Raw genomic sequence first — 72089 nt, forward strand, 5'->3', positions numbered from 1 at the left:
CTTTGTCCGGCTATCTGATTCCGAACGCGTATACGCGCGCGACGCGTGGGAACGTTGTTGTGTCTTGCGAGACCCGTTAATAACACGTCGATCTTCGCGCGATATCGCGGCGGCGGAAGGGAGGGAGGGTGCGCGAATAAAATTTTCAACGAAATTCGCTCGGAGGAGAGCAGCGGCGTAAGATGAGTCCACAGAGAATATAGAAGCGGTGTTAATAACATCGTTCCGTTTGATCGCCATTCCTGAGTATATTACAGCATCCGCGTATCGCTACCGCGCGGCGCACACGCGGGGGAGGCACGCGCGCGCGCGTTCGCGTGCGTGCGTGCGTGCGTGCGTGCGTGCGTGCGTGCGTGCGTGCGTGCGTGTATGCGTGCGTGTACGTACACACACGACACGCGAGGGTGCGTTTATAAAATCATGAGCGCGGCGCGCTGCCATATTTATACGGGCGTAGAAAATTTATTGTGATTGCGCTTCGCGCGAGAGAGCGAACGCGAGCGCGCTACATGCTTTTTCCACACCGCCGCCGCGCGCCATTGCCACAGCCGCCTCATCGCCGAATGGCGGCGGTTCAATTTCGCGACGGGAACAACGAGTCGCGCTTATGGAAATTGATAGTTCCGATGAAAAATAAATCCGCCAACGCGACACGCGATCGTCCGCGGGGATGTTTTCGGGATTATTGTGCGCGAAACAGCGATGTTGCGTCCGACGATTGTCCGGTAATTTCGAAATAACGCGAGCAGCGTCCGTTGTCTTGTAATGAATTCGATTGGGTGCAATAGTGCGCACAGATGCACATCAAGGATGTACGTGCCGCAAGCAAAAGTATGAAACAATTGAGGAAACGAGAAAAGCCGACAATGTTTTAATAATGCCCAAATGATATTTTTTATGTGATTTTATAAATTATTCGTAGTTTTAAAACTCATTTCAAAGTAAAAATTTGGATGTTCATAACTAAAATTTTTTGTCGTTGATTAAGAAAAAAAATTGTTCTTTTTTTATTTTCGATTATATTATAATAATTTTAGTAACAAGTTTTTTAGTATTTTTGTATCGCGTTGTGTAAAATGTTTGCCTCGTTTTTATTTTTCCGTTTTTAGATGCCATTTTACGAATTTTTGAAAGACCGTTAAATATATGTATACGCGAAATATTTTGGTTAAATCAATGTTCGGATTATGAAAGTAATAAAATATCACTTTTTTCAACGCGCATATAATTGAATAACTTAGTAAAGCGATAAAACCAATTTCTACGTCTTTATGCACACAGAGCTTATCAACCAAATAAATAATGTGATTAAATCTGCTATTCATCATTCTGAAATTATCGAAATAACAAGTAATTCATAAAGCGTTTGAATCAAAGCGTTTGAATCAAAGAACATTTGAGGACTATGAATCCTTATAAAAATTAAATATATGAATAATCAGTCAGAAATTAATGAAACTGTGATTATGCATCAAATGATGATTGACTATGGTATAGTAATAGCTAAGACTTCTCTTTAACCTAGAATACTAATTGAGTGAATTTTCACTCAGATGCTAATTCAAGTTTAATACAGTTTTTGTTATTAAAATTTTGATAGTTTAAAGTAGTATTTAATAAGATATTTTTACATTAAAATAGAGTTAAGTGAGTTATTCTAATATACCTTGAAATCTATAAGAAAAAAATTTTTTTAAATTCTTAAAAGCGTAAAAAAACATTCTTAATTACGTGGGTGAATTTTCAGAATGGTCTCAATGCCAGAAATATATGCCTAGCACTCTAAAAGGTTACAGCTGCCGTACATAAATCGATGTAAAAAATATGTATTTAATATAAATGTAATAAACGAAATAAACCGCGAGATTCTCAATATACCTTATTGTATTGTTTAGTAAATTATATATTTTATTATTCGAGATATTTGCATTTTACTTAGGTTTACTCGTTTACTTAGATAAACGAGTTCAATGTTCACCAGTTCGCATTAGTGCAGTCTAATGGAATTCGCTATTAAATTGTCAATCAAACTCGGGCTGGTTTGCTGGCAGAAAAACTGCTTGAAAAAAATTCTCTATAAATGACCGATTAAAAAAAATGTACTTTCCTGTACAACAGATAGGGGCACATAAGCAAAGATCGTCGTTTTAAGGTTATTTTCCGAGAAAAATAAAATTATTGTCCCGGTGATCTTCCGGCGGGGAAAGTATTCCGGTTCCGTTTCGGGGAAACGGCGCAACACCTAGTTGGGTGGTATTTTGATCGGACGCAGGAGGCCGATCAATTTTCATGGCGGTTAAGTGCCTCGTGCGCGTTTCCTAAAACACAGTGTCGAAGCACCGTTCATTTCCTGCCCGTAAAACGGGTCCCTCCGCAACTATCTTACGAGGCAGTTTCTCTATTTCCGATCGTTTGCGGTTTCGCCGCCGCGGGAACACGGTCGAGCCGTGTTAAAATCGAAACCGCTTTTTTTCTCTCCGGATAGACGCCGCCAGACAGACGGCGATCACGTCTGTTCGTTCCTAGGTCATCGACGACGTGGAATCGCTAGGAACGAGTAACGTTCGCGCCACGAAGGTCGCCTGCTGGTTGAAGGGAGAAAAGTGCACGTCTCGTAAATCGTACAAAAAAAAAAATCAAAACGTAATATTAACCCTTACCCGGTACAACGTGAAAAAGGGTATTTTATTAGCCCGAGCATGGGTGTTTCGCGTCCCACTTTCTCGTCTGTTTAAAGTGATTAAAAGAGTCTCTAAAAGTTCATGAACGTATTTTCAAGATTCTGGAACAAATGTCCGTATTTCTTTTCGGAGAAATAGATGCAGTATAATTTAACTCTCCGATTGGGAACTTAAAGACCCAAGCGAATGTTTAATGATCGTTACAGACTCACAAAAAATTGGGAGCGTTATTTTACATGAGAGACAAAATTATTTCTTCGCGCAATCACGATCTCTGCTCTCGTATCATCGTCTGCCCCTGAATTACACGCAATACAGAATTGTTATTTATCGTTTCCGCTGCAGAGGGAGTAACTTGATAAAATAAGATTGTACGTATGAAATAAGAAACTAACGATAACTGCTTCAAAATTTTAGAGTGATTTGATTCGCTCCGATTTAACTTACACCACGTACGTTAATTTGTAATACATTTTTTAATATATATATTATTAAGTAACTCTTACGTACGTTATTTTTTTACTTGAAAATAATTCGACATGAAAGTGAATATACGGGATGGTCGAGAATACTGTTAAAGATTTTAAGGGATGATTTCTCACACATTAATTCAAAACTTCATGTATCTGAAACAAATTATTTTTCTCTAAATCTACACAAAGTTGATCAAAATAATCCGAGTTTTCAAAATTTTCACCAAAAAACATAGAATTTTTTTCTCTCAACTTTGGCACCCTATAGTATAGCTTTAGAAACTTGAAGCTGTTTCGAACATATGGTCATATAAGGTTTTCGTCTCGAATTAGTATCAGAAATCACCCCCTAAAATCTTTCAAATTACTTAACGACCACCCTCGTGGTCGTTATCTATAGTATCTCGAACGAATTAATATCTCGTTCCGACGCTCACAAGACAACACGGTAAACGTTAACGTATCTCCTCGCGAGGAGGACGGAGGTGGAGGGAGATACAAGCGAAAGTAATAAAAGCACCGAGCGAGCGTGACGCGCCCGAGACGGAAATTGTACTTGTCAAACGCTTTTCCGTCGTTCCACGCTTTTTCGTTTTCGTTTTCAACTACGTAGCGCTCTGGAATTGCCGCGCTCCCTTGTCGCGCGACAAACGACAGGCGACAGACGACAGCTCGAAAAAGGCGACAGCTCGCTCCTGATCCGGTAGCGAGGCGCCCATTTAGGATGATTGCCCGATTTTATGTATTTATACCGGGGAGAGCCGTCGCGGGCCCGCTTTTCACCGCGCCGACGTTTCTGTTTCTCTATCGCTAATAGGAATTCGTTTCGTTCGCAGCTTGTTTGTATCTGGCGCGGCGGCAGAGTGACGCGAAAATTTCGCAGACGAGCGTAATTCCGTAAATGAGATAATCCTCGTAAACCTTCAAACGAAAACGCAACTATAATTTTCGATTCATAGATCTTTTGTAATTTCAAATTATTGCGTGGAGAGAAAAAGACAAAAAAAAAATATAGTTGAAATATTGGAATGTATTACTATCTAATTAATATTTAACGATAAAATAAATTAAAGTGCGCGAGAAAATTTATATAAAATGTAAATCACACGTAACAAATAGTAATAAAAATAAATATCGCAAATAATAAAATTAACAATGCATTAAATATTGCCTGACCGTATACAACTGTAAAAAATTTTAAAAATTTATTTGAGAAAGTAATATAGTATTTATGAAGTTTATTATTAAATTATAGTATAAAATTGTATTGAAAAAAGATCAAATTTGAATTCAAGGAATACTAATTTTAACCCAAAGTATTAATAATAAAGCTTAAAATTCGGAATGTAATACTTCTGAATTATAACTTGATATTTTTTTTATAGATTAGTATGTTCTCTAATAGATTTTCAAATTTTATCTGCAGCTTTGTGAGACCAGACTATATTTGTATATTCAATTTTATTATTAATGATATTTTTATTTTTATTAGTATTTACATGTGTAAATTACATTATAAATACTAATTATATTATAAATATATATATTATTTTAATTTATTTTTATTAATATAAATACTAATTTTGATAACAATTATATCATTATAAATTTTAATTAAATAGTAATACATTATAATATTAGTTCAAACTATTTTTTTTTATTTTTTCTTTTGCGTCAACTAAATAGTATGCTAAGATCAAGATGATATTTTAGGAAACACTTTTGACGACGATTTTATGATAAATTATTTTAAAACAATTATTTTAAAATTATTGCCAAGTCAAGAATTGAGTAAGATCATAATAACTATTTTTTAAGTATTTTTTACATAATGTCAGCTTGATCTTACCATGATTTTGTATTATGATTCTGCGTCTCACGTTTGAAGTATCGGCGCGATCTTTTGTTGCACTGTAATACTGTTTTAGATAATCACGCTCGAATTCCAATACCATGTAAAAAATATTATTACTTATATATGGAATTATGTTAGAACTTGCAATGGACACGCAGGCATGGGGTCGTACATCATTCACGTTACGGCTCATATATTCAACGAGGTTCCATCAAGTCTTACATTATTCCTCGACAGGTTGTATTTCGCGATCGTCACTATTTATTTTACGAGACTGTGTGGAAGTTGCCGGCCATCAAGCCTTTATCGTCGCGATATATTAGAGTGCATAATTTTGCGACGCATATTTATATCACGATGATCATCTCGCGAGACATTTTATTAAAATAGAAGCGAACGGACAAGTACATTTTATGTCGGACTTTTCATGAGTCATCGATAAGATAATTCTTTAAGAATATACAGCACAGACTAGCAAAAAGCATTACAAAATATTGCTGTAATGTTTCAGCAACAATATTATATATATATTGCTGCAACGTTGCTGCAACATTGCATATCAATATTTTTCAAGCGAACATTTTATCATTGCTGAAACATTACAGCAATATTTTGCGATTTTTTCTATACTCTGCTGTATGGAAATTTATTCTGTTCCATTAAAGTGGTTCGCAGCTTAAATTTGCCGAAAAATTCTTGTAGCCAGGAAGTTGGACCATTGGCTACACTCGGATCATCGTGGTTTCGCATGCAATGGGTTCAAGATTCGGCGCAAGGTATCGGCGGAGGGTGCACCGGGTTGTTGCCGGTTGGCCACTCCCGTGGGTGTTAAGACGGGAAAATGGCTGTAGCCGGCCCGGTCGTGACACGTGCTGGTGTGTGCCACCCCGTGATGACTGACTCGTGCGTACTCGTGCGATGGAGACACCGGGTGTACCACCGAGAGACAGGCGCGCGTGCGCGCGCGCGCGCGACGTTATCGTCAGAACGTTTTAATATTTAATGCGATTAAACTCATTTCGTCCCGCCTCCCGTAATTGGTTTCTGATTAACAGCTAAGTTTCAAGCGCATTAGCCGTGTGCAATAGCTACGTAAGTCCCCGACGACGTCGTCATCGTCGTCGTCGTCGTCGACCAATAATCTTGAGTGCCGCCTAATGCTTCTCGAAAATCGACGCCGATCTTTGATCTTTGATCTTTAATTGAACGCCGCTGATCATCGTACGCTGATCGTGATACGCCCACGCTTTCCGAACGTATACGCTCCGTATTTCCGGGGGTGGCGAGATGTTAACGGGCGCGAAATCCGAACGAGGCGAGGCTCTAAGCGAGAGAGAATCGTAGATTCGATAAAAAATTAATCTGTTATTTCGTTCAAACGATCCTTATCGCCGCGGCGTCTGATACTCGGGCCAGGAGTCCGAGTACCGGGGGTACTGCCAGTGGGAAGATAAGTTGTCCGTAGGGATAATCCACGGACTCAGCGGGTGTCTCCATTCGGCACGGTTTCACTCCATCTTCCGTTGACAGACGAAATCTCCCTCCCTCTCCCCCCTCCCTTCCCCTTCTTCCTACGAGTACCTACCGATGATCCACTCCAGTCCGACCGACTGTCCAATTAAAAGAGCGAAACTTAATTAGCCGTCACGAGTCGAGACAAACTCGAAGAAACGCGGCCATAATCGTACGAACGTAATTCTAACAGTTCTAACACACACGATTTATCGGCTGTACTTAATTTGTTTTTTTTTTCCCCTTTGAGATATGAGCGACGCGAGGATACAAAATGTTTCTACATCAGGAAGGAGGTATACTGAATTATAATTGAGACAGAGATTTTTACGCACAGATAATTTATTCCGATTTGAGCTTAACAGAGACGTGGTAAAAATTTCCGATGGAAAAAAATCCTATCGTTTTGAATATGGATTTTGATTCGTGAATTCATTAATGTGAATCGTTTCGTATCATTATCCATGGTTTTCTATCGAAAATTTTTACCGGGGAGAACCACGCTAAAATTCCGAATCGAATACTTTTAAAATCATAAATATTTATATAATTATACATAAATAATGATTATCATGCCGAGTGTTCGCTTGAATAACTATTGCCGACCCTTTCTCCGACTGGCACAGTTGAGAGACATCTAATTATCCGTGTGAAGGAATTTTTTGAATTTGTCCATAACATCACAATGGATCAACAGCGGCTGCGAAAAAGACATTAGTCATTAGAAATTAATCTACGTTTCAGCGTTAAAATCTCGACATTACTCCCTAAATCGGAATCAATAAAACCTCATTAATTTTTCGTATTATACACTGAGAAAAAATATCAAGATATTAGCAAGCAAATTATTTATGACGTTCTCTTTGATGTTTATTAGTTATTAAAAAATTTGATTGTATGATGAAATATACATTTCTTTAAAATATATCTCATTTTTTTTTTTAATTAATTGATTTATTTGCTAGAAATAAAATTTCATCGTGTTTGAATAAAGAATTGTTTCAATGAAATAAATTTATATTCCACATAATAAAATTTGAAGTATACTTATCGTGATTATCAGATACTATTCACTACCTTTTAGTGATTCCGATTAAGAGGGGAATACTATCCCGGATCGATATTATTACTGAAAGAGACAGTGCACGTGTCCCTGATTATAAGATTATTCATTGTCTTTCAATGTGAATAATACACTGTTAAACATCAGTAGCAAAATTTACTGTAATGTAACGGTAGCAAGTTTCAAGCAGGTACATTAAAAACATTTAATGTACATTTAATGTAAATTTAATGTTGTCAAAAGTGTACTAAATTTCACGCTCACGCTTTTCAGTTATAGATACATTAAATTTTAAATGTAACTTAAAAACATACATGAAATTTCATGACATTTTTATCAATGTATCTACATTGATTCCGACAGTACGTTATTTGTGAAAATGTTTAGCTTTGTTTTAATGATATCCAAATCAATCATATTTAAGCAGAAATAATGTGTTCTGAGAATTTTCGAAGTTTTATCCAAAATTCTAGGTAAGATTAGAGAATTTTTTAATGCAACTTTAAAGTTATAATTTATTCTATTATATCTTTTAATGTTCCTTAATTATACAGTCACAAAGAAAAGCCACTCGAGATTTAAACATTAAAGACCGGAAGGTACTAAAAAGAAATAATATAAACTATAATGTGACATTTAACGATCTGTCCACAACGGATTTAACTTCGGAAGAATTCGAAAGGTGATTAAACACACAACGTCAATTCAGAACGATGTATATTGTCTTCTACTGCCACTAACTTTTTTATAAAATTTCACGAGTCACAAGAAAATGTATACATGGATGTGCCATGGATGGATTTATTGCTTATCGATTTTGCACTATCGAGAAAAAGAGATAAAATTTAAATTTAAAAGCAAGCTTTACGTAAAACTTTCCTAAATATCAATAAAATCTCATGAAAATCACATATGATTTTTGGGGATAAAAAAATAAAATTCTAAAAAACTTAAAAATTTTCTCGGTTCTACCAATAGTAAACACTCTATCGTTCTGAAACCTACTTGTTCATTGAGGTCCCCATACAGCAGCATCTTCACTGTCCTGGGCTCGCCGGTGAAACGCTCGTCCATTGAATTGGGGACATCCAACGAGTTCGGGACCAACGAGGATCTCTTGCCGTTGGTCCATCCACGACTGTACTGGAAGGTTTGGCAAAGCACGGTACTTATGATCAACGACAGGACGAAAAGGACGAACAAACGCTTCTCGGTCATCTGCAAAAGGCAAGCGCAAAAGGCTGCGTGAAAAAGACGTTCCATCAGCGCGAATATGGCACAAGTGGAAGAGCGAATAAATGAGAGACGTAAGGAGGACACTCGATATATAATCGTGCGGTGCACACACATTCCTCCTCCAACACTCGCCGTACTAGTCCGCTAAATAATTGCGCAAGGACGAACGACTTATTGGCAGCTCTCAAAAACGACTAATGACTTTCAAACGTTAATTAGCGCGGAGCAATCGTCGATAACTCGCCATCACCGGCGCTTGAATAATTCGACGGATATTATTAAAACAGTCCTTCACTTTTACCAAGCGGATTTACATTCCGCCGATTTCCGGAGCTCCGAGCTCAAATATAGATTATACATATATAGGCTACCCGTTACGCTGACAATGAAAGACAAGCGCGCGCGGGAGACAAGTGGCCTGTCACCGGGACAACCAACCATTTTCCTAATATCAGCAGCTTAGCAGAAATCTTTTTGCGGCGTCGCAAATCTGGAATCTCATGCAATTGTAATCAAATCTCGTTTGATTTGTTCCCCGCTCGGGGAGGAAGAGGAAGTCCGCGCTCGCTCGACGTTTGCAACAGCGGAGCTATATAGCGCGTAGGGAAAAACAATAGAGGCTACCTGACTGTCACGGTAGACTTGACGAGGCAACGATCCGTGCGACTCAAGATTGCGCGATCGCTCAAGTTTGCGCTGCCACCATTGCTCGTGTTTTCTTTTTCTTTTTTTTTGGGGGGGATATCACTTTTGATCGACCAATCGCCGGTAGTAATGATGACGCAAACGGTCGCAACGAAATGCGGCGCAGCGCGGCGAAATGACGTATTTTATCGGCAATTATTTCTTTCCTTCGCATTTTCAGAGTGCACTCGTAAATAAAACGAATGATCCGATAAGCTATTTGAGAATATCCTCTCGTTTATAATTAACGGATACACGTAAACGTTTAGGTATCGAAGTGGGCTGTTAAAATAATTGCAAAACTCCCGCAGATCGCATGTTTACATCGAACTCTTTAAACTCTCATATTCATTAAAAAAAAAAAAAAAAAGAAAGCGAGAGAGAGAGAAAGAAGAAACGTGGATTCGCGACTCGTGTAGTACCGGACAAACCGGCATTTCTCGAAAATTTCCAGCGCGCGCTCGACTTTTGTTCCGCGCGCTAATTTTAAGAGGACCATTAACGCTACGAGCGTCCCTGGTCATTAAGATAAGCGTAAGTGCTACTAAGTGTCCGAGCGGATAAGAGACGTGACCAGCATCTCCGTTAGCATAGGGATGAAGCGTCCCAGCCAAGCCGCAACGAATGCGAACGCCAGCGAGGCACGCATCGGTTAAATATTGGCTCATCGCGCGCGTCGCGTTAATCGATGTTTAATATTAATCGATGTTTAATTTATGGCAAAGTGAGAAGAGTGATGATGGGCAAGGGGACGGGGGGGGAGGAGAAAGGGCAATTTGGAAAAATAGCGCGACAGCGGTTATCGGAAAAACCATTCGTCGTCGCGCGAACATCTGTATTAACTAACATTTCTCTCCTTTTATCAGGGAACAAGACTCGCGGATGAGAACTAGATGCTACTGCAAAAAGCGAAAAGTTATCCTCTCGCGCCGTCTCGCCTGTCTCTATTACTTATTATGCGGATCACCGCGATCGATCCAAGCGATATACAGCGGGAATTAATTAAACAAGATAACTACACGTGATCGCGGGATAATTGATCCTTTAATGTCTGGAATTTTCATCGAATATGCGCGCGTTAAAGCACACGCGCGTTTCGCGGAACGGAATTAGAAAATGTCAGGGAAGCAATTTATTTCGCCGCGCACGTTGCACGTATTCGAAGGTACGATATATCGTGGATTTTCCATTTCACGCTGACGGGCGCAATTTGTCGTACGTTTCGTAATCCATTAGCTTCGTAACCGGATTGTTCCGTTTCTACGCGTTCCCGTAAGTCTATATGTCCATTATGTATCATTTTCTCTATTGATACTTCTATATTATTCGTATTACACGGTCTTCCCACGACACACTCGCGGTATCTGTAATTTACGACGCCGGCGATTGAATTCTATCGTTAAACGGCGTCTGCGAAAACGAAATTGACTTCATTTAGAAAGTAACGTAGCAGTACCATTCACAAGCGATATTATTTTTCTTTAAATTCTATTAAATTTCTTTAAACTTCGTTGAAAGATTTATTTTACAGGAAGCTTCCTAAATGCGATATAATGTAATAAAAACTTGCATCTTCTTTGAGTGAAATATTATTGTTCTGTTAAGCAAATTTCATTCTAATTAAATATTTAATTCTATATCCAGTAAAACATGTATCTCTTATCTTTATTGATATAAAGTTTATTAAAATTCGAGGAGAATAAATTAGTACAAAGTTAAAGTTATGGAATACTTCAAAATTTGTATAGCTTCTTCATAAAAACAATTAAAGGCGATCAAACTTTAATTAACTTAATTAGCGAATAAATCAATCAGCAAAATTATTTGAGGAAGTATTGAAGAATTATTTGAAGAATTCGAGTACATATAATTCGTGTCTTTAATCTTACTTTTTTACCATTTGTTACACAACAAATTAATAATTAAATTAATAATTTAATGTTAACAAAACAGTAGAGTACATACACACAGTACATACAACATGTAAATTAATAATTGGTTAAATTAATCGGAGCTTAGTCAAAGTCGCTTATTCATACTATTGGAATTAAAGAGATATAAATCATAAACGCGGCGCCATCTACTGAAACTGCTGAAGTAGCTTTAGATTTCTCACGTTTTCATGTTTTCTTGTACAATTTTATATGTTTCACCCTTTTTATCCCTTGATACCGTTATTGTATTATTAAGCGTCGATAAAAGTGAAAAGGGTTCGATTTCAGCGCACAATCTATGATATCTACCACAGGTAAAGCAGATATTTCTCTATAAAATCAACAATCGCGGATAGTATAAAAAGAAAGAAATTTGTTGAGATAAAAATCTTTTTTTTTTTTTTTCAAGAATCCTTGTTTTAAAATCTAATTTTAAATAAATAATTCCTGACATAGTTATGATATGCGAAATATTCACCTTGATAAATTTTCTTCGTTGCTGTTGGAACGATGCACTCTAGTACAAGATCTCACTGAAAGTGTTCTGTTGAACTGCTCGAGGAGGAGCTTTATATAGGAGCTTCAGCATCTTGTTTGCTAAAGTAACATCAATTAGGAACCAAAAATTATTTTTGGCTCCTACACAGCGGCAATAAGACTAGTCATTACTAGTAATTAATATTAGTTGATATTGTGCGAAAATTGACCTAACTTCACACTTTCATTAAGCATATGAATACCTACAATGTAATTCATTAATCTAGAATAAGCAACTGTGTGATTAGGTAATTGCGGGCGTCACGATGTGTAGGAGTTGTTCTATAATAGCGTTTTCGACATTTTCCAGGAATAAGTTAACATATACAATATATATTTTTAACTAAATTAAAGTTAATGGCTTATAAAATTAATTTAAAGTTACATTAAAAGTTGTCTGAATTAGAAACTGAGTTAAAAAAAATTGCGTTATAATTAAATTAATTTAAGTTAAATTAAATGTTAATTTTGAAAAGCATTATTTAGATTAAATTAGAAAGTAATTCTTTATAATTAAATTACTCTAAATAACAAAATAATAGAAAAATAAATTATTATTTTGTTTGTAAATTAAGTTTATGTAAAATATCAAAGCAGAATTGTGTTTTTTATAAGGGAAACGTATTTTTTTTACATAGATAAATTTTTAATTTAAGATTAAAGATAATAAATTAAAGTTTATGTTCTAAAAATAACTAGTTAAAGTTAAAAATAAACTTATTACAATTAATTAAATTAAGTTAAAATTAACTTTTATTATTTAACTTTTTAACTAATTACTATCCAATTCAGCATTTTTCAAATCACGTCATATTCAGAGATAATAACTTAACAGAGAATAATTTAATCGAAATATAAGCCTAGCATATCAGGTAAAATTACATTAATGTAAACAATATTTCAACATTAATTTCTTTAAAAAAAAGAAAATTTGTTACTATTTATTGTTAGTGCAAACTCACAAAATAATAATATTTGATTAATAGCTAATCAATATCTGATATGACTTGATAGCTTGACAAGATTGTCATTTATTATCGAGTGGCAATTGTCTTTATATTCTTGAGCATTGTTATGTTCGGCTTTAGCGCTCACATAGATTTTTTTTATCAGATAACGCTGACACGATTTTCAGTAATAAAAAGAAAAATGGTTAAGTTTTTATATTTTATTTTACCGTTTTAAAAGTGATTTTAGTACAATGATATCGTGCAATGTTGGCTATAATACGAAAGTAAACACAATAGTCCATATTCATAATACTTTTATAAAAATGTTAGTGCTCTATTACGTCATTCTATCTTTATTATTCACTAGTAAAACAAGGATACAATGATTAATAGCGTGCTAACTTTCTATCTTTATAAGTGTGTTCTAAAGATGGACTAATATAGTATTTAGATAATTTTCACAATGTTTTAAATATTTTGTACATTGTGCGTCATTTACTGTTTTACTTATCAATTTTTTCCTCTTCTTTTTAATTTCTTTTTCCCTTAAAAACCCGCGCGAGCAATATATTAGTTAAAAAATCTTGTTCTATAGATTTGCGCAAAGTTACGGAAGACACCTAGAAAAAAATTCCAATTTTAAACTTTAAACATGTGTATGGTATCTATATTTCCAAGTATATATATTTGTTTGTTTGACACAACTGAACAAAGTACGAATAAAATTAGCACTTAAGGAGAAAGGTTTCGCTGTTGCAAAATAACAGATCAACTATTAAATTAGTTTTTGTGCTTCATTTTCTTATTACTGAGACAATATATTAAAATGATTTTTTTATTTTTTCTGCATATATTATTTTATACATTTTAATCAATACTTTTTTAAATAAAATTTTTAACTATTTTTATTATAATACTGGACTGCACATCGATACTTTTTTCAGCCTTGAAACACGATTCTAAGTTAAACGAGAAAAGTAATATCATAATTATGTAAAACGAGAACCAATTTAATAATAGTAATGTTAACGAATAAATTTTTTACCTGATTATTCACTTTCTAGCTATTTAGATTGTAAAATTAAAAAAAAATTTTGGATATTTAAAAATCATTTTATATAGCTTAAAAAGCGTAGAAAATAATTTATTTCCTTTTTTTAAATAAATAATTGTTAATAAATGATATTTGAGATTTTTTCCAATGCACTCTATTTTTTAATTAAAAAATTAATTATTTCCGGACTGTCAAAATTTAAATACAATTTAAATACAATGATTGGAAAATAATCTAATGAGAGTCAGCGCGGGTCAAAAAGATGCCTTTACTATTTTTTGTTGCGCTGAGGATGACTCCAAAGCGAGTCAAAACGTTCGTTTTGTAATTTTGAATTGAATAAGTGATTCAATATCGACACTTGTGATTGCGCTTTTTGATCCGCGCTGACTCTCATTAGCCTATTTTCTAATCATTAATTGTATTTCAATTAAAGCCCATTTTATATACAACCTTGGCCAAAAATATTAGGCATATTTTTTTTATTTATTAAAAATTTTTTACTATTTCCTAGTTAGTGGCATTATATATAAATTTAAAAGGTCTTTAAAGAAGAATGATTTAATAGGAAATAATTCAAGTAAAAGAAAAATAAATTAGAAAGTTATATCAGATGCCTAACACCTGTAAAAAATTTTTTTATATATAATTATATGTATATGAAATATGTCCATATATACATATAATTGTATATAATTATGTATAATTATTCATTCAGCACAAGACCAGAATTTATACAAATATTAATTATTTTCATAATTCAATTTATCAAAATTTATACCAGAATTTTAAATAATGTATCAGAACATTCAAATATTCAAATTAAAAGTTTTCTGAAATACAACTTTATCCTGAAATCTAATGGAAATAACTACTTGCTTACAGAGCAAATTTTTAAATTAGAAGTATTTTCTAATTAGTTTCTAACTAATAGTATACGTAACTTTTCAGCATTATCAAAATTTAGATTTACTCTAATTTTCTTTAGAGAGGATCAATGAGATCAATTGTACATGTCAGGATTTTCGTTTTTGACATAATAAAATCCGATCACCGTGAATGAAGAAGAAAAGCAATTCGTATCTGCCGCCCATTTACGTATAGTTCGACGGTCGAGCCGCTACGCCATCGCGGCGATTCATCGGTTCACGATTGTGCGTTAGACGCACGCGCGGTAGGCAGCTGTGCCTTTTTGCTAACCGTGTTTCACGCTTGTCACCTTAGTTTTACGAACGCGCGTTACGGTTGACACGCGTTTTCGTGGGTGAGCAATAAAGACAGGTCGTTGCGCGAAGTCGTCGCCGTCGTCGTCGTCGCCGCCGCCGCCGTCGTCGCCGTCGTCGTCGTCGCCGTCGTCGTCGTCGTCGTCGTCGTCGTCGTCGTCGTCGTCGTCGTCGTCGTCGTCGTCGTCGTCGCCGTCGTCGCCGTCGCCGCCGTCGCCGCCGTCGCCGCCGTCGTCGTCGTCGTCGTCGTCGTCGTCGTCGTCGTCGTCGACGTCGCCGTCACTATTGTCGCAATTGCTGACGTTATCGTTATCATCGTCATCATCATCGATGCTCGTATGCACGAATTGCATCGCGTCGTCGTCGTCGTCGTCGTCGTCGCCGCTGCCGCCGTCGTCGTCGTCGTCGTCGTCGTCGTCGTCGTCGTTGTTGTCGTTGTCACTGTCACTATCATCGTCAGTGTCATCGTTAGTGCCGTCACCGTCATCGTCGTTGTCGTCGACATTCATCGCCCGACGTTGCTTCGACTCGTCGGCCAAGTCCCCCGGCTAGGAACTCCGGAGGAAGCATGTCAATGTCAACATCGATATCGACATCGACGTCGCGTGTGCCTCGATCGCGGCAGGCGCAGTGACGATTTCCGTCAGCATACTCTGATGACGTCAGCGGCGTTGCGATATGATGGAGTCCATCAGAAAATGGTTTTACAGGCCTAAGGTGAATAAATCGCGTGTTTCGCTGTGTGCTCCGATTGCTTGCGATCCGTTCCGTCCCTTCTGCATCTCCTCGTCCATCCGTTTCTCGCTATCTCTCGTTCGTTATCTCCGTCTCTTTCTCTCGCTCTCTCCTCCTTCCCCTTGCTCTCGTCCCATCACTATTTTGCTGTGTATATTTCTCTCTCATTTCTGTCATATCTTTTGTGCTTTATGTCTTCCTCAGTAGGTTACGTTGATGTACTCTTAATTTACATTTCTGTCGATTTTTTATGCTACGTTCGAGAGTGTATTTTTTACTACAATTGAATAGATTCTATTTTCTCTTTCTTTCGCCCCCTCGCCCCGCCATGCCGATCGAACGCGTGCGCTCTTTTCCCTCTCTCTCTCTCTGTCTCTCTCTCTTTCTCTCGCTCTCTCGCTCTCGGTCTTGTCGCGCGACAGACTTCCCAAGCGCTGTTGCCACCTGTTTCGTGAAAATTTCGCACGGCACGAGGTGCCTTCACATGACGATACACCGCATGCACCGCATGTACGTACATAACATACGTGCAGCTGGTGCAGCATCGTCTCGCGTAACACGCGCGCGCGTTGCGAGCACAAATTCGTGGGTTCTTCCTCTCGAGATGCGATCGCCAGGCCACACGCGTTTGGAACGCGTCCAAACACCCATACGATTTCCTCCCAGTGAAAGTCGACTTGCATTCGCAAATTCATTCAATTTCAATCTGAAAATGCCCGAATACTTTTCAAGTATATCTCACTTCTACGCTGTAAAGATTCAGGCGTGCCATGTGTCAGCTGCAGCTGTGCTATATGCGCTATGCCGTACAATCAGCCAAATAGAAACAAAGAAGTTTAAGAAGAGCGATAACTACTTTGTACATTGGCAATAATGTAGCGTTGATATCAATGTGGCACAAGCACGTAGTTTCTTACTCCCCTCTCCCCTCCTCACTCCCCACGCGTTAGATCGCACGATGTTCCAACGCGTGTATGTAGAATGTATTACACGAAAAGAAAGGCGGCTTTGCTAAAGTGTCTAATGTCCATTTTCACCAATGTAAATTAGTTTTAATCTAATTCTTAGAAGCAGAAAAAAATAAAATATTAGTTAAACCGAGATCGAAGTTATTTTGCATTGATGGAAATGGATATAAGAGTTTGGCTGAATGCACAGTAAAAAAAATATTTGTTAAAATAGTAAAATATTTAGTCCGATACGTTCAACTAAACATTGGTTTCACAATTATTTAGTTACACAAAAAAGGTATCATTTATTTGTATTAAACATTAAAATTTTTTAATAAAAGTCAGAGTTGGGTAAATTAACATATCTTTTTAAGTAAGTTAAGTTAAAGTGTATGGTTTATAAAATTTAGTTATGTGAATGTTAAAAGTTACATAAACAAAAAAATAACTTAATTAAAAATTAAGTTAAGATTAAATTAACTTAAGTTAAATTAAATGTTAATTTTGAAAAGCTTTATTCAGATATTAAATTAGAAATTCGTGATTTTTTCAAGTTAAATTATTCAAAACAATTATTATTTAATATGGATCATCAAACAGATTTAATATTTTATTTGTAAATTAAATCTATATGAGAAAACAAAAAAATAGTTATGTTTAAGAATGCAATTTTTTTTTATAATTTTCTTTTAAATAGATAAATTTTTAACTTAGGAAAAAAATTATTAAATTGAAGTTTGTGTTTCAAAAATGATTAGTTAAAGTTAAAAATTAAATCATTAAAAGTTAAAAGTAATTAATTTTTTAACTTTATTATTTAACTTTTTTTTATCTACCCAACCCTGATGGTAAAAATTAACCAACTTAATATTTAGTTTAATGTTGGATTAAATATTTTAGTTTTTCGACAAATTTCATTTTCAGCATAGATCTGAAAATACTTTTGTTATAAAACATTATAATAGTTATGCACTGAGAGACATACACGTTTTGTACATAACCAAAATTTAATTACTGATTTTAAAACTATTTGTTGATATTCGATCAATCAAACCGTTGAATACCACGCTGATATTAATTCATTGAATTTATTAATTGAACTGAGTAACCAAATAAAATTGTTATTAAATTAAAAATTTTTCCATTTGCCTATCGAATAAAAGTTTTACTAATAATAAATTTTATCTAATAATACAATATTACATTTTGCTATTTTAAAAAAATTGTCTTATAAAAATCATCTCGTGAACAATTCCCTTTTTTCGTTACTATTAATATAATTTTTTTTCTCTCATCTCAACGTGTAGGATGTTCGAGCTGGTTGTTAGAATGTCAACACTTTTTTTGTAGCAGTGTATCGTGTTTGAATGTTAAAATTGAAGGGTGTCTTACAAAAACAAATTTAAAAAGTTAAATGTCAACATGGAAAAAACCTCTTCTCCAAACCATTCATTGTAAAAACATGATAATTTTTTTCTTGGCATATAATATAGTTTATTGTAAAACGAGAATTTTTTTTCCGGACATAAATTAATCACAGTCAGTCGCACAAAAGCCGCATGCACAAGATTTTTAAAATTTCGAAAAAATAAGTATACATTATTTCAAAATACATTCGGTAATTTATTTCGTTATTCCCCAATATAAACCAAATCTCTATTATTATTTATTAGCTTAATAAATTATATCTAAGCATGCTTTTAACTAGTTGATGACTAACGTAGAAAAAAAAACGATTTTCATATTTGTTGGATTTGATGGTATAACTGCTCAGATTACGTATATTTTCCCTAAAGTTTTCTTTTCATAAAAAGGCTAAAAATTTTCGCCTCGAGAGAGTGCCAACCAATCGTGATACCATTTTCGAGCTTCCAGACGATAAAACTAATCGAAAGCATTGCCAGACACTGTCAGGCTATAACGAATAATAATGGAGATTGGAGTAGCATATTTAGACAGTGACAAAATAGGTCATTGAATATATTTAAATATATGTCATACTTATAAGTATATGTCACACTTGTTTTGAATTCTCGCAAACCTTATATACATTCCTGTGAGTCAGACCATGTGTATAAAAACAAAGTGGCAAGCTTTAGTAAATATTTTGAGAACTCATTTAAAAGGAAAAGTAAAGAAACATCTGGACTTGTTTGGTTATTGCGGGAATTTTATATTTATTTATTCCATATTATTTTATATTTATTTTTTCTTTATAAACATTAATAATGATAAACATTTAAAATATTAAGCAATAATTTTTTCACTTTTTATTTACAAAATTTCACAAGTTGTAAATACAATTTTCTCGGATAGGTATACTGAGGAAAAAAGGGATTAATTAAATTTTTCAACTTGATTGAACTTATTTAATTCAAGTATCTATGTGTTTAAATTATATATTTAGTTAAATGTTTAAACTGAAAATCAAATATTTTATATATTTAAGTTAAATACTTAAATTGAACAAATTTCATTGAGTTGAAAAATTTAGTCAAATTAACAGTTTTTTTTCTTCAGTGTATACGAACAAAGAGATTTATGACCGTATTCATAGTTCTTCCTTGAGAAACGGCGAAGATTCCTTGTTATTGATTGTCTTTGTTTCACGTACTACGTTTTGCTCTATGCAAAACAAAGACAGACAGAAACAAGAAATCCTCATTTCTTAAAGAGGGACGACCTATGAATACGAGTATTAGTCTTTAGAATAAACGTTTTGAGGAATTTTTTTAAAACAATTTAAGAAATTTATTTTTAAACATTTTTAAAGAAGTTTTAAAAAATTCTTTGGACTTGTTTTACTGCGGAATTTTTTATTTATTACATATTTGCATGCATTTCTCGTTTTCTGTTTGATAATTGTTCGCGACATGACGCTACTGATATAAAATGATCTGGGGGCATAACTCAAGTTTAAAAAAAAAAAATAGAATTATTTGGTTTTCGTAGGAAACCTTTCAATTATTTCGACGTTTCAACAAAATTAACTTCAGATTTGTATCTAACCAAAAGTTTGGTAATAATAATCAAGCTTTGGTGTCACAATTTTGATTAAATGTTTGCTTAATATAACCAAGCATTTAGTAAATATATTAACCACACGCGCAATAATAGTAATCAATCGTTTATGAAATGGTCATTGAATATTACTAAATATTTGATTACACTAACGTTTAATTGAAATTATTTGAAGGCATTAGTAACTACACTCAGAAAAAAAAGTTCTTAACTTGATTAAATTTTCCAGCTTGATTGAATTTATTCAGTTTAGGTATTTATGTATTTAAATTAAATAAATACTTAAACTGAAATTTAAATATTTTATGTACTTAAGTACATACTCGTACTCAAATGCGTAAATACTTGAACTTGAAAATATTTAAACGAGTTGAAAAATTTACTTAACAACTTTTTTTTCTCAGTGTATCATCCAGGCTTGATTATTATTATCAAACTTTTTTTTTAGTGCAGCTACATTTTTAAAGTGGCATCAGCAAAACAATTCTTTCCATGCTTTTTTGCGAGATTATCAAAATAGGACGTTCTGTCCGAAAGTTTTTTTTTGTGTTTCTCGTTTATTTCCATCAATTTTCTATTTCGTATTGCGCCCGTCAATCGAATCGTCGTACTGTAAATTGATAGAGAACGGGAATATGTCCCGTCTAGGATATGGGAAGTGTTACGCTTTCGCATAATGACGCTTTATTAACACCATAATGCGCGCCTTGCAAGCTGCGTTACAAGTCAATTAGTAATTAACGCGAGGAGAAACGGCGAGGGACGGCGAGGAATCGGCGTTCCATGAATGCCACAGAAATGGAGTGAAAACGCTTTGTACTTGAGACCGAGGCGTTTAAAATAAAATTAACCGTGTATCGTAATGCCATACGTGATTTCGCGCAAGACGTGTCTCCCCCGATAGGCGTACGCGCGCGCGAGTAGTAGTAAATTCCCCAATGATAGAGATTCCTTTAACGGAAAGGCAGATAGTGGAGACAAAAGAGCCGTTCGATCGTGCAAATTAACGTTCACGTCGCGTCCCGTCGAGACAAAAACGGAGCGCGCCTTTTAATATCGTGACGCGCGATACGGCGCGATAAGAATCGCGTATTTACGTCCGAGTGAAATTATCGATTCCCGACAATTGGCGCGCGACAAAATATTCCACGTGCGTTATCTATTACGTTTTCGCGGTGTCTCAAAAGAATTTTCGAAACGCGATCGCAACAACGACAGATATTGACGGGAATCGAGCGATGTATACGCGAAGTCGAACCATGTAACGTTGAGACAAATATAAGGCGATTATATATTGCGCGGGAGGAAGTATGTCGCCGAGAGAGAAATTTTTGTAAGGAGATTTGTAAGAGGATGGCTCGCACAGATGATGGGAGATTTGTCGGAACGGGAACGCGCGTAAAGTGGCTGCTTTTATGACGCTATTAATAGTTGGAGAGAAGTGAGGACCCGTTTGATAAGACCCGCGCGACGTTGCCTTATTCTAGAAAGATTGAATCGCTGTCAGGGTCATCGATTTCCCGTTAATTATACACGGAGTATTCAATGTTATTCCTCGTGGTAGTTTTTTTTTTTTCATAGGGAAGAGATATCGATAGACAGTGCTGCGCTTAAATAACTTAAAATTATCTAAATAAAAACAAGATAAATTACATGTAAATGTATCTTAGATATGATAAAAATTATTTTATTTTAATTTACCGAAATAAAAGATAAGATTATGCGTGATTTTATCTAGAAAATTTTTAAATAATATTGCTGTTGAACAAAACAATTTAGAATATTAGAATAATATGTTTTTATTTCTAAATTTTTATTTCTTAATAATAAAAGTTCTTCAGATAGTTTAATTTGACAAAAATATATATATATTTTTTTTTAATCAATACGCAAATAAAAATCAAAGTTAAAAAAAAAGAGGAATACATAATTCATGTTATACAATACTTGACAAAATTCCTTATAAAAGTTTTCGCATTTATAATTTTAGAACCGTTTTTATTTTGCGCTATTACTGATCTGTGCTGCATTTCCATATACATTGGTAGTAAAAATGTATAGTTCCCGTTATAAATACTACAGATTTTTAGTAGTAACAGTGAATTTCAGCACGCATTCAGAGAAAAAAGTTGGCAAAAAGAGGACAAATAGCGTTTCTTGACTACGTATTATAAAGTTGTAATAAGAACATTAAATAAGTTATATGGACTAAGAAAATATAATATAATTGTTCTTTAGATAACTATTGAAAAATATGCTGAGAAAAAAATTTATTTAAATTATATTTTGAGGCAAGTATTTATTTGTTTTATTTAAGTAAAAATATGTTTAAGTAAATATAGATGGATTTTATATTTTTACATTTTTTACATTTAAATAATGATTTTATAAATAAGTTAATAATATTATTAAACTTAATTAAACTGTTGTCTTAAATTAAAAAATTTGCGTGAATATAAAAATAATCTTACAAAAAATATTTTCTAGAACTACAAAAAAAAATTACTTGGTTAAAAATTATTTCTTCATATTATTTTCATAAATATTTCAATGAAGAAATTTTTTATTTGACTGCAAGTAAATAAGCGATTAGGAGCAAGTAAATAATTTTTTGTGTTAAAAAATTGAATCTGATTAGATTCAAGCTTAATTCTTCATTCTTTTCTCGTAACACTTAAGATGCTATACCATCACTGCTGTCATAATTACTTTGATTGTACATGAATACTTAATCGGTCTTACCTATATATCTACACTAAATAGTTTTTACAAAAAATATAATATTATTGCCAAAGTGTGTTGTAATAAATAATTATTTACTATGATATTATGCTTTATTTAAAAAAAATAGTTATCTTAACTAGAAAAATATAATTGTCATAACTTATGTGTATGAAGTCTATATAATTGTTGCGTAATTGAGTCGCTATTCCATTATCAATTGATAGTGCACATAAATCATTGCAATAAATATATTCTTTTGGTATTTAGTACTACTTTGATACTTATTACTTCATAAAACTAGTGACAAATACTTAATAAATTTCCGAGTTTCAAATTTATAGTTGTCAAAACTATATTGTTTTATCTTAATGCGCTGTTATCACTTTAAAAAATTTTTTTGTTAGGAATAATAACTTGGAAGGCTAATACAATACTGTCATTCTCGTTATTGTTCACATTATCTTATCGTTAGATAAGTTAGAAAAGACTTCTTTTAATTAAGGTAAAAATAATATACATTATAATAATCTTGACAAAGATGAAGCCATTTCTTCGTCTAGATGATTAGATATGATGCTTTATCTAGATAATTTTATATAGACTGAGAAAAAAGTTGTTAACTCTAATTTTTTTAACTCGATTAAATTTCTTCCGTTGAATTATTTATATATTTAAATACATGAAACACTTGAACTTTATTTTAACATTGATATATTTAATTTAAATACATAAATATTTGAACTGAAGAAATTTAATCAAGTTGATAAATTCAGTCAAATTAAATAACGGCAAACACTGGCGATGGAAGTTGTCGGTATACGAGGGGATCGATTTCATTTGGTTAAAAAGAAGAAAAGAAAAATTTGTACAGGGCGAGAGAGACAAAAAGTCAGGGGACAGACGTGGAGAGCGAAATAAAGATACATAAGGGTGGCGGCAAGGAAGAGGGTCAACGATGTTCGGATGAGTCACAGTGGCGCGCACAATATTTTTTCCCCGCATCCGATGACATTGTCCGTGCGAAACGAACGGCGCGAGGTTATATCCATTGCACGGTACAGTGGATCGGTGTTCCTCGGAAACTCGCTCAGCTTGACTGACACGACGGTTTTTAAGGTCGATCTCACCAACTCCGATTAACTTGAAAAAATAGCCGATTAATTTTTATCAATTGTCAATTGCAAAACTTGAAATCGTAATCATCTCTAAGTCAATTGTTTAACTATTAATTAAGAAATTATTTAATTAATTAAAAGTATTACATTTTATATAAATAAATTATAATTTAAAAAAAATGAACAAAGAAAATAAGATAATGCGATCAGTTTTAAGTTTTGCAGTTGGCAATTAATAAATTTAATCGGCCGACTTTTTTTAAGTTAATCGGGGTCGATGAAGATCATTTCGGATACTCAGAGAAAAGTTTTGCTTAAATTGATAAAATTGTTTCTTAGTTTTTTTAAGTCGAAATGAAAATATCTGAGGAAAATCAAAATTATTTATTCAAATGATTTTTTTTAATTTAAACAAATAATTTTGTAATTCGAAGAAGGTACTGCCGGAAACAATTTAGTTGTTCTAGTTTTAAAAATATATTTCTTCTTTAAAAAAACATTTGCATTGCACAACCAAACTACTTCTTTAATTCTAAAAGGAACAACCAAGACATTTCTTCAAATCAAAGAAACTTTTTCTTTAACCGTGTAGCAATGTACAATTTTCTTTTGATTCAAACAAATATTTGTTGAATGGAAGAAACTTTTCTCCAGATGAATGTGGGTTGACTTTGATCTCGATTTAGCTTACTCTTTTCTTAGTTCCGAGAATCAGGAAAAGATAAAGAGCAAGCTAAAACCAAGATTAAATTTAATCTACATGGATGGATGCGAACAAAAATAATTCTTCCTCGATTCTCTGCGAATAATGCGAAAATACACTTTTCTCGTATGTAGAATTTTAATCGTGCCTTGCGGATGACAGTTCGTCATTCACCTGCCCGGCGCTCGACGTTTCGTTGAAACGTGCAACTTTCTAGTAAATCGTCGTTACGAACTGTTGAGCGCTCGGCGAAACTGCAAAGCGAGGCGATATTTTGAAAGGACGAGCGATCTCGAGAGAGCGGTGTTCGTCCGAACTATTCCTCTCCCCCTTTTATCAACGATTGCGGTCGCAAAATAGGTCACGATTAATTTGCTAAAACGTGATTTCCGAACGGAGGCTAGGGACGATGAAGAAAAAAAAAAAAAAACAAAAAAAAAATTCCATACCGTAAATCCTTAGCTATCGTGAAATGTAGATGCGAACACAAGTATCTTGTGCCATTCCGTTTTAATTATTCTTGTCTTATCTTTGTAGTTAAACACTATCGTTCCAAGGTGAGAGATATGACTCAAAGGAGATACGATAATGATGCAGTCATCGGTCTAATTGATCATGTAAAACAAGCGTGGCACAAATCGATCCAACGATCGATGTATCGACTGATGTTTTTGCATAACAGTATTTACTCCGCACGACTCGGATTTGTTTGCACCAATACAGATAAACTTTAATCTCGGTGGTTTAACTTGCTTTCTATCTTTTTTCCTAATTCCTAGAAATAGAAAAAAAAAATAAAAAGTAAGTTAAAACCGAGATAAGAGTTAATCTACATTGAGGCAAACGGGTCTTAAATTACGGCGAACTTTTAAAAGTGCGAAAGAAGAATTTTCCCGAATTTTTTAATCTTTTAAATACAAAGTTGTAAACGTTTTAATATTGGTGATAAAATCGCTGATTTTTCGCTATGTTGCTTGGCTGCTCTGTGACAAGTTATTCCGCGTATTTTTTTCAAGTTTTATGAAACGCGGAGCAAACGATACCGCCCACAATCATGCGGCAAATTGGCTGACCTCGCGGATTATTTGATGTAACGTCTAATGATGTTTTTTAATGTTTACCTCGACAGTGTTGCATTTTTATGCCGCTGTGCATTCTTATGCACTATCCTAGGTTGCAGTTATATTTTTGCGCTGAAAAAAATTATTAATTGAACTAAAAATTTCTTCAGTTCAAGTATTTATGTATTTAAATTAAATTAAATATAGTTATAATTAAATATACACAATTGGAGAATTTGTGTTAAATTTAACACAAATTCTCCAATCGTGTATATGCCAAATGATTCACTCAAATCTTTGTGTTAATTTAATATAAAATGAAAATATCAAAAAGTAACATGAATATTATGTAAAAAATTAAAGAAGGCAATACTTTGACACAATTTGGAAACATACTGTGAAAACATACAGTTAAGATCCAGAGGAAGTTTTTTTTTAATTAAAAAAAGTATTTGTTTGAATCAAAGAAATTGCATTGTTATACGATCAAAAAAAAGTTTCTTTGATTTGAAAAAATTTCTCAATTGTTTCTTTTTATTAGAATAAAAAAAATAGTTTTGTTGTACAATAGTTTGGTCACGCAAATAATTAGAACGTCTAAATTATTTCTTACATTTTTGTCAGTACTTTCTTTGAATTAAACAGTTATTTGTTTAAATTAAACAAATTATTTACTTTAAAAAAGACTATTGATGTTATATATGTATTTCTTAAAATCAAATAAATTTTATTATTTTCCTCAAACTTTTACTTCAACTAAAAAAAAAAACAATTTAAAAAAAAACGAAACTATTTGTGAACATTTGATATGTTGACTTGCATTTTATTTATTTATCTTAGATTTTGTTTAAAAACTATATTATTTTTATGTCATTTATTTATTCATACATACATTGTGTTATTTTAACTCTAAGACATGTTAAATATCAATTTAACTTAAAATATGTTCAAATAATACAATCAAATAATACAATTCGTTAAATTAACAATGGATATGTTAAAAATGCATCACAAACATTTTAACAAAGACCGGTTTTAACATAAATACAAAATATTTTCTATTGTGTATATTTAACTTAAATATTGAAACTGAAAAAAGTTGACTGAGTTAACACGGTCGTGTTAACTTTTTTTTCTCAGTGCACAGAATTTGTATGTGATGTCAGAAATATTAAAAACAAAAGGTAGTTCGTAGATACAAATGTGGTGTCAGATTTTACGCACAGGCTCTAGAGAAAGTTGCAGTCGCAAACTATCAAAATATCTTAGATTAAAATACGCAGTAATAATGTTTTTAAGTGCAATGAAAAACTTATGAATTATCAGAGTAGCAGATTGTTGATTACATTATCTACGATTATAAAAGTGGAATTGTAGACGACGCGAGACGTAGAAAATTTTATATACACACTGCGGCGAACTTTGTTCGAGCTAACTCGCGCAGAATTTTCCCGTTCTCATCGTCAACAGAGTAAACTTTCGCTCGCGTTTAACCGCAATTACCATTGTGAGAAAATTATTTTTCTCGGAAGACTCGGGGGGAGGGGAGATACCTGCGTGCTTCTTCCGCGTGTAAAATAATATAAAATTCTTAGGAGAGAAGTCGCCGTAAGCGAATTCGTTTTCGTCGCGAACGTATCGATATCCCGGAAGCGCGAAGAATGATTAGTGTTGCAATTTGCGAAAGTAAAAAGGATATAAACGTTTTCTCTCTCGCTGTATGTACGTGCAGTAGAGTCTGCTTCTCCCTGCGCGAGTCGTCGCGTAACATTGTTCTAGTTTTACGATATCGATACTAGAGGAGGTTAATCGATTTATTTGTCACGCCGCGTACGTAAGCATGACTCCTGAGTCATTTCCAGCAGGACATGATTCAATAACAAGTACATCCGTACCGCGACAAACGTTGCACCGTCACGTGCACCTAAAGCGTGTTATTATTAGCACGTTATTGAGCAGCGTACATTAATAGTATTGTAACGTAAGTAAAAACACAAAGGGCTCGGTTTTTCTTCGTCACACTCGGAAAGAAATTACGTTTATATAATTGATAAAGTCGTTTCTTTAACTTGGTTTTTCGTTTTAAGTTGAAGTGACAATACCTTTGAGAAAAACAAAAATTTATTTGATTTCAAGAAATCACGTTATTAGCTCTTTTTAAAGTAAATAAATTATTTGTTCAAATTATTTGTTTACTGTTAATTTAAATTAATAATTTTTTTAATTCAAAGAAAGTACTGACAGAAATGTAAGAAATAATTCATTTAAAAAAAATTTCTTTAATTCTAACAAAAGGAACGGCCAAAAATTTTCTTCAAATCAAAGAAACTTTTCCTTAACCATAACAATGCACAAATTTCTTTGGTTCAAACAAACTTTTTTCAAAGAAACTTCTCTCTCGGCGCATCTTCTTGTTTGGAATGAAATTATCCTCCTACCTCTGCGAAAATAATCTCGATTGTCGAATTTAATCGAGAAAAGAACCTCGTTCTATCGTAAATGCGTTCTTTCGCGTAACTATGAACATATTGTCTATAAAATTCTTATCTGCATCGATAAGAATAAATGAACCATGTTTGAACTTTGCACACAATCAATGATCTGTAAATAACGAGTCGCGATCATGCGCGATCGATTTATCTTACTTTTAATTATATTTTCTCCTGTGAATAAATGATTTGTTCTATACGTGGCGCGGTCGCTCTTCGCAACCGTGTAAAGCGTTATTTTCACAAGTTCCTTCAATCGATATAAATTAAAACCTTGGTCGCATTTTTCGAATCGGATTTTGCGCTGTAAAAAAAAAAAAAAAAAAAAAATAACGAGGGATTTTGAATCGCCGCTTCGTCGAACCGTACGTGCCATCGATGCGACGAACACTTCTAACGCGATTTAGAGCTTACACTTGTGTGACCTATATTGGCTATGAAGAGTTAAATTCGTTATTATCTTAAAATACTGTGCTACGTTAATAATAATACGGTAATTGAGTGTCTCCGTAACCTCGTAGACGTTGTTGATTGTCGTTATCTTCGTTGCGAATAATATTACTCGTTAGATGGAAAATTACAGTTTTCGCGGACGATTAAATCGACTTCACCCTTTACCCTATACGCTCGACGTCATATCGGTAGTACAAATTCATTCAGCGGGAATAATACGACGTAGGTTTCTTCGGTGCGCACCCTTTAATCGTGACGTGGGTGACCCTTTTTCATTATGACGTAGGCGTGATTAGTGTCATTGTTCGGATCTGTGGTTCGTTAGTTTACGGAGATTACCGCAAACGCGGATTTATCCCTGACAAGTGGGGTAGAAAATCTCCTTCTTCTTCATATCCGAAGGAAATATGAGTCAGACATTTCTTATACTTTTCTTAGCCCTGTGTACGCACGATTTGACCATTTTGTTCTTGCGATTGCCTTCTTTTTGAAAAACTAAGAGGACTGAAATTAGTTATAAGCGGAATTAGGTAGTAATTATATATCGAAAAAAATTGTTGGCTAATTTTCCATCTCGATTAAATTTCTTCAAGTATTTTGTATTTAATTGAAATATATAAATGCTTGAATTGAAGACATTTAATTTAAATACATAAATACTTGAATTGAAAATTTAATTAAGTTAAAAAATTTAATCAAGTCAACAATCGATTTTAATTAATTAGTCAAGTTAATTTTCTTCCCAGTGTAAGTTAAAAAGTTAAATAGTAGAGAATAAAATAAAAAAGATTAAGGGAAAATGAGAATCAAGAACTGTAATAGATGCGCAAATTAATTAATATAATGTTAATATTAATTACTGTATTTAGTTCAAGTTTACATTAAATAAAAACGTTCGAACGTTTTGACTTTTGACTCACGAATCATTTTTAATGAAAAAAATGCTCACGTGTAACTACATGCAGTGACCATTCTCTAAGTAAATATTTATGCTTGAAATGCGTCATTCACAGCGGTTGTATAGTCGTATGATGACAAGTCGATAACAATAACCTGTAAATGGTCAACACATTTCATGAAACACATTAAATAAAAAGATATAATAGATAGAAAAAAAAGCATATTCATTAAACAGTCGACCATAAACTCATCATAAGAAATTGAAGGAATATAAATGGTAGAATAAATGGCCGCATATTTTAATAGTTGTCCGGTAAATGTAATTATGTTTATAATTAAAAGGAACCTCTTTGAATAAGAATTCATTACTCAATTAGACAATGAAAAAATTAATAATTTCAAATTATTTATAATTTAGAATTAAATTAAAAATTAATAAATTTATTAATTTTTAATGTAATTAAATTAATTTTATACGTTATTAATTTTAACTTAATTTAGTTTATACCCTGGTTATAACATTTTTATTTACAATTTTTTTAACAAACAATCATACAAATACTTACTAAAGACGATAAAGTGTATATAAAAAGTTCTTTCAAGAATATTTTTATATTTATAAAACTAATAAAAAAATAAAACCCAAAACAATCCATCGTGCGTAGAAGATACCGAAAAATAATAGCAGATTATAAAAAAATGCTGAAATACTTTTGATACTTGAATTTTTTTTCATTGCTTTTTCTAATCGATCTTTTTTATTTTTTTGCTGCAGAGGGACGACACGAGTCTACTGGCTCAGTTCTTTTATGCCGACGAGTCTCTGAACGCAGTCGCCTGCGAATTGGACTCCTTCGACGGCCGACAGGAACCGGAGAGATGCACGACGCTGGTGAATCAGTTGCGACACTGTCAGGATAAAGTGCTGACAATTTGCAATCAAATAATGGACGATTTAATTCCCGAGAGCCGCGCCAATCGGGACTTCAGGGTGAAATTCCCTGATGACGTGATGCAAGAAAATTTGGCCGGACAACTCTGGTTCGGTGCGGAATGTCTGGCAGCCGGTTCGTCGATTATGAACCGGGAGGCCGAGAGCTCGGCCATGAGGCCGTTAGCGAAAGCTCTTACTAAGTCGCTAGAGATCGTCAGAAACTTGCTAAGAGAGCACGCGCTCAAGGGTCACATGAACTTGAAGGTATTAGGCACATCAGCAAAATTCTCTTCAACTTATTCGAAATATACATACGATTTTATTATAATTTTAATAAGGTCTCTGCATCGATTAACGAACAAATAAAAACAATATAATTACATTTTCAAGTAAAAAATCATACATTAATTATATAATTAATCTGTATGAGATATAGATTTTAAAAATATTAATTAATTTACTATTTATTATTTTAAAGTTTTATTACTTTAATATTTTTTTTAAACAATTGTTTATTGATGATTGTTCAGTGACTGGTGCGGTAACTCTGTTTTGAAGCCCTACACAGAATAAACGAAAGATATTTTCTAGGCTAGATTCTTAGAAGGAAGATAATTTCGATTTTTTATCCATTTGATTTTTTTGTCTATTGTTTTGTATAAAGTTTGATGAGTAATTAAGTGTATTAATAGCACTCACTTTTTCCAGGCGCAAAATCCTCTTGAACCATCTCTGGAGAAGCTCATCGAGTCGTTGAAGATCTTTGACCGACTGTTCGCCGATTTCGAGCTATGCTACGTCGGCGCCATGGTACCGGTGAAGTCGACAAAGGAGTACGAGCAACAGGAGCTCGTGTGCGTATTATTTTCAGAGACCTTGCAGCGAGCGCTTGAACGCGGGTTGTTGGACCAAGCGGATGTAGATAACTATGAACCGGCTTTAATGTTCACTATTCCTCGCTTGGCTATTGTTTCGGGACTTCTGGCACCGCCTGGAGGACCGTTATGTCTCAACTCACCTGACACCATAAGCGAGATGTTTAGACCTTTTAGAGTAAGGAATTAACTTGAAAATTATTGTTAACCACTTGCATGAAAGTTATTGCTTACATGAGCTAATGAATTTCTTTAAAAGTTCCATATAATATGTTAGAAAATATCTCTATTTTCAAAATATCAAATATTGAAATGAAATTATATAGCATTAAATAAACTTAACTTGTTACATGATGAAATTTTCTATGGTTCTTTCAAGAAAAATATATACTTATTATTTAATAATAATTTTCATGAGTTAAAAGAAAAAAAATTGAATATAAAATAACAATATCTTCAAACCTGGAATTAGAAATATATTCTTTGATATATATATCAATGTTTCTTTCATGTAATTTTATAAGCATATAGAAAAGCGAACTCTCAATGTATAACATGATGATCAGTATTTATTTATCTTTACATTTAATTATATTACAGTTATTTGTTTTTATAATAACTAAATATATCATTTTTTTCTTAATTTGACAAATATATTCAATTTATTTTTAGACTCTCCTTCTCAAAATAAGAGAACTATTGTGGACGTTAAATAACCGTGAGTTATACATGCTGGAGAAGTTATTATGCTCGAACGAGGAGCCGTCAGGCTCGATTACGCACTCGACGAAATCGACATGTCAGGACATACCGGATTTGGAAGAATACGTTCATAATTTTTATACTGGTTACCCGAATTGTAAAGAATTTATCGTTGATTTCTATACTGTGACGAGAAATACAGGCAACAACATGGACGAGGTAGCGAGCGATGCGGTTCAATCGTTGGACGAAAGTAGCAGAGGCGATCAATTATTGAGCACGAAGCATGAGCAGGGCAGAAATGGACGTAAAAAGAAGAAAAATACAAAAATCAAGAATGAAGATTTAAACTTATCTTCGGATGTGTTTGATGACGAGTGTGATGAGAGTAACGCAATATGTGACAGCGCCGAAAAGATGCATCAGAGTGATAGGGAAAGTGTTGATGAACGAATGCAATACGAAATACGGGAAATATCTGACGCTTCGCACGATATTGGACAATTTCTTCGTGACTGTGATTCAGTTTCCAATGATGGGAATGACGCTAGAGAGAGTCCCGATCCGACGATACAGAATAACGTTACGATATTAAACGTTGTACCGGGAACTAGCACTTCAAGTACCATCGAAGATGTACAGAATGAGGAAGGATTTGTTACTCCCGACTTAACTAAAATATTTGAGGAATACTCCGACAATATGGAGATTCCGCATCTGTTTAATCAAATCACTCATGAAAATACCGTAGACAATGAGGTTGCGCATATGTCTGAGAATACTTTATCCGATCCAGATTCTAAGAAACTTATCTCAGAGGCGAATAAAACGCTTTCAAATCTTTTGTTGGACTCTGGTGAATGCCCGAATGAGATCTCGGAACAAACCGATTCAGGGATATGTACGGTAATATCATCTGAGAACACCAGCTTGTACGACAAGAGTCCAGAAGAAAAGAAGACGTTTGCCAATGACATTCAACCGGACGAATGCGGCGTGTCAGACGAAGAAGATATGCAGGAGAATACCAGCTATTCTTGTTCCAATATGAACTCACCGAAGAAAAAGGATCCTGCTGTTTCGGAGAACTTGTGCGTTTGTGGCACGAAGAGCGTGAGCAAAGCACCATCGTTGGATCATCCGATCGAAGTGCCTGGTCTGCATTCAAACGGGGACCGAGAGTCCGCCGGCAAAAACATTCCACGAATATCGTCGAACTTTGATGGCACTAACGAAGAATTTATTGGCGTCGCATACGGTAACGGCCAACTGACTCTCTGTGATTCCAACCAGTCTACCTTTCAGATAAACTATTCGGAGAATTGGGAGAACCTCAATTTGAATATAGACGCATCAAGTTCCAGGAAGGAATTCTGGGGTGACTTAAAATGTGAGAACTGCCCGTCCACATCTCGAAGTATCGAGAAAATTGACAGCAAAAAAATCGAGAGGTATACGCAAGATAAAATTAGAAAAGCCAGAACCGAAAAACAACGACGGCGACACCAACACAAGCTGGACCGAAACACGCACAAAGCTCACAATAAATCGGGAGAGAAGAGACACAACCTGCAGATCATGCGAGCGGCCACGAGTACCGAAAGCTCCAGATCAAATTCCACGGATCGATGCTTGAATGCCCGATTGACCAACTTCGGCGCCAGCTTGCATCTTGGCCAGAATACTAGACAAATACCGAATTTTGGCAGTCGCAGTCCTCACCTAAGTCCACGACTTCATCACTTTGAGTGTTCGCGCGGACAATGCTGCTGCAATCTTGGTACACACTGCGTGAACAGACGTTCATCGCCACAGAATAGAAAGTTGCTAGATCACAGAAGATCCAAATCCGAGCAGATCGCCAAAATGAAGAGAAGAGACGTCGAAAAGAGGGAAAGGTATGAACGAGATAAATACGCGCGAATAGAACATAATAAGAGAAAACCTGGAAACGGAAGTAGTTTAATGAATGATGGATTGGGTCCTAGGACGGATAAGAGCGGCTTGGTGTCGGAGATAGCAACTACGCCGCAGAACGTGGTTTGTCATGAATATCAAAGTGCAAAAGACACTAACACACACAGATCTGCGCGAGCGATGAGACTGGTCAACGCATCGACAGTATCCAACGTATCGTGTTTAAATCCTCATCAGTCTTTAAGTTATAAACCCGACGTAGCATCTAGTTCGAGTTATTCAAGCTTCTGTGACTCGAGTTCGGAAACCAGCGAGTTTCACAGCGATTGTCAGGACGACGAGGAGATTGCATTGGCGATGCAAGCTGCTGAGATTGCAAATAGAAATCAAATTAGAGCCAAATTTCGGTAAGAGGATGTATTGTTATTTTATTCACCAGCTGTTGTGTGAATAATGATATAATTATACTTTGAGTCAATTTTTCGGTCTATTTAAATGATATGCTAAATGCTGAAATTTAAAAAAGTTTACTGACTTGATTGATGTGCAATGAAAATGTTCAACATTTGGTCTCTACATTTTCTTTTTTAACATGTTTTTGTTTTATTTATAAGCTTTGCATATCTTCCATTTATAAGCTTTCCATATATTCATCTTTTTTTCTTTATTGATGCCTATTTATTTCATATTTTTTAATATTATTTATATAATCTCTTTTCGGAAAAAAAATGAAATACTATTATTACATTTCCAGGTCTTCGGAAGATCTTGTCCATCGTCTCTTCGTTTGTATAGCAGGTGTGGCAGACCAATTACAAACAAATTTTGCATCGGATTTGCGGAACATTTTGAAATGCGTTTTTCTCATGAACAGTAGTCAGACAATAGAGGACACTGAAGAATCGAAAGATCCGAATTTGGCTTCCACGGCGAATGCATCAATAGATACAGCGGAAACAGAAAGTATTCATGAGCGGCAAGAGTCATTACCAGAATATGAAGATGTAGAGGAAACTGCTTCGATACACGACCGAAGTATGAATATGTTGATTTTTTCATTCGTAAATTTTACTTAACAAATATGTGTGGTTATCCATTGTTAGTATCTAAACATTTTTATAATTTATATATATATATATATGCTTATTTGATTTAGATTTATTTTTTGAAATATGATAAATTTCTTAAATATTTAATAAATGCTTTATTGGTTCAGTTGTATATTGTAATGCATATGAACTAAACAAGTATTTATTAAGTGTTTAACTCAAAATTTTCTTTCTAAAAGAAAATTTAATAAATTTAGCCATAAATATATATAAATATTTTATATATATGATAAATTATAAAAAATAAAAATAATAAATATAATTGTAAGATTATTTCACAAATATAAAAAATGTAATGTTTTAACTTCTATTTGATATGAAATATACAATATATAATTTCTTTTTTAATTTTTAAACAAAAAAATAGAATTTTTTCATGGACATTTAAAAATTTACTTTTAAGTTTTTCCTAAGAATGAAATATTAATTATTTAATATGTATCAATTATATAAAAATAGTACATTAAATATAACTACGGCCGGTATTCATAGTCGATTCTTATATTTAAGATCGTCGTAAGTATCATCTTAAGATGTCATCAATCAATCAGAGAGCCGTATTAGTATCTTAAGACGATACTTAAAACGATCTTGAAATAAGAATCGACTATGAATATCGGCCTATATCCACTTTTTTTCATTTCTATAGCTTCTCCAGTCACCGAGAGGGGGGAAGAGTGCGTCGAAAGAGCACCTGCTTGGGTGCCGGACAACGATGCGCCAAGGTGTATGGCTTGTCAAGCGGGATTCACGGTTGTGCGACGTAGACATCATTGCCGAAATTGTGGTAAAGTGTTCTGTGGTCGTTGCAGCAGCAACAACGTTCCACTGCCTCATTTCGGGCACACGAAACCTGTAAGGGTGTGCAACAGGTGTTTTCTGTATCAAGTGACGCCTTTTACGGTCTCTCAAGTTTCGTCCACTAGATGAATGTTTCTGAAGTGGCTTGTAAATCCGATTATTTTTTATTGAATTCCTTATGCGATACACTTTCTTTTCAACATGCATATTCGCGCAAAATTTGGTGACTGTAATTTTCGTAATATAATAAAATAAGCAAATATTCTTGTATTTCATAGAAACAGGTCTCAAAGTTTCGATAGAACATGTATAATTATGTGATATACTTGTCCGGTGTTAAAAAGTTTAGTTCAGTGAATTAACCGCTGCTTTGTTAGTTGAAACACGTTATTCAACTAAGAAATTAAAGTAAATTTTTGAACTGTGCGAGTATTCTCCTCTTTTTTTTTTACTTCGTAAGTGATACAAAGTTACATTGAATATATATCGAAAAAATTTGGTGACACTTCGATTTATCCAATTCTCAATGTATAATTTGTAAAAAGAGAAGCTGCAGACAGGCGCGTTTGTACAAAAACGAATAGAGGAGAATTGGAGACAAATCGCTGTCGCTAGATTGCTTTTTGCGTTATTTGTGCACTTAATTTGTGCTCTATAAATATTTTATCTATAGATATATAGGCGCTAATCGCTCATATTTTTACACATCATGATTAAATATCTCTCAAGAAGGAATAATCCAATCGGTAAGCTGCGGCAATGTAATTTGATTTGGGTATATTTGGGTGTAAGGTTTCTCGCATATATTCATTTCAAATTTTATTTAAGAAGATTGTATCTTTGTATTTAAGCGATTGTATAGAAGATTATTTTTAAGCGCTTCTGTACATTACTATTATTATTCTTACATCATTTTTATTTTAGTTATTATTTCTCATAAATTTAATTCTTATAAAAATTTATTGTTTAAATAATAATTATTATTAATTTCTTAAGTTATATCGCTGTGCAGAAGTTTATAAACCGATTTTTTTTTTCTGTCAAAGATGTGTGTGATAAAACCTTTCCCACATTTTGTATTCTAAAACAAAACAAAAATACGACAAATACACATAAGAAAAAAGCTAGTTGCAGTTAGTTTCCGAAATAAGAATGTAATAGCTAAATTTTTAGCTGTATACAACTGAAATTAAAGTACCACGCATAGATTTTTGTTGCTGCAATTAATCTTTTTTTCCGTGTATGAATATATCATGAAAGAGGTTCTCTAGTTTTTCTCATACAATTTAGGAATTTTAGAAAAATCACATTAAAAAAAAATTTATAATATAGCCATTTCTGAATTTGTTTTCAAGTTTTTTTGACTGTACAGTTTTCTTGAAACTTAAAATGTAACGTTCTAAAATAGCATTGAGTCTTATGTGAAAGAGAATTTTAAGTAATTTAATCGTAAACAAAATATAAGAATTTTGAAATACTGTATTTATAAGAAAGAATAAAATTTGAATATTTTGGAATTAAAATGAATGAAACATATGTTGTGATCTGTTTACTGTTTTTTTTTGCAAAATTATGGATTAAATATACGAGGGCCAAGAACGAACAACAAATTAAAGGATATTAAATACTTAAGTAAATTTAACCGTCGATTATATAATTAACGTTATAACGAAACTGATTTCAACTGTACACAGTCTTCTTCAGTCACGATTTACTAACTTAATTATAAATTAATCCCTTTCAATATAATAAATATATTATAATAAAGTAAAAGATCTAATATAATAAACATAATATAACAACAATTAAGTAAGTCTGCGTATATTAAAGTTAGCAATTATGATCAAGTAAATGAACTGGAGATCTTCAGAATTAAACTGCAAACGTCATGTAATTAAACTTATCTGGATGGTTTTATTTTTGTTCTTTTTGCCTAATTTTCTATTTTCTTTGTCACCTTATCATCTCCACAAGTGAAAGTAGGTTGACAATTAACTTTTGATGTTGCAAAATTTGAATTAAGTACAATCCATTATGAACCTGATGTAATGTTTGGAGTAACAATATAACACTATTGATTGTTTGCGATTAAAAAAATTAAAATCTCATATTTTTATGTTACAGTAATGTCAAATATTTATGAATTATACAATTTTTTTTAAATATGACGTATTAGAAAACATGACAACGACGCTTGTTGAGAACAACTACACTGAGAAAGATATTGAAAAATTTAAGATATAAATTTATTTTATTAAAATATATCTTTATTTAAATACAAAATAAAATCATATTTCTCGTAAATAAACTAATTCATAAAAATATTCACAAAAATATATATTTTGTCATCACAATCAATTTTTTTTATAATAAATATCAAATAAAACGTTAGAAATAACATTGCTAATATTTTGATTTTTCTCAGTGTACATTTAAATTATTATTATAAACAATAAATGAAAAAAATAATGAATAAAAGCAATAAAAATATAATAATTGTTATTTAAAAATATTTTCTTTAGAATATTGATAAATGTTCACATAAAAAAGAATTATTTTAATTATTTTAATTATAATTAATTCATTATTTATTATTTTGAAGATGGCAATGCCAAACGCTTCTTTGTTAAAAAATACATGTGAATGAAAAGTCATGTAATTCTTCTTCACTTTTTTGATAGCTGGAGAACCTCCTTAAGTTATCGAAATATTTAGCAATTGCAAGTGTAAATAATATTATTGGTACATGGACATATATAATATAAATAAATATTGTTTTGAATTATTAACGAAAGCATGGAGCACACACGTATTTAAAAAAGGGATTTCAACTTATAATTAGATAAATATTAATTTAAGGTTTCAAATGAGCGCATAGGCAATTGTTACGTCGTGGTTGTCTCAATATGAAGATTCTTTTCTTTCGACAAATCTAGACTTTTCATTACAATAACCGAAAAATTGTATTTAAAATTTATGCTCTTCTGATGGGTTTTAGTTGACAATCGACAGTTGATTTTCCATGGAAAGCAAGCTTTCTCGCGAAAGTTTAAGACTTACAGCATCATTTTCGAAGCGTCAAATTATATATAGTGTATATACATCTGTGTAATGTACAATGTGTAGGAAAATACGTATGCACGTTTAAACGAATAAGAGAGAACAGAACGAAAATTTCACGTTCATTAGTTGGATCACGCTGTAATTATTACCGCGATTAGAATTTCTAAGCGTCTACTGCCCGCTGGAGTGTTTTGGAGTATATACACAGGTGCGTTAGAGCACACACCACTTAGCTCCTGTGCCAAATTTACGACAATAAGTTTCCTCTTTCTTATATCTCGCACGAATTTGGTTCCTATTGGAAAGCTCGTACAAGATGCTTCCGATTACTGTGAAACATTGTGTTGCGTTAAAGGTTTTGGGAACTGTATTTGTGACAGACTTGGCGTAGCACGTGCGCTCCATGATTGATAAAGACTGGTTTGAATGATATAGATCCTTCGCTCATTAACATTTCATGTATTTGTCGCGATTAATATAAATTTCAAATGACAGATTTATATCGTTACCAATTTTGTTTCTTATGTTTTAAGATATCGGTTTTCACAAGAGACAATTTTATCAGCAATTTTTCTCAAATTCTCGTTAATCTTGTTATCAATAGACAAAAGTCAATACAAATTCAAAATGATTTAACAACTACTTTTGAACACATTTAATTAAAAAAAAAATTAGTGGAATCGAATTGTATTCATCAGTGTGAAAATTGAGTACACACAATAGTGTTTAAACGATTGTATAAATTGAATGGCGAGTCGATTTACTGCGGTTAAAATCGCGCGAAGCAAAGACGTTAATTGAAAGCGATGTATATCAATTAATCTGACGTTTAGACATGTAATTATGATTATCGATTTTCATATGGACGTAGCATGTAATGTTCTCTAAAATAACGAATAGCGATATCACTCGGTCAGATTCGGAAGTCGTTGTATATTATAATCGCGTATGCGTATTGTAAACTACAGGTAGGACTTTTTACCATTTGAAGAAAAAAATCTTGTATAATGTCTACGGAACGGCGAGAGTGCTTGTAAGTCGTGAAAAAGGTAGTAAGAAAGAAATTAAAAAAAAATGAACTTATTTCTGTAAGGAGCACATCGAGTATACCTTTAGATTACAGATGTTTAGACGGAGAGTTATTTTTTACACACACTCGTAATCAATGCCTTGCTAGAATATCGTGCTTTCAATTACGAATGCGACGAAAAGTCTCTGGCTAAAAAAAAGTTTAGTGATTAAGCGCGAACCGCTGCTAAGCAACTCATCTTCTCTATATATGTGCGAGTCATTTTGGTAATCAGGTTTTCCCCTGTGCCTAAATTATCATAGGCATCGAACTGTATTAATACTGGAACACTTCGATGTTTCCGAAAAGAAAGAAAAAATGATCTAAAGATATCCTTGGTGAAAAAAATTCTCATATTTTTAAGAATTTTTCATATTTCAAATTTATGAAAATGTTCTGAAAAAATACCTTAAATATCTTAAAGTTTTATAAGTTTTCCTTAAAAATTATAGAATGAGAAGTCTTAGAATATTCAGAATTTACATATATAAAGAAATCTAAAAAAGATGTAAACTTTTTCAGAATTTGTGAAAAGTATTCCAGTTAAAAAATCTGAATAATATTGTAGAAGAAATTGTATAAAATTTATATAGAATTTTTAAAAAATTATCTAATTCGAAAAAAATTTTCACCAGGGATGCCTCTCTTTTCTCTCTTTCTCTCAGCTAGTACAGTTTAATAAATTATATTCTATAAAGGAACATAGAAATAATATAAAATATAAAACAATATACTAACAGAAGGTTCGATTAGAAATTACTGCAGATTAGAAATGCTTTATATTCACATTGAACTTGTGTTTTGTCAGTAAAGTTTACTGGCACAATTTAACATCAAAGTATTGTTAATTAAATCAAAAATATGACTCACTGGACCAACTAAACCTTCAATAGAGGAATGTATAAAATTTCCACTGTATTTATCTGCATGGAAATGGAAACAGAGGAATAGAACTTTCTCCTTGTGAAAGCAAAAAACTCAGGTGACACGTGATTCCAGGAGTAATCAATTCGTAGTTTTTTTAGATTTAACTCCAAGCTTTACTCCATATATGTATATGATTCAATATGTAAGAGATTGATTAAAGAATTAAAGAGTGTAAAGAATTTAAAAGAAAATTTTGAGAAACATATTCCAACTAAGGACAAATATCCGATGAAGAGGAAGAATGATTTTAAAAAATCTATCTTTCAATAAATTTAATTCTCTTGATGCGAACACTTCGCTTGTGTAGAAAGGAGAGTTCCAGTATTACCATAGTTCAGTGATCGCAGACTAGCCTGTGAATATAAATTAAACGAACATAAAAGCGTGTAAAAAAAAGGGAAAGTAGATATGTAAAAAAAATTGATGAAATGAGATATAGGATCGATCAAAGATCACGATGTTGTGAATGAATTGGAATAATGAGAAAAGCTTTACGTTTTGTATCTATGCGAAATAAAAAAAAAATATATATATAAAATATATAATATTAATGATTAATGTTGACGGAATTAATATTATAGAAGAAAATTAAGGCTTATTTTTAAATCGACTACTTTCACAATAGTTCGTTGACTAGCTACGTCACTCTACATTCTCTTTCGGCATCGTGATTTTGATTCACTCGATGCATCGAGGGGCTTACGATTTGCCAATTAAGAAATTTTCAAAGCAACAAAATGTACCCCCTCTAAATTATTTTTGTATTATTTGCCTAAGTATACGTGTAGAAACGTATTCTTAGCGCGTTTGACATTGAATCATCTTGAAAGGTGCATAATCGATTTGCCGGATTAATTAATGACCGGTAACAGCGTGTAACCAATGGCAAAACAGTTAGTAATTGCTATTGATATGATAGTATCAATTTGACACCGAATTCATTTGCAATCCATATCGAAAGGCTAACGATACGTGATATTACGTCACGTATCCATGATCTTAGAGGAATGAAAAAATACATGTAAAGATAAATACAATTATAGACGGATGTGTATTCGCGTGTGTGCATGGGCATATGCGTGTATGTATATAAGCGTGCAAATAACAACTATTCGCAATATTACATCATGAGACGAAGCGTCTCTTTGAATGCACTGTGGTTTCGGTAATGGATGTATTCAGACACGAATATAAATAAAATTTGTTAATTAAAATGTTAAAATCTCTGATTTTTATCTCTGATTTTAGCGATCACGTAACTGTTTCCCTAAGGCGGAGATGTAAAAAGTGAACATTTTATCATTAAAGTTAATGAGAAATTTTTCACTTTTCATATTTCTTGAGGCGAAAAAAGTTATGTGATCGTTGCCCAGATATTAACATCCGTTGAAAACAGATTTTGAAAGAATTTACTGCAAATTGTTCCCGGCAAAATGTATAAGGTGAAATCCACAAGAGAGGAAAAATAAAATAAAAAATTTAAGTAAAATTAATTGTCCGAATTAATTAAAAATTGCATTGATTGCATTCAGAATATTCTTTTCTGCTTCTACAATTCGATAAGTATTCACACAGAGAAAAAGAAATTTATATTAAAAAAAATTATATAACGTTTTAATTCAAAATTTTTGTAAAAAATCTAATAAGTATATGAATGAAAAATATAAAATTTCCTGTTTCAATAATAAACTATATAAAAAAATATGTATTTAAAAGTCGCAACGGACCAGCAGCAATGGGTAAAAGCAACGTATTGTGAGGGATTTTTATTTTTACTTTTTAGATGACAATTTTAGAGCAAAGAATGTAAACATATCTAATTTCAGTGGTATTTATCGAAATTAAACGTTTGTAATTTAAATACATATAATATATGGAAAAAATATTACCCGATAAATAGTATTTTATCCTAAAGTAAAGATGGCTGCCGCGACGAAGAAGAATAAGAGTAGGAGTCTAGTAGAGAAGTGGATTTAGCTTGTATACGTTTTTCACGAGACTACTAGTCCCACTATTGTCTATCACGCATGCTCGATGTAACTTGAACAAAGATAAAGATATCTCTCAACATGCTCCTTGTCAGATCACTTCTTCGACTACGTTCAGCGGGAAAAGCAGCTCAGGGAGCGATTCTTTATTACGATTGGTTTCTATATTTAGATTCAGCGAAGAGCCAATCTTATTAAAGATTTACTCAACCATTGCACAACTGTTGTCTTCTGAAAGCAGCTTCAGCATAGGCGTTACATAGCAGCGCCGCGCACTCCAGTATTACATTTTAATGATTTTCTATGCTACTAATTTATATTATTACTGACATTTTATTTGATCAAAATGAAATAAAAATTTAACATAATACAATTAAAAATCACTGGACTTCTTGAAGAAAAAATACTGCGTATCTCCCACATCAATGTGTATTAATAACAAATTTATAGCATAATATTAATTTTGTTACAATTCTTAATCAAGTTAAATGCTCCAAGTTTTTGTTGACATTTTAAATAGTTAAAGCGTCATATATTAACTAGAAGCTATAAAAACATCTTGACTAATTGAAGCAAAGACTATCTTACTGGTCGAGCACCAAAATGATAAAAAAAACCTCTGAAAAATCCTTTTGATTTTTGTAACAGCTTTTTTATTTCTTGTCAACTGTTACTTGTATTAGCAAGTATCATGAGGTGTATGTCAAGTATTTGTAATGTATGTATAGTTATGCTTCATTTGTTTCAGTGTCACAAGTTTTTCTTGACTCAATTACTTATTTGTTACAACTTTGCTGTATGAAATATCTGAAAAAAAAGAAATATCACATGTTACATTTTTTTCTTATATTAATAAATAACATTTTGTTTTACTATCATTTTATTTATTTACTATTATTTTAGAGTACGCATGAAGATATCTTGATGTATCCATTGGTTAATTACCTTAGTATTCATTCTTAAGCTTCAGGCGTAGCTAACGGGGCTTCTTTCTTCTCTTCAATAATAATGGCTTCTTTCTTCTCACCATTAGGTTTATCATTTTCATCCACTTCCTTTTTGGGCGCCACCTTTAAATACCATCAACAAGATTTATATATTAAACAAATTGCTTTTATAATGTACTCAATTTTATTAATTCGTAAACTATTTCTAAAATGATAAAAAAAACTACCTTCAATTAAAAAACAAAATACAGTTTAATGGAGATAAAAAAAAATATAAAAAAATGTATATAATAAACTTTACCATTAAAAATTTCAAAATCAAATTTAAAGTTTTAAATGAAAACTCTCATTTTTTTATTCAATATATTTTTGTAGATCAAATTCTTTACTAAATTTCACATATCCTATATATATGGATTTTTAAATTCAGAATCTTTAATGGGAATCAGAGAAATTCTTTATATTTAGATATATACATAGTCTATACAAAGATTTGCACCAAAGATTTTCAACAAATTCCTCAATTTTCATCTAATCAACTATTATATTTAATAAGAACACACCATCAGCTCTTACTGTAATTCCCTTTACCTCCTCTTTGCTAGCTTCATCAAAATTCTCCACTAAGTCGGGCACCTCGTCGTCCTCTTCCAACGTAGTTTTCCCAACCGCACTTCCAGCAACTGTACTCGCTAATCGTTTCAGCTGTGTCAGACCTTCAGGGCCAAGCTGGCTCAAGATTCCTGGTAACATCTCGGTTATCTGTTTATTTTCTCCGTGACCAGTGATCGCAAATGTATTAGCAGACAGACTAGCCTGGGCTTTTGGATTATTGAAATGGATGACTGTGCCATCATCTTTAATCATATTAACCTCCTCTATTCCAGGAATTGTATTTACAGAAAGTTTCTTTAGACAACTCTGTAACTTTTTGTCATCTGTGGCGGCAGTCGCGTGTACAACCTGCAAAAGTAAAAAAAAATAACATAAACACAAGAGCAATAACGTTTAATTCTGCCTTAAGGCTCTGCTTAACATTGTCTTCACAGCATACAAATGTTCCTTCCTTTTTGATAACTTAACTATTATTCGCGTATCTGGAGTGCTTTAATGAATAAAAATCCAGTTATTTTCAGTTAACATTTATTGTAAAAATCAAATCAAAAGCCGATAACTAAGAAAAGCTGTGCTAACAGCTTTGTTTATAACAAACTCGCATGACACTCACAAGAAATATAGGTGTGAAGCGCAATGAAACGAATAGCTAATGATCTTGCACTGGTCATTTCCGTAATAGAAATCCTGCGATGTCACGCGTACTACTTGGCCCGATCCAAAAATCAACGTGCGTACTAACGACGACGGACACGGATCACACTTAGAAAGGCGACGACGCAAGGCACACGCGAGCTCTGGGTCTCTTTAAAGAGGCAGCGACAAATAGTCGATACGCGATGCTCACCTTCTTCTTGCGTCGGGGTGTACCCTTGCCGCCGATTCGCACTTGGGCCTGGAGCTTCTTGAGCTTCTCGGGATTCATGCTTTTTAACCTCTGCCGCGCACGGACAGGGGACGGACGCGCGTGATGGCGAAGGGTGACTGCGACCGGTACGTTGCTCTACGTGAAATCCTTCCTCTCACACGTGCGAGTCGACGTCGTGCGGGCGCGGGGACCGGCTCGGTTACACGCGACACGTGCTCTCCTATCCGACCGAGATGCTCGAGAAAATGGAAGCGGTACGCTCGTTTCGCTCGCGATCCCTACGTCCGAGAGAGCCCAACTTCCGGACGGCGGCGGCGCGCGGCGCGTTTCCGCCGGCCGCGCGCGACCGCGACTACTAGTTCAAAAATCATAGACAAAGGCCGATATTCATAGTCAATTCTTATATTTAACACCGTCTTCAGTATCATCTTAAAATGACGTCAACTAATGAGAAAGCTCTATTAGCATCTTCAAGACATTACTCAAGATAATCTTGATATAAGAATCGACTTTGAATACAGGCCAGAAGATCGGTAGTACATTAATTTATACGACCCAATGAGCAGACAATATTTTTTAAATGTTTTTTCTTCATGTTTAATAAAATTTTATTTAAAAAACGTTTAAACAATATTGTCTGCTCATTGGGGAGGATCGTCTCAAAAGTTTTGAGCCTGAACATGAAAATGGCATTGCTCGTCAAAATTATTCTTACATTGCACGTGTATAGATGCATTGAAAATACCAGAAAAAAATTGTTACTTTGGACACTCAACTGTTGTTTAACAATCAATTGTACCAGTCGATGTTAGTGTTTTTATAAAAATGGAAAAAATCGAATATCGTGCCGTGATTTAAATTCTTGCATTTGAAAGGCAAAATACACCTACGCAAATTAAAGCCGAGCTGGACGCTGTTTACGAGGACTCTAGCTCATCATTTTCCACCGCCAATAACTGCGACCGCCACCGATGACATCGAGAAAGTTCGTCAAATGGTCCTGAACGATCATCGAATCAAGATTAGAGAAATAGCAGAGGCTCTGAACATATCGAAAGAACGTGTTTGTCATATATTGACTGAAGAATTAGGCATGCGTAAGTTAACCGCACGTTGGGTGCCGCGCTTGCTTACTGAGGACCAAAAATGCATTTTAGAATGAACATTTCCAATGCCCTGTTGGAGCGGTTTGCGCGAAACAAGTCGGATTTTTTGCTTCGAATAATAATAGTTGATCATACTTAGATCCATTACTTTGTTTCTGAGACGAAGGAACAGTCGAAACAACTAACTGCGAAGAGTACACCTATTCCAAAGAAGAACGAGACGGTTTTATCGGCCGAGAAGATTATGTTAACTGTTTTTTAGGATAGTTATGGAATTGTGTTTATCGACTATCTTGAAACAGGTGAAACAATAACAAGGGTGTACTACGCATCATTAATTGATAAGCCAAAAGCAGGAATTGTGAAAAAACGGCCGCATTTGAAAAATAAGAAAGTGCTGTTCCATCAAGATAACAATAAACAGGGTTGGATTAAGACTCATGCCGCCGCTAGACATCTCTATTAAATCTTGGCTGTCCTTATTCAAGCCTCAAGTGTAACTTAAATTAATCAAATTTTATATTCTGCAAATTCTGCTTTCTTCTTATATTATTTTATGTAAAAGATTTTAGTTGATTGCGTCAGCCATTACAAGATAAGTTAAAAAAAAACTGTTTTACAAAATGCCGTCTTTCTAAATTTGCCGCCCTTAGGCAATAGCCTAAATTAGGCTTGGGAGCTAATCTGATCCTAACAATAAACCGTTTCACATTTCGCCGGTCGTCATGAAAAAAATTGACAAATTGCAGTTCGAATTGATTGACCATCCATCATATTCGCCAGATCTGACCCCCAGCAACTTTTTCCTGTTTCGTAAGCTCAAAGTTTGGCTCGGAGGACAAAAATTTTCATCGAACGAGGAGATCATCGCATCCATAGAAGCCTATTTTGCAAAGCAAGACACCAACTACTATTTGAATGGGTTAAATGAGTGGGAGCATCGCGCAGAAAAGTGCATCGCCTTAAAAGGAAACTATGTTGAGAAATAAAACTATTTAGTTTTGACCGAAAAAATATTTGTTTCTATGTTAGGTTCAAAATTTTTAAGACGTAAGTCTTATTTTAAGTAGTAATGTCTTAAAATACTAAAGCGCCTAATAAACAAAAATAAATTCAAATAAAATAAAAATTGCAATTTATTTGAATTTATCTGAGTTCACGTTTTAGAATCTTGGAGTACTTTTAGATTTAAATTGACTCAAATGGATTGAAATATGAAATGCGCTATTCGTAATTTTGAATTCGGATGGATTTATGTCTGTATTATATTATTTTTGAATTCATGGATTCAAAAAAATCTGAAGCGCAAATTCGAAAGTCGAAATTAATAAATTCATTTGTACCAATTTCAATTCGTTTTCATTTGCTAGGCGGCTTTGTGCAACTCTATGATTATTTTATATCTTAAAATTGTACTTAAAACGAGCTGAAATATAAAATGAACTATGAATATCAGCCAAAAAAAACACCAGCGAATCTGCACAGAATCGGACAGGATCAACGCACTTAAAAGTTTGAAGAGAAAGAGTTCCACACGAAAAATTAAGCAATTTGGGACATTTTTTTGTACTATTTGATAGAATCGTAACTGTACCATTTTATCTAATCTGATAGCTTCTTTAACATTTTCAAGAATATTTTTAAGAAAATTAAACAATAATTTCAAGGAAAGATATATAAGATAAAGACAAAAGAAAAATATTTATAAGCTAAAGAAAATACATATAAAAGTTAAAGCTGTTCCGAATAAAAAATAGAAAGTAAATATTTATTTAAGTAAATATTCACCTAGGAAATTATTCTTAATCGCTAAGATCTGCTTTCGACCATAGCCATTTTCATAATTTAAATATGAATATTTGTTTAAATAATATAAGGAAGATCAAGGAATACGCAGCAAATATTACAATTGTATATATTTAACATCCATTTATTATATAATTTTAATATCATAAAATTATATAATGTGTATGTGTGTGTGATCACATGTGTGTAAAATTTATTTATAAATTAATTAGATAAAATTAATTTATTATGTATTTACATATATATTTTTAAATTTTATACATATTTACTTATATAATTAACATAATTTAAATAAATTTATTTTCAAGTTTAAATATTCACAAAACAGAGCCAATAATGTTAAATAATATAAATATAGATATCTTTTTACATAACAGCATAAAATCTAAAAAATATATATTTACAATAATATATTACAATATTTTTCAAACGCTACAGTACAATTATTAATTATTAATAACATCAACACATTCTATAATTGTGATATTTAATATTTTCTCATTAAATTATATAAGACCACAAGATATAATATAAAGAAAACGAAATTGTATTCCAGCAACTGTAGATCTCTGTATAAATACAATGCGTAAAGGATATAATTACCAATTCTCATATATATACAGAGTGAGGCATTTAATTTAAGCATCCAAATGTCCAGATATCCAAATTTGAATGTCTCAAGTTAAATGCCTTACCTCGTATATAAATTAAATTTAATTTTTATCGTTAAGGAACACACTTTCTAATTTTATAAACCAAAAGTAATGTTTTGTCAAATTAAATAACAATTTAATATAATTTAATTGTAAAAATTACATCAGTCTTTGAATTCGTGATATATAAAAATGTACTAATTAATCTTTATACTAAAAAGATACAATTATTTATTGTTCTACTTGTCATCTAATCAGTAATTTCATTTATCACTTAAAACTTCATTAATAAAATTTTATGTAGTTATTCATAACTCTTAATATGAAACAATGACCGCTATTTATAGTCGATATTTATATTTGAGACCATTTCAAGTATTATCTTAAAATATTATCAACTAATCAGAGAACCATATTAGCATCTTAAGATATTATTTAAGATTGTCTTGAAATAACCCAGTAAGAAATGACTTATCGGATCGATGTCAAAACGATATCATTTTTATGATTTTAACATTGAATTAATGTTGAATCGACATCAATTCCATTATCGTTTCTCATTGGGAATATGACTATAAATACTGGTCAATGATCATTTAAATTACACATAGGGTGTTTGATAATTAATGATAAACTCACGGTACAGGTAGAATGGGCTAAACTGAGTTGAAAAATCTTGTCCATTTTGCGATTTTCGCAATAATTAACGAGTTATTAATTTATAAAAATAGTCGAACTTGCTCGGCCCATTGCCAAACCTATGCACGCGGCGAAATGCGGCCGCCAGCGATCGATGTTCTGCTAGGAACGCAAAAGTTATTGTTTGTGGTAAGTGGCATTGGAGTGATGCACACCTTCAAATTTTTGTCGTGCACTTAGCAACGATGACAGTTATGCGGTCGTATCTCTCTATGCGTAGACGTTTGGTAGTAAGCCGGGCGAATTCAACTATTCTTATAAATTAATAACTTGATAACTATTGCAAAAATCACAAAATAATACAGAATTTTTTTAAATTTAATTCGTTTCACTTCCATGTGAGAGTTTAATAATTAATTATCAAACACCCTGTATAATCAAATACTAATATTAATAATACATTAGTAATATTTGTCTCATCTTGTAAATCCTCAAATATCATTTAAATGTTTATGACAACAAAGAAAAACTTGATGTTTTTAATCATTTTTAGAAAGTGCAACTTTCCTCCATTTATGGCTTGTTTCGTTTTTTACATGTCCAAATTCAAACCTAATTCTAAGCTCACCAATCTTCGAAATTGGCAAAATATCCGGTATCCATTCTATCAAGAATGGTGTAGGTTCGACTTGATTCGGAGAGGTATTTCCTGAAAGTAAACAAAATAAAAACATAATTAGACAAAAATATTCCCATACCATCTTATTTATTAATGATAAAATTCTTTAATAAATAATTTAAGCTTTCAAATTTCGACAAATCATCTTTGACAAGTAATCAACATCATTTCTTGTATATCAAACTCTCACTTACCCACTTTTAAATATGTCTTTAACTCTAACGGTTTAATTAACGCATTATTATTCGTCTTTTTAAAACGATCTATTTCTGTTTCCTCTCGCTTATACAATTCATACGTTCCATCTGCGTTTTGCACGAAACTTCTCGTGATTTCTAAAGGTATATATGGTGTCTCGAAAATACTCTTTACATGCAAGATATTTGTAATCTGCCATGTGTATTTAGTGAATGTTCCTAGTGGTACTCCATCTTTCCTAACGAATGCCGTCGTTGAATTTGGCAAACGTTTCTTTTTGCCGCCGCACGATATGCGTTCGCGTAGACAGTCAAAGAATATCTGTGGTACGTGGAATACCAGGGGATCGGGTTTACCGTCGAACTGGAAATGCATTGTCTGATTTATTCGCTCGGTTATCGAAGCGAGCCACTTGATAAACGGCAAATTCGTGCTGGCTTCATCTAGGTCGTCGCATGTATTTTGATATTTTTTAACAATTTGTGACTTTGCTTTCGTCTTTCTTAATTCGCTCGAATTTAGATTTGAATTACTGTTATTCATGTGCTTCTCGTCCCTTTTCCGTTTCGTCGAAATTGTCGGTTGCGTTGTGTTACCTTCGGAATTTGATGTACTTTTGTTATTGTACTGTACCACTGTGTTTCTGTCAACAATTTTGACACCACCATTATTCAAGGTAATATTATTATCAACAAGCTTTGCATTAGTCACATCCAAGATTGTAGTACTGGCATCTAGAACCTTCAATGTGCTCGAATCCAATATTTTTATGTTATTATCATTTAATATGTACTGACTGTTATTGAGAACATTGTATTTTGTATCAATTGTCCCTTGATCATCCAATATTTTTATGGTATTTCCTCCTCCTAATTGAACACCATTTTGATCAATTACTTCTAAATTGTGAACCTGCATATAAATAATTTAATAATTTTAATAATTTTATCACTTTTTATTAATTTAGTAAAATAATTATTTTTAAGTTCTTTTTTTAAATTAATAATAAAATATTAATATTTCAACATAAATATTTTAAGTATCTTACTTGTGATATTATACTATTATCATCTAATAAACTGCGATCGCATTCTACTTCTATATTTTCAACAATGCCATGTGGTAAAATTGTGGAATCTAAATTTATAGAATCTAAGTCTAATCTATTTCCATCAAGACTTTGTACAGTTAAAGTATCGTCACGAAAAATTAATAGATGCGTATCTGTTTCGTCAGTAGTTAAACTATCAAGATCTGAAATTTTATATTATCATTAACAAAAAGTTTTTTAAATTTACATATAAACAAAGGTAAATTTCTTAATATGTAACAACGTGCGTGCTTACCAATTCCAACAATTTTATCTTCTTCATTTTGCGGTACAGTTGCTAGAGGCTTTTCTATACTAGACTGTGTTTGATCTAGATTTATGTAATAACTAAATTCTTCGGATAGCTTTGGGTCGCTAGCAAAAGCACAAATGCATGCGTAAAAATGCACACATCGCTTTGACTGTGACGACGAAGTGCCGTCAGCTTTATCTCCGCTCTTCGTTGTGCCCTGTAAATTAATCAATTATTATTTAATAAGATATCTTTTGACTAGAAATATTATTTGTATTGGTACAAATAATTAAACAAAATTTAATTTTATTAAATACATATAATCTTTCTTCAAATTGTTTAAAAAAAAATTCATTATAAAGATTATTACACACATTTTATTACTTGCCTTAAATGTAGTACAACTACAGAAATAACGATGTTCTATTTTGTCCTTTAATTTGCTAACGAAGAAAGAAAAATGAAGATAGCCTAGAGGATGTTTTGGAGAAGCTTTACATTTGACCGCCATGATATTCTTTGAGACTCTTTGTACCAAAGGACCAGAGGTTTCCGTCGCTAACAACCATATCTCTTGTTTCATTTCATTATTTACATTCAGCGACGACAAAATAGAATTTTTCAAAGTCAATGGTTGTGCTTGCGCATAACATTTTAATGCCGTTTGTATATGCTGGCATGTGAACACAGTATTTGAATAACCCTTCTCCTAAAAATATAATACAATATATTACAAAAATATATAAAAATATACAGATATAATTACAGAAATGTGTAAATATGTAAATCTTATAAAATATTTACATGACATTTGAGGACGCTAGTGTGAAAACTTCTCTCACAGCTATCGACAAAACATAATGCAGTTTGTGAAATAAGCATCGTAATGTCATTTGAAATGGTGGTATTTATCAACGGTAACTGTACAAAGCCACGGTAATCAGGTCCCTTGTCCTTGACTCGTACAGAATATACTTGTACTGTTGAGCCTGTGATGAGCTTGCATGCCTCTGTGGATAGCTTTCGCTTTTCTCCAGGTTCCTTGAACACAGCGTCGCAATATTTGTTCTTGCAGCAAAGTCCACGCGAGCCATTGTAAGTCCCACATTTTGGACACTTCCGAACTCCACGAAGGGTGGCCTTTCCCAAATCTGATAGAAGTTTCTTCAAGCGTTCCTCATTGGACATAGCTACTGTATATTACAGTAATATATATTAGAAAGCTCTAATAGAATTTTTGGCCAATATTCATAATCCAATCTTACATTCAAGATTGTCTTATTTTTTTGAGTCACTCATTTATACAGTATGATTATGTTAATGTATGAAATCATAAGACCAAATTAAAGACAATTTTGCATAGTCTATGAACACTGTTCTTCATCAAGTAGTATTTCCTACTGCTTGCAAATTTTTTTTTCTTTTATTGAGTTTACAAATTACTAATTATGAATATTCATTGATAGAAAAACTGAATTGGTAGTTTTATTTTTAAAAATTATACTTAAAAAAATTACAATTACTTAATAAATCTAAAAGTGTTTTTAAAGTATTTAAAAACTACTTATTGCATTATTTGAAACAAATCAGATTTTCCTCTATTATTCAAACAAACTATAATAGCTTGTTCAAGTTTTTACTTGCAAGTAAAATGCTTTTTTCTCTTTGAACAAAATAAAGAGAAAATAGTACATAATAATCACTGAAGCTCCATCCAGTAAAATGTTGCATATATAAATCACAATGTAAGACATCAATATGTTAAATCGTTATTACAATTCATCAGCATTGCCCTAGCAGTATCTCCGTTCTTTCTAGCTAAACTTCTTGCACCATTTTACTTTCTTTTTTTACTATGAAAAAAATTCGGTAATACTGAAGGACGGTCCTTCTCACCGATTTTGATGAAATTAGGCTCATTCGACGCGTTTTCACATGAAACTAACGAATCTGGCGGAAAAAAGTGTCGCTCTGCCCCGCAAACCGAGATATCAAGCATTAAAGTTGGCGATTATATAGGTTAGGATACCTGTCAATCCGACGAAATGTAGCGACTTGAGCATATTGTTCCCTAATAAGAAAAATGTGCTATTGAGAAATTATGTAAAAAAATTAAAAAATACATCGCAATTGAAATAAACATGAAAAAAACAGAAGTAAAAACTGCAAAGATTCCTCGAAAAGAGCTTTGTTATTATTTCTGCAACTGAATTAGGCTAACTACGTGCACGTAACGTCGTGCGCACTGTAATATAAAAATAACGTAAAGAAAAGTTTCATTTAGAAGTAACACCGAGTTGCATAATAAAAGCGATAAAACGAACGTGCCGTCGCTCGTGTTTCCGCTGCTAGAAGGAAAAAAAGAGTACCGAAAACACACTCCGCGTTATTCGACTCCGATCGTCACGTAAGTGCGCTAGCATGGAATTATACCTCGTCGTAAAAACAATGTTATCAACGTTATTACCTTTCCAATATCTCAGAAGCGACGTAATAACCGCACAGCCGGGAGTGGGAAAAACGCCTTTTCTCCATGGTGGAAGGGATAACATTAAGGTGCAGTTACATGCAATCGTTGTGCGTCGAGCGTCTAGCATCAAGTTGCGCAGAAGGTTATTGCGCAGCTTCTTGACGCTGGAATCTGGACATTCTGGACTTGCAGATTCCAGCTTTTTGATACTAGAAGGGCAAATAAAGTTGAGGTCCATTTGATGCTACAAAAGCTTCGAAGCGTTTGATTAACCAATCAGAACAAAGAATTTTACAAATTGACCAATCAAAGAATGCTTCGAAGCATTTGTGGCGTCAAGTGGACCGTAGTCTAAGTAAGGTTACGTTGTAAATAAGGGAGGTTATGTTTGATGTATAAACATTTTTTAACATATAACTGAAAATTTATAAAATATATATTTCAATATTTTATATATGCAACATTAACTATAAATTTTTAGTATTAACAGAGAGGAACCTCCTTGGTATTAGCTAGAGTCCTATATAAAGAGAGAAGCGACATTGATGTCCGAAGCTCTGATTGGTAATCTGATTGATACTTGATTGGCTAAGCGAGCAGCCATATTGTGACCACAGCTGTTTGTAGAATGATACAAATGGTGTTTGATGACGTTAGAGCGGTCCCAAAATGGTGGTGGAGGACTCAATTGGATACTGAAGGTTGTGGTGGGGGTTCGATGTCGCTTCTCTCTTTATATAGGACTCTAGTATTAGCAATAAATATTGGAACATTGTTTCAATGAAATTGTCTTTGAAGCGCCATGATGTGTAATTACTTAGACCTATATTATCAGACTTTTTGACTAGCTTGTCCAAGTTCAATTTTGCTTCAACCATGATTAGCTTTCAATACTAATACTTGTTTTATTCTTGTCTATATAACTTCACTTTACTGACTCCTACATGCTTTAATCGGTTTTTTTTTTGGAGGTTACGTTACTATTTCCGCTATTTTTGCACCTAGGCCCATAACCCGTCGTTATTGTGAGATAAAATTGATGTGCAAAGAACCATGCAAAAATCAGGGAATCTTGAATCGGACCAATTGAGATAGAAATGCAACTTGAACTTTTATTAAAATTATACTCAATGTACCCTCAATGGGATAGCGCCTGCAACAAGAATACAAGTAATTCATTTCTCGCAAACTAAACTAAAAATATTGCAACTTAGTAATTAAAGAATATTACATGCTATGCACTTGCACGTATAAAATTTTGATTTATCACGCTTACGATTAGACAAAGAAGATGAAGAACGACCGTAAACAGAGTGCATAGAGATACAACAGTACGCTAGATAGGCTCACGAACTAACAAAGAACTACTTATCATCACCATCTACAAACACTTAAACGCAACAGATCCATTATGATAAAAGTTAGAACTCTTCGGTGGGCAATCAGAACAGAGATATTAGAGAAATTCGCAAAAATAGTTTTACTAAAAAATTTCGTACTTTGACTGATATAACGCTTTCGTTTATCACTTTAGCGATTTGATCCATTATGATAAGAGTTAGAACTCTTATGGGGCTATCAGAACTCGCGAAATAAAGGCAAAATTCGCAAAAAAATTTTACAAAAAAATTTGGAATTTTGACTGATATAAAACGTTCGTTTTTGACTTTAGCGATTCGATCCATTATGATAAAAGTTAGTAATCTTCTGGGGGCTATCAGAACACAGAGATATTAGAGAAATTAGCAAAAAAGTTTTACTCAAAAATTTCGAACTTTGACTGATATAAGTCTTTCGTTTTTCACTTTAGCGATTCGATCCAACATGATAAAAGTTAGAACTCTTCTGGGAGCTATCAGAACACAGAAATATTGGTGAAATTGGCAAAAAAAATTTTGCTCAAAATTTCGAACTTTGACTGATATAAGTCTTTTGTTTTTCACTTTAGCGATTCGATCAATCATGATAAGAGTTAGAACTTTTCTGGGGGCTATCAGGACACAGAAATATTGGAGAAACTGGCAAAAAAAATTTTACTCAAAAATTTCGAACTTTGACTGATATAAGTCTTTCGATTTTCGAAAAGAGAAATTCACAAAAAAATTTTACTCAAAATTTCGAACTTTAACTCATATAAGTCTTTCGATTTTCACTTTAGCGATACGATCCATTATGATAAAGGTTAGAACTCTTCTGGGGGCTATAAGAACACAGAAATATTGGAGAAATTCGCAAAAAAATTTTACTCAAAAATTTCGATCTTTGTCTGATATAAGTCTTTCGATTTTCACTTTAGCGATTCGATAGATCATGATAAAAGTTAGAACTCTTCTGGGGGCTACCAGAACACAGAAATATTGGAGAAATTCGCAGAAAAAAATTTTCACTCAAAAATTTCGAACTTTGACTGATATAAGTCTTCCGATTTTAACTTTAGCGATTCGATCCATTATGATAAAAGTTAGAACTCTTCTGGAGGCTATCAAAACACAGAAATATTGGAGAAATTGTCAAAAAAAATATTACTCAAAAATTTCGGACTTTGACTGATATAAATTTTTCGATTTTCGAAAAGAGAAATTCACAAAAAAAATTTTACTCAAAATTTCGAACTTTCACTCATATAAGTCTTTCGATATTCACTTTAGCGATTCGATACATCATGATAAAAGTTAGAACTCTTCTGGGGGCTACCAGAACACAGAAATATTGGAGAAATTAGCAGAAAAAATTTTTCACTCAAAAATTTCGAACTTTGACTGATATAAGTCTTTCGTTTTTCACTTTAGCGATTCGATACATCATGATAAAAGTTAGAACTCTTCTGGAGGCTACCAGAACACAGAAATATTGGAGAAATTCGCAGAAAAAATTTATCTCAAAAATTTGGTCTGATATAAGTCTTTCGTTTTTCATTTTAGCGATTCGATCCATCATGATAAAGGTTAGAATTCTTCTGGGGGCTATCAGAACACAGAGATATTGGAGAAATTCGCAAAAGAAATTTTTCTCAAAAATTTTGGTCTGATATAAGTCTTTCGTTTTTCTCTTTAGCGATTCGATCCATCATGATCTAAGTTAGAAGTGTTCTGGGGGCTATCAGAACACAGAGATATTGGAGAAATTCGCAAAAAAAATTTTACTCTAATATTTCGAACTTTGACTGATATAACTCTTTCGTTTTTCACTTTAGCGATTCGATCCATCATGATAGAAGTTTGAACACTTCTGGGGGCTATCAGAACACAGAGATATTGGAGAAATTCGCAAAAAAAATTTTTCTCAAAAATTTTGGTCTGATATAAGTCTTTCGTTTTTCACTTTAGCGATTTGATCCATCATGATAGAAGTGTGAACACTTCTGGGGGCTATCAGAACACAGAGATATTGGAGAAATTCGCAAAAAAAAATTTTACTCAAATATTTCGAACTTTGACTGATATAACACTTTCGTTTTTCACCTTAGCGATTCGATCCATCATGATAAAAGTTTGAACTCTTCTGGGGGATATCAGAACACAGAGATATTGGAGACATTCGCAAAAGAAATTTTTCTCAAAAATTTTGGTCTGATATAAGTCTTTCGTTTTTCGTTTTAGCGATTCGATCCATCATGATAAAAGTTTGAATTCTTCTGGGGGCTATCAGAACACAGAGATATTGAAATTCGCAAAAAAAAATTTTACTCAAATATTTCGAACTTTGACTGATATAACTCTTTCGTTTTTCACTTTAGCGATTCGAACCATCATGATAAAAGTTTGAACTCTTCTGGGGGCTATCAGAACACAGAGATATTGGAGAAATTCGCAAAAAAGATTTTACTCAAATAATTCGTACTTTGACTGATATAACTCTTTCGTTTTTCACTTTAGCGATTCGATCCATCATGATAGAAGTGTGAACACTTCTGGGGGCTATCAGAACACAGAGATATTGGAGAAATTCGCAAAAAAAATTTTTCTCAAAAATTTTGGTCTGATATAAGTCTTTCGTTTTTCACTTTAGCGATTCGATCCATCATGAAAAAAGTTAAAAGTCTTCTGGGGGCTATCAGAACACAAAAATATTGGAGAAATTCGCAAAAGAAATTTTTCTCAAAAATATTGGTCTGATATAAGTCTTTCGTTTTTCACTTTAGCGATTCGATCCATCATGATAAAAGTTTCAAGTCTTCTGGGGGCTCTCAGAACACGATTCGGTCACCTCGAGTGAGGTGGCCGATGCCTTGGGAGCCATAGGAGGATGCTCCCCACACGACATCAAAGTGGGGGAGATCCGAACGGCTCCCAACGGGCTAGGCACCTGCTGGGTACGTATCCCAGCCAAGGCTGGCAAGGCAGCTCTGGCCGCCCCCGCGTCAGGGTGGGCTGGTCGAGCTGCCGAGTGGTGCTGCTTCCCCCTCGGGGGCTGCAGTGCCATAAGTGCCTGGCCCAAGTCCACGTCCAGGCCAAATGCAGCAGCCGGATCGATAGATCCGGCTGCTGCTACAGGTGCGGAGGCCTTGGCCATCTGGCCAAGGCATGCACTGCCAAGGCGGGCTGCCCGGTCTGTCGCGACGCGGGCAAGCCTGCCAAGCACAGAATCGGTGCAAAGGGGTGCCTGGCTAACAAGCCGCAACGGGCGCCCCTGAGCACCGAGGACCGGAGGGAGGCGGGGCCATCTACAATCTCAGATTCAACCCCGCCCCCTGCTCCGGTCCCCATGGTGGTAGTTGAGGAGGAAGCCCCTCTCCCGCAAAGGGAGAGGACCATAAGAACCGAGAACGCGGAAACCCGCGAAACCGAGATGGAGGTGGAGGAGCCTCAGGGGACATCCGAAAATGCCCCCTAGGCTCCTCCAGGCCAACCTCAATCACGCCAGGGCTGCGCAAGACATGCTTGCGCAGTGCCTGGTGGAGGGGGGTGGCGGGCTGGCCATCGTCGCCGATCCTTATAGGATCCCCGAGGGCAACCCCAACTGGGTTGGAGATTCCTCGGGGAAGGTGGCGATGGTCAGCCATCATGTGCCGGGCGCTCCGCCGATGATTCCTCTATCGGCTGGCGAGGGCTTCGTCATGGTCGAGTACGGACCCATCGATGTCCTGGGATGCTATCTCCCCCCTAGCCTAACCAGGGGGGAGTACGAGGCGGCCTTAGACGGCATGGAGAGCGACATACTCAGTCGCTCTCCAAGGCCTGTCATCGTGGGGGGAGACCTCAATGCCCACGCTGTGGCCTGGGGCTCCCCCCGCACTAACGCGAGGGGCCGCCTCGCTTTAGAGTTTGCGGCGGGGCTCGGCCTGGTCCTTTTGAACCGGGGCCGGGTCAGCACCTACGTGGGGACCGGGGGAGAGTCCATTGTCGACGTGACATGGGCCTCCCCCGAGGCCCTAAACAGGGTCCAGGGATGGACGGTGGAGACCGGCTCCCTCGGAGAGACGTCTGATCATAGACTTATCTCCATGGAGCTGGTCTCCCCCCCAACCCACGGAGGTGCGAGAGCAACGCCGCGGCACCCGGGATAGGAATCGATGGGTTCTGAGGAAACTCGACCTAGAAGCCCTCGAGGTCAGCCTCCTCGCCTCCACTTGGCCGGAGGGAGGAGCTGACCTCGGAGCCGAGGAGGAGGCGGAGCGCCTCTGTGAGATTATGTCGCGTGCCTGCGACGCCTCCATGCCCCGCAGCAGACCTATGGCGCGCCGCGCCGCCTACTGGTGGTCCGCGGAGCTCGCCGAACTAAGGCGAGCTACCGTGGCCGCCAGGCGGGCGCACACGCGCGCCAAGCGACGGGGCATGGAGGAAGCGTTGACAAACGCCACGGCGGTCCTCAGGGATGCCAGAAAGGCCCTGAGGACCGCCATAGCTCGGGCGAAGGCCGCGGCCTGGGAGGATATGATCTCCGAGCTGGATCGCGACCCATGGGGCAGGCCTTACTGTATAGTAATGAAAAGGCTTCGCCCATGGGCGCCTCCAGTCTCGGAGACGCTGGACCCCCAGTTCCTCCAAAGGGTGGTGAACACACTGTTCCCCACCCGGGGGAGGGATATCCCGGAAAAGTCCGGCCCTCCCCCAGGATGGTCGGAGGAACTGGAGGTGTCCAGGCACGAAATGGTCGCGGCCTTCGCCCGAATAACTGGCAAAAAAGCGAAGGCGCCCGGGCCGGATGGCATCTATGCCAAAATCTGGGCCCGGGCATCGCCTATCGTAGGGGAGGCACTTCGTGCCACGTACACGAAGTGCCTCCGGGAAGGTACCTTCCCCAGGAGGTGGAAGAGGGCCCGGCTTGTCCTCCTTAAAAAGGAGGGCAAGCCCGCGGAGAGTCCCTCCGCGTACAGGCCCCTCTGTATGCTGGATGATGCGGGTAAGATCTTCGAGCGAATAATCGCTAACCGCATCATCCGGCATATGGCCCGGAATGGTCCTGAACTATCCCCCAAACAATACGGGTTCCGAGAGGCGCGATCGACAATCGACGCGATACGTCAGGTTCGGTCCCTCTCGGAATCCCTCCCTAACGGGGGATGGGATGGTGGCGTTGGCGATATCCCTGGATATCGCCAACGCCTTTAATAGTCTCCCCTGGGGCGAGGTGGTGGCGGCGCTGAGCGAGTACTTTCGCCTGCCGCCCTACCTCGTCGCCATCGTTCAGGACTATTTCCGGGATAGGGAGCTGGAGTTCCGCGACAAAGACGGACTCCAGCAGCGGAGGGACGTGTCATGTGGCGTTCCACAGGGGTCCGTGTTGGGCCCCCTGCTATGGAACGCCGCATACGACAAAGTGCTCTGCACGGCCCTCCCCCCCCCGCTGCTACGTCGTCGGCTACGCTGACGACACGTTCATAGTGGCGGGGGGGACCTCCTGGGGAGGAGCAGTCAAGGGCGACTGGGCAGTGGCCTGTGTCGTCGGTGCCATAAAAGGCCTGGGCCTGAGGGTGGCCCCGGAGAAGACAGAAGCCATATTCTTTCACGATGGCTCCTCCGGGGTACCGCCCCAGGCCTTCGTCCTGGTGGACAACACCCGTGTTCAGGTGGGTGCAACCCTGAAGTACCTTGGGTTGCACCTGGACGGTCGCTGGGCCTTCACTGATCACTTTGACCAGCTGGCCCAGCGGTTGGGCAGGAGATTGAACGCCCTCAATGGGTTGATGCCCAACCTCCGGGGTCCGAGGGTGGGTGCTAGACGCGCGTACGCCCTCGCGATCATGTCCGGGGCTCTGTACGGAGCCCCGGTGTGGTTCCGCGAGGCGCTGGCCAGCCGCCGCATCAAGAAGGTGTTGCACGATGTGCAGCGGCTGCTGGCGCGAAGGATAACGCGCGCGTTTCGCACCGCTCCCAACGCGGCAATCATGGCCCTGGCGGGGCTCCCCTCGGCGGAGTACACGGCCGATGCCCTGGCGTGGATCTACGCCAGGGCAAAAGCCATCCGCCTTGAGGGGGGGGGTAGTCACCCCCAGGGCCACCGCGTTGCTACGGGAGAGGGCCCGTCGGCGGGTGATGAGGTCATGGAAGAGGAACCTCATCGACAACCCGCCGGCGGCCGGATCTCGGATCTTGGAGGCCGTCCTACCACACCTGGACGAATGGGTGGGCCGCCCGTTTGGCGGCTTGTCCTACAGGACGACACAGGTGCTCACCGGGCATGGCTGCTTCGGTGAGTACCTGTGCAGGATAAGGAAGGAGCCGACGACACAGTGCCAACACTGTGGCGCCGCCTGGGACTCCGCGCGGCACAGGCTGGAAGAGTGTCCAGCGTGGGAAGAGCTGCGCGGAGTCTTGAGGGCCGAAGTGGGAGATGAACTCTCCCTGCCGGCCATCATTAGTCAGATGGTTGGCAGGGAGAGCGCCTGGAAGGCGGTCTCCTCCTACTGCGAGCGAGTCATGCTGCAGAAGGAGGAGGCCGAAAAGGTGCGGGAGCGTCAGCCGGGGGGTCGTATGCCACCAGGCGACGCGAGGAACAGAAGGGGCGGCGGAGACGGGGGTCACGTTTCGTCTCGGCCCCCGCCCCGACCGCCCCGACCGAGAAGACGCGGCCCCCGCCCCCGGAGTTCCACCGGTCGGCGGCGGGGCAGAAGAGCCGTGGCGGTCGCCCCCACGCTCGCCACTATTGCGGAGGAGAGGGACGACGGCGACCGCCACCGAAATGATGAAATGGAGCGACCCTTCTCCCCTGCGGCTGCCGGCCCAGCTTACGGGACGCGCGGCCGTGGGAGGAGGGCCCCTCCCCATGTAAGTGAGCCCGGCGAGGCAGACCTGACTTAACGGTCCGGGGGAGCGATCGCGCGTCACAATGCGCCATCGCTCCCCCTCTAGCGCCTCGCCGGGGTGCTGGTGGGGGGAGGGGAAGGAACTCCTTCCTACCTCCTCACCCCCCAACACGGAGAAGAGTATGCCGCCGCGCCGGACTAGTCCGGCGCGTAGGGGCCCGGGACATCCGGCCGGGGGGCCGGACTCCCGGGCTTTACCCCCGTAAACATCAAAAGGGGAAGAGGTGGGGGAGGGCTGGTGTCCCTCTCCCCCGACCTGAGGCCGGCTTGGCCTCACGGCCCTGCCGGGGGACCCGCACCAGGTGCCCCCAGCGTGCTGAGTCGGCCTCGGCCGACCGGTCCGGGGGGCTCCGGAAGCATGCTGCACGCGTTCCCGGAGTCCCCCAGCCAAGGACCAGAGCCGGACACCCGGAGGGGTTTTAGTGGGTATGCCCCAGTCGTCACGTCGACGGCGGGGGAGAGCCCCACATAACCGCCAGGCCTCCCCCGAGGCCTGGGGTATGCGGTAACGCATTTCCCCTTCGTCAAAAAAAAAAAAAAAAAAAAAAAAAAGGGCTATCAGAACACAAAAATATTGGAGAAATTCGCAAAAAAAATTTTACTCAAATATTTTGAACTTTGACTGATATAACTCTTTCGTTTTTCACTTTAGCGATTCGATCCATCATGATAAAAGTTTGAACTCTTCTGGGGTCTATCAGAACACAAAGATATTGGAGAAATTCGCAAAAAAATTTTTTCTCAAAAATTTTGATCTGATATAAGTCTTTCGTTTTTCACTTTAGCGATTCGATCCATCATGATAAAAGTTTGAACTCTTCTGGGGTCTATCAGAACACAGAGATATTGGAGAAATACGCAAAAGACATTATTCTAAAAAACTTCGATCGCATATAAGTCTTTCATTTTTCACTTTAGCGATTCGATCCATCATGATAAAAGTTATAAGTCTTCTGGGGGCTATCAGAACACAGAGATAATGGAGAAATTCGCAAGAAAATTTTTTCTCAAAAATTTTGGTCTGATATAAGTCTTTCGTTTTTCACTTTAGCGATTCGATCCATCATGATAGGAGTGTGAACACTTCTGGGGGCTATCAGAACACAGAGATATTGGAGAAATTCGCAAAAAAAATTTTACTCAAATATTTCGAACTTTGACTTATATAACTCTTTCGTTTTTCACTTTAGCGATTCGATCCATCATGATAAAAGTTTGAACTCTTCTGGGGGCTATCTGAACACAGAGATATTGGAGAAATTCGCAAAAGAAATTTTACTCAAAAATTTTGGTCTGATATAAGTCTTTCGTTTTTCAATTTAGCGATTCGATCCATCATGATAAAAGTTTGAATTCTTCTGGAGGCTATCAGAACACAGAGATATTGGAGAAATTCGCAAAAAAAAATTTTCTCCAAAATGTTGGTCTGATATAAGTCTTTCGTTTTTCAATTTAGCGATTCGATCCATCATGATAGATGTGTGAACACTTCTGGGGGCTATCAGAACACAGAGATATTGGAGAAATTCGCAAAAAAAATTTTACTCAAATATTTCGAACTTTGACTGATATAACTCTTTCGTTTTTCACTTTAGCGATTTGATCCATCATGATAGAAGTGTGAACACTTCTGGGGGCTATCAGAACACAGAGATATTGGAGAAATTCGCAAAAAAAATTTTACTCAAATAATTCGAACTTTGACTGATACAACTCTTTCGTTTTTCACTTTAGCGATTCGATCCATCATGATAAAAGTTTGAACTCTTCTGGGGTCTATCAGAACACAGAGATATTGGAGAAATTCGCAAAAAAAATTTTTCTCAAAAATTTTGGTCTGATATAAGTCTTTCGTTTTTCAACTTAGCGATTCGATCCATCATGATAAAAGTTTCAAGTCTTCTGGGGGCTATCAGAACACAGAGATATTGGAGAAATTCGCAAAAGAAATTTTTCTCAAAAATTTTGGTCTGATATAAGTCTTTCGTTTTTCACTTTAGCGATTCGATCCATCATGATAGAAGTGTGAACACTTCTGGGGGCTATCAGAACACAGAGATATTGGAGAAATTCGCAAAAAAAATTTTACTCAAATATTTCGAACTTTGACTGATATAACTCTTTCGTTTTTCACTTTAGCGATTCGATCCATCATGATAGAAGAGTGAACACTTCTGGGGGCTATCAGAACACAGAGATATTGGAGAAATTCGCAAAAAAAATTTTACTCAAATAATTCGAACATTGACTGATACAACTCCTTCGTTTTTCACTTTAGCGATTCGATCCATCATGAAAAAAGTTAAAACTCTTCTGGGTGCTATCAGAACACAAAAATATTGGAAAAATTCGCAAAAGAAATTCTTCTCAAAAATTTTGGTCTGATATAAGTCTTTCGTTTTTCAATTTAGCTATTCGATCCATCATGATAAAAGTTTGAACTCTTCTGGGGGCTATCAGAACACAGAGATATTGGAGAAATTCGCAAAAGAAATTTTTCTCAAAAATTTTGGTCTGATATAAGTCTTTCGTGTTTCACATTAGCGATTCGATCCATCATGAAAAAAGTTAAAAGTCTTCTGGGGGCTATCAGAACACAAAAATATTGGAGAAATTCGCAAAAAAAATTTTACTCAAATATTTCGAACTTTGACTGATATAACTCTTTCGTTTTTCACTTTAGCGATTCGATCCATCATGATAAAAGTTTGAACTCTTCTGGGGGCTATCTGAACACAGAGATATTGGAGAAATTCGCAAAAGAAATTTTTCTCAAAAATTTTGGTCTGATATAAGTCTTTCGTTTTTCAATTTAGCGATTCGATCCATCATGATAAAAGTTTGAATTCTTCTGGGGGCTATCAGAACACAGAGATATTGGAGAAATTCGCAAAAAAAAATTTTCTCAAAAATTTTGGTCTGATATAAGTCTTTCGTTTTTCAATTTAGAGATTCGATCCATCAGGATAAAAGTTTGAACTCTTCTGGGGGCTATCAGAACGCAGAGATATTGGAGAAATTCGCAAAAGAAATTTTTCTCAAAAATTTTGGTCTGATATAAGTCTTTCGTGTTTCAACTTAGCGATTCGAACCATCATGAAAAAAGTTAAAACTCTTCTGGGGGCTATCAGAACACAAAAATATTGGAGAAATTCGCAAAAGAAATTTTTCTCAAAAATTTTGGTCTGATATAAGTCTTTCGTTTTTCACTTTAGCGATTCGATCCATCATGATAGAAGTGTGAACACTTCTGGGGGCTATCAGAACACAGAGATATTGGAGAAATTCGCAAAAAAAATTTTACTCAAATATTTCGAACTTTGACTGATATAACTCTTTCGTTTTTCACTTTAGCGATTCGATCCATCATGATAGAAGTGTGAACACTTCTGGGGGCTATCAGAACACAGAGATATTGGAGAAATTCGCAAAAAAAATTTTACTCAAATAATTCGAACTTTGACTGATACAACTCTTTCGTTTTTCACTTTAGCGATTCGATCCATCATGATAAAAGTTTGAACTCTTCTGGGGGCTATCTGAACACAGAGATAGTGGAGAAATTCGCAAAAAAATTTTTTCTCAAAAATTTTGGTCTGATATAAGTCTTTCGTTTTTCACTTTAGCGGTTCGATCCATCATGAAAAAAGTTAAAACTCTTCTGGGGGCTATCAGAACACAGTGATATTGGAGAAATTCGCAAAAAAAATTTTTCTCAAAAATTTTGGTCTGATATAAGTCTTTCGTTTTTCAACTTAGCGATTCGATCCATCATGATAAAAGTTTCAAGTCTTCTGGGGGCTATCAGAACACAGAGATATTGGAGAAATTCGCAAAAGGAATTTTTCTCAAAAATTTTGGTCTGATATAAGTCTTTCGTTTTTCACTTTAGCGATTCGATCCATCATAATAAAAGTTATAAGTCTTCTGGGGGCTATCAGAACACAGTGATATTGGAGAAATTCGCAAAAAAAATTTTTCTCAAAAATTTTGGTCTGATATAAGTCTTTCGTTTTTCAACTTAGCGATTCGATCCATCATGATAAAAGTTTCAAGTCTTCTGGGGGCTATCAGAACACAGAGATATTGGAGAAATTCGCAAAAGAAATTTTTCTCAAAAACTTTGGTCTGATATAAGTCTTTCGTTTTTCACTTTAGCGATTCGATCCATCATAATAAAAGTTATAAGTCTTCTGGGGGCTATCAGAACACAGTGATATTGGAGAAATTCGCAAAAAAAATTTTTCTCAAAAATTTTGGTCTGATATAAGTCTTTCGTTTTTCACTTTAGCGATTCGATCCATCATGATAGAAGTGTGAACACTTCTGGGGGCTATCAGAACACAGAGATATTGGAGAAATTCGCAAAAAAAGTATTACTCAAATAATTCGAACTTTGACTGATACAACTCTTTCGTTTTTCACTTTAGCGATTCGATCCTTCATGATAAAAGTTTGAACTCTTCTGGGGTCTATCAGAACACAGAGATATTGGAGAAATTCGCCAAAAAAATTTTTCTCCAAAATATTGGTCTGATATAAGTCTTTCGTTTTTCAATTTAGCGATTCGATCCATCATGATAAAAGTTTGAATTCTTCTGGGGGCTATCAGAACACAGAGATATTGGAGAAATTCGCAAAAAAAAATTTTCTCAAAAATTTTGGTCTGATATAAGTCTTTCGTTTTTCAATTTAGCGATTCGATCCATCATGATAAAAGTTTGAACTCTTCTGGGGGCTATCAGAACGCAGAGATATTGGAGAAATTCGCAAAAGAAATTTTTCTCAAAAATTTTGGCCTGATATAAGTCTTTCGTGTTTCACTTTAGCGATTCGATCTATCATGAAAAAAGTTAAAACTCTTCTGGTGGCTATCAGAACACAAATATATTGGAGAAATTCGCAAAAAAAATTTTTTCTCAAAAATTTTGGTCTGATATAAGTCTTTCGTTTTTCACTTTAGCGATTCGATTCATCATAATAAAAGTTATAAGTCTCCTGGGGGCTATCAGAACACAGAGATATTGGAGAAATTCGCAAAAAAAATTTTACTCAAATAATTCGAACTTTGACTGATACAACTCTTTCGTTTTTCACTTTAGCGATTCGATCCATCATGATAAAAGTTTGAACTCTTTTGGGGTCTATCAGAACACAGAGATATTGGAGAAATTCGCAAAAAAAATTTTTCTCAAAAATTTTGGTCTTATATAAGTCTTTCGATTTTCAATTTTGCGATTCGATCCATCATGATAAAAGTTTGAATTCTTCTGGGGGCTATCAGAACACAGAGATATTTGAGAAATTCGCCAAAAAAAATTTACTCAAATAATTCGAACTTTGACTGATACAACTCTTTCGTTTTTCACTTTAGTGATTCGACCCATCATGATAAAAGTTTGAACTCTTCTGGGGTCTATCAGAACACAGAGATATTGGAGAAATTCGCAAAAAAAATTTTTCTCAAAAATTTTGGTCTGATATAAGTCTTTCGTTTTTCAACTTAGCGATTCGATCCATCATGATAAAAGTTTCAAGTCTTCTGGGGGCTATCAGAACACAGAGATATTGGAGAAATTCGCAAAAGAAATTTTTCTCAAAAATTTTGTTCTGATATAAGTCTTTCGTTTTTCACTTTAGCGATTCGATCCATCATGATAGAAGTGTGAACACTTCTGGGGGCTATCAGAACACAGAGATATTGGAGAAATTCGCAAAAAAAATTTTACTCAAATATTTGTAACTTTGACTGATATAACTCTTTCGTTTTTCACTTTAGCGATTCGATCCATCATGATAGAAGTGTGAACACTTCTGGGGGCTATCAGAACACAGAGATATTGGAGAAATTCGCAAAAAAAATTTTACTCAAATAATTCGAACTTTGACTGATACAACTATTTCGTTTTTCACTTTAGCGATTCGATCCATCATGATAAAAGTTTGAACCCTTCTGGGGGCTATCTGAACACAGAGATAATGGAGAAATTCGCAAAAAAATTTTTTCTCAAAAATTTTGGTCTGATATAAGTCTTTCGTTTTTCACTTTAGCGATTACGATCCATCATGATAGGAGTGTGAACACTTCTGGGGGCTATCAGAACACAGAGATATTGGAGAAATTCGCAAAAAAATTTTACTCAAATATTTCGAACTTTGACTTATATAACTCTTTCGTTTTTCACTTTAGCGATTCGATCCATCATGATAAAAGTTTGAACACTTCTGGGGGCTATCAGAACACAGAGATATTGGAGAAATTCGCAAAAAAAATTTTTCTCAAAAATTTTGGTCTGATATAAGTCTTTCGTTTTTCACTTTAGCGATTCGATCCATCATGATAGAAGTGTGAACACTTCTGGGGGCTATCAGAACACAGAGATATTGGAGAAATTCGCAAAAAAAATTTTACTCAAATATTTCGAACTTTGACTTATATAACTCTTTCGTTTTTCACTTTAGCGATTCGATCCATCATGATAAAAGTTTGAACTCTTCTGGGGGCTATCTGAACACAGAGATATTGGAGAAATTCGCAAAAGAAATTTTACTCAAAAATTTTGGTCTGATATAAGTCTTTCGTTTTTCAATTTAGCGATTCGATCCATCATGATAAAAGTTTGAATTCTTCTGGGGGCTATCAGAACACAGAGATATTGGAGAAATTCGCAAAAAAAAATTTTCTCAAAAATTTTGGTCTGATATAAGTCTTTCGTTTTTCAATTTAGCGATTCGATCCATCAGGATAAAAGTTTGAACTCTTCTGGGGGCTATCAGAACGCAGAGATATTGGAGAAATTCGCAAAAGAAATTTTTCTCAAAAATTTTGGTCTGATATAAGTCTTTCGTGTTTCAACTTAGCGATTCGAACCATCATGAAAAAAGTTAAAACTCTTCTGGGGGCTATCAGAACACAAAAATATTGGAGAAATTCGCAAAAGAAATTTTTCTCAAAAATTTTGGTCTGATATAAGTCTTTCGTTTTTCACTTTAGCGATTCGATCCATCATGATAGAAGTGTGAACACTTCTGGGGGCTATCAGAACACAGAGATATTGGAGAAATTCGCAAAAAAAATTTTACTCAAATATTTCGAACTTTGACTGATATAACTCTTTCGTTTTTCACTTTAGCGATTCGATCCATCATGATAGAAGTGTGAACACTTCTGGGGGCTATCAGAACACAGAGATATTGGAGAAATTCGCAAAAAAAATTTTACTCAAATAATTCGAACTTTGACTGATACAACTCTTTCGTTTTTCACTTTAGCGATTCGATCCATCATGATAAAAGTTTGAACTCTTCTGGGGGCTATCTGAACACAGAGATAGTGGAGAAATTCGCAAAAAAATTTTTTCTCAAAAATTTTGGTCTGATATAAGTCTTTCGTTTTTCACTTTAGCGGTTCGATCCATCATGAAAAAAGTTAAAACTCTTCTGGGGGCTATCAGAACACAGTGATATTGGAGAAATTCGCAAAAAAAATTTTTCTCAAAAATTTTGGTCTGATATAAGTCTTTCGTTTTTCAACTTAGCGATTCGATCCATCATGATAAAAGTTTCAAGTCTTCTGGGGGCTATCAGAACACAGAGATATTGGAGAAATTCGCAAAAGAAATTTTTCTCAAAAATTTTGGTCTGATATAAGTCTTTCGTTTTTCACTTTAGCGATTCGATCCATCATAATAAAAGTTATAAGTCTTCTGGGGGCTATCAGAACACAGTGATATTGGAGAAATTCGCAAAAAAAATTTTTCTCAAAAATTTTGGTCTGATATAAGTCTTTCGTTTTTCAACTTAGCGATTCGATCCATCATGATAAAAGTTTCAAGTCTTCTGGGGGCTATCAGAACACAGAGATATTGGAGAAATTCGCAAAAGAAATTTTTCTCAAAAACTTTGGTCTGATATAAGTCTTTCGTTTTTCACTTTAGCGATTCGATCCATCATAATAAAAGTTATAAGTCTTCTGGGGGCTATCAGAACACAGTGATATTGGAGAAATTCGCAAAAAAAATTTTTCTCAAAAATTTTGGTCTGATATAAGTCTTTCGTTTTTCACTTTAGCGATTCGATCCATCATGATAGAAGTGTGAACACTTCTGGGGGCTATCAGAACACAGAGATATTGGAGAAATTCGCAAAAAAAGTATTACTCAAATAATTCGAACTTTGACTGATACAACTCTTTCGTTTTTCACTTTAGCGATTCGATCCTTCATGATAAAAGTTTGAACTCTTCTGGGGTCTATCAGAACACAGAGATATTGGAGAAATTCGCCAAAAAAATTTTTCTCCAAAATATTGGTCTGATATAAGTCTTTCGTTTTTCAATTTAGCGATTCGATCCATCATGATAAAAGTTTGAATTCTTCTGGGGGCTATCAGAACACAGAGATATTGGAGAAATTCGCAAAAAAAAATTTTCTCAAAAATTTTGGTCTGATATAAGTCTTTCGTTTTTCAATTTAGCGATTCGATCCATCATGATAAAAGTTTGAACTCTTCTGGGGGCTATCAGAACGCAGAGATATTGGAGAAATTCGCAAAAGAAATTTTTCTCAAAAATTTTGGCCTGATATAAGTCTTTCGTGTTTCACTTTAGCGATTCGATCTATCATGAAAAAAGTTAAAACTCTTCTGGTGGCTATCAGAACACAAATATATTGGAGAAATTCGCAAAAAAAATTTTTTCTCAAAAATTTTGGTCTGATATAAGTCTTTCGTTTTTCACTTTAGCGATTCGATTCATCATAATAAAAGTTATAAGTCTCCTGGGGGCTATCAGAACACAGAGATATTGGAGAAATTCGCAAAAAAAATTTTACTCAAATAATTCGAACTTTGACTGATACAACTCTTTCGTTTTTCACTTTAGCGATTCGATCCATCATGATAAAAGTTTGAACTCTTTTGGGGTCTATCAGAACACAGAGATATTGGAGAAATTCGCAAAAAAAATTTTTCTCAAAAATTTTGGTCTTATATAAGTCTTTCGATTTTCAATTTTGCGATTCGATCCATCATGATAAAAGTTTGAATTCTTCTGGGGGCTATCAGAACACAGAGATATTTGAGAAATTCGCCAAAAAAAATTTACTCAAATAATTCGAACTTTGACTGATACAACTCTTTCGTTTTTCACTTTAGTGATTCGACCCATCATGATAAAAGTTTGAACTCTTCTGGGGTCTATCAGAACACAGAGATATTGGAGAAATTCGCAAAAAAAATTTTTCTCAAAAATTTTGGTCTGATATAAGTCTTTCGTTTTTCAACTTAGCGATTCGATCCATCATGATAAAAGTTTCAAGTCTTCTGGGGGCTATCAGAACACAGAGATATTGGAGAAATTCGCAAAAGAAATTTTTCTCAAAAATTTTGTTCTGATATAAGTCTTTCGTTTTTCACTTTAGCGATTCGATCCATCATGATAGAAGTGTGAACACTTCTGGGGGCTATCAGAACACAGAGATATTGGAGAAATTCGCAAAAAAAATTTTACTCAAATATTTGTAACTTTGACTGATATAACTCTTTCGTTTTTCACTTTAGCGATTCGATCCATCATGATAGAAGTGTGAACACTTCTGGGGGCTATCAGAACACAGAGATATTGGAGAAATTCGCAAAAAAAATTTTACTCAAATAATTCGAACTTTGACTGATACAACTATTTCGTTTTTCACTTTAGCGATTCGATCCATCATGATAAAAGTTTGAACCCTTCTGGGGGCTATCTGAACACAGAGATAATGGAGAAATTCGCAAAAAAATTT

At 35.1% G+C, this 72089-nt stretch overlaps 4 protein-coding genes across 12 annotated transcripts; 1 reads left to right on the forward strand and 3 right to left on the reverse strand.

The window, feature by feature from the left end:
- Positions 1-6845: 6845 nt before the first annotated feature.
- On the reverse strand, positions 6846-12051 carry LOC105205323 (pro-corazonin). Its single transcript, XM_011174674.3, has 3 exons — positions 11917-12051; positions 8590-8802; positions 6846-7221 (listed from the first exon to the last, which is right to left on the reverse strand). Exons 2-3 carry the CDS (start codon positions 8800-8802, stop codon positions 7159-7161), a joined length of 276 nt encoding a protein of 91 aa, XP_011172976.1. The 5' UTR covers positions 11917-12051; the 3' UTR covers positions 6846-7158.
- A 3658-nt stretch (positions 12052-15709) lies between these two features.
- On the forward strand, positions 15710-37227 carry LOC105205329 (lateral signaling target protein 2 homolog). 2 transcript variants are annotated; one of them, XM_026134539.2, is made up of 7 exons: positions 15710-15919; positions 30129-30551; positions 30996-31340; positions 31835-33762; positions 33853-34188; positions 34536-34816; positions 35540-37227. In XM_026134539.2, the coding sequence occupies exons 1-7, from the start codon at positions 15881-15883 to the stop codon at positions 35818-35820; spliced, it is 3633 nt and encodes a 1210-aa protein (XP_025990324.2). In that variant the 5' UTR covers positions 15710-15880; the 3' UTR covers positions 35821-37227. The 2 variants fall into 2 exon arrangements, with proteins under 2 accessions (XP_025990324.2, XP_011172988.3); XM_011174686.3 differs by having other exon boundaries at positions 31835-34188.
- A 5642-nt stretch (positions 37228-42869) lies between these two features.
- On the reverse strand, positions 42870-45478 carry LOC105205324 (transcription factor BTF3 homolog 4). Of its 2 annotated transcripts, none has more exons than XM_039453974.1 (4): positions 45148-45478; positions 44262-44648; positions 43684-43808; positions 42870-43545 (listed from the first exon to the last, which is right to left on the reverse strand). In XM_039453974.1, the coding sequence occupies exons 1-3, from the start codon at positions 45223-45225 to the stop codon at positions 43698-43700; spliced, it is 576 nt and encodes a 191-aa protein (XP_039309908.1). In that variant the 5' UTR covers positions 45226-45478; the 3' UTR covers positions 42870-43545; positions 43684-43697. The 2 variants fall into 2 exon arrangements, with proteins under 2 accessions (XP_039309908.1, XP_011172978.1); XM_011174676.3 differs by having other exon boundaries at positions 44277-44648; positions 45148-45477.
- A 3097-nt stretch (positions 45479-48575) lies between these two features.
- On the reverse strand, positions 48576-54315 carry LOC105205325 (uncharacterized protein C2orf42). Of its 7 annotated transcripts, XM_011174677.3 has the most exons (8): positions 53962-54050; positions 53622-53663; positions 52397-52785; positions 51981-52301; positions 51596-51809; positions 51298-51503; positions 50246-51161; positions 48576-50081 (listed from the first exon to the last, which is right to left on the reverse strand). In XM_011174677.3, the coding sequence occupies exons 2-8, from the start codon at positions 53653-53655 to the stop codon at positions 49912-49914; spliced, it is 2250 nt and encodes a 749-aa protein (XP_011172979.1). In that variant the 5' UTR covers positions 53656-53663; positions 53962-54050; the 3' UTR covers positions 48576-49911. The 7 variants fall into 7 exon arrangements, with proteins under 7 accessions (XP_011172979.1, XP_011172983.2, XP_011172981.2 ...); XM_011174681.3 differs by lacking the exons at positions 53622-53663; positions 53962-54050 and adding an exon at positions 54060-54315 and having other exon boundaries at positions 52397-52782; XM_011174679.3 differs by lacking the exons at positions 53622-53663; positions 53962-54050 and adding an exon at positions 54060-54315.
- Between the last annotated feature and the right edge of the window lie 17774 nt (positions 54316-72089).

This window comes from Solenopsis invicta, chromosome 10, assembly GCF_016802725.1.
Source record: "Solenopsis invicta isolate M01_SB chromosome 10, UNIL_Sinv_3.0, whole genome shotgun sequence".
NCBI lineage: Eukaryota > Metazoa > Arthropoda > Insecta > Hymenoptera > Formicidae > Solenopsis > Solenopsis invicta.

Excerpts from the sequence above, each read along its gene's own strand:
- LOC105205323 (XM_011174674.3), bottom strand. The coding sequence starts at position 8,802 with ATGACCGAGAAGCGTTTGTTCGTCCTTTTCGTCCTGTCGTTGATCATA. Across the intron at positions 7,222-8,589 it reads ATGGGGACCTCAATGAACAA|CCGCTGTTGATCCATTGTGA; the intron begins GTAGGTTTCAGA and ends TCTTTTTCGCAG.
- LOC105205329 (XM_011174686.3), top strand. The coding sequence starts at position 15,881 with ATGATGGAGTCCATCAGAAAATGGTTTTACAGGCCTAAG. Across the intron at positions 30,552-30,995 it reads AGGGTCACATGAACTTGAAG|GCGCAAAATCCTCTTGAACC; the intron begins GTATTAGGCACA and ends CACTTTTTCCAG. Across the intron at positions 34,189-34,535 it reads CAAATTAGAGCCAAATTTCG|GTCTTCGGAAGATCTTGTCC; the intron begins GTAAGAGGATGT and ends TTACATTTCCAG.
- LOC105205324 (XM_039453974.1), bottom strand. The coding sequence starts at position 45,225 with ATGAATCCCGAGAAGCTCAAGAAGCTCCAGGCCCAAGTGCGAATCGGC. Across the intron at positions 44,649-45,147 it reads CACCCCGACGCAAGAAGAAG|GTTGTACACGCGACTGCCGC; the intron begins GTGAGCATCGCG and ends TTACTTTTGCAG. Across the intron at positions 43,809-44,261 it reads AGGAGGTAAAGGGAATTACA|GTGGCGCCCAAAAAGGAAGT; the intron begins GTAAGAGCTGAT and ends TGGTATTTAAAG.
- LOC105205325 (XM_011174679.3), bottom strand. The coding sequence starts at position 54,300 with ATGGACCTCAACTTTATTTGCCCTTCTAGTATCAAAAAGCTGGAATCT. Across the intron at positions 52,302-52,396 it reads CTAGCGTCCTCAAATGTCAT|GAGAAGGGTTATTCAAATAC; the intron begins GTAAATATTTTA and ends TTATATTTTTAG. Across the intron at positions 51,504-51,595 it reads AGATAAAATTGTTGGAATTG|ATCTTGATAGTTTAACTACT; the intron begins GTAAGCACGCAC and ends ATAAAATTTCAG.